The sequence below is a fragment of the Centrocercus urophasianus genome, unplaced genomic scaffold, assembly GCF_019232065.1.
Source record: "Centrocercus urophasianus isolate 14NV4802_14NV808 unplaced genomic scaffold, USGS_Curo_1.0 seq_13, whole genome shotgun sequence".
NCBI classification, from domain to species: Eukaryota; Metazoa; Chordata; class Aves; order Galliformes; family Phasianidae; genus Centrocercus; species Centrocercus urophasianus.
In genome coordinates, this window is record NW_024884475.1 from 45,144,962 (window position 1) to 45,217,050 (window position 72,089).

Sequence of the window (72,089 nt, forward strand, 5' to 3'; positions counted from 1 at the left end):
TTCCCTTACAACCACCTGGGTCCAGGCTGAGTGGCCTGAGGGCCTAGGATCTACATGTGTGCTTTGCCTTATGGCACTTAAGTCTAATGACTTTGCTTTCCCAGGATTCTGTTTCCTTCCTCTTGTTCCATCTGACTTCCTCCAGAAGAGGTGTTGTTCTCTCACTGTGGTTATCCAACCTCACCTTTCTTGCAAGGGTCCACCTGCCTACATGGCCACGAGCACATGAACTGAGTGAAACATAGCTCTCCACTCCGGAGTCTGGGCCAGAGCTCCAGTGGGTGGGTGCTTCTTCTCTCTGCACAGCCATTCCAAAACGGGCTAGGAAGAACAGTTCTCCAAGCAACACCACAGTCAGTACCTTCCTCTTCTGCTCAAACCAGAGGCATCAGCAGTTCTGTGACATGTCCTTCTGCTCACCAAAATCTGCTACTCACAGAGCCTTCTCGCTCCCGTGTAATTCAGCGAGAGTAGGAGCAGCCAGAGTCTTGTCATAGTACAAGATTTTATTGTTGTCATGATAATTAACGACTACATACAATGAGCTTTTAATGAGTACCTGCACTCTTTTTTTCTCCCTGTTTGTTTGTTAACTGGGTCATAAAGGAGTTCTGAATGATTTCCTGGATTTATAGTACAATGGAGACCTCTACAGGTGCTTTCCTCCTCAGAGCCAGGCTAACGTGACGTATACACATATCACTGCAGGTGCCATCGGTGCTCCACTGCTCAGAGTACTTACAGAGTTGTGCAAGCAGCACTTCCAGTCTCTCTGTTGTCAGGTCCACATGTTCAATCACAGCTTAGGGCCATCCAAGGCTTTGAGATGCTAGCGATAACCTGCACATTCCATCTGTGCATTTCTTGTTTGTCAAGCTGACCTTCATCAAGACAGCCATGAAGTTGTTCTGCTCTGAGCCAGGAGTTCCCAAGGAACAGGACCATTGGAGACCCTATACACAATGGGCTCAGTCTGCAGACAGCATTCTTAGGACACAATCCAGTGTTATATGGCTCAGACTTGACACTAGGTGGCCATACACATCAGCACTCTTCAGGTGAGTTATTTTAATATGCACAAGAAGCAGCTGTTCTGCCATAACAAATATTATTTTGCAAGGACAGGCATTTTTCCCACAGGTTTGTACCCCATTCTTCTAAGGGGACCTTGCTGGGGTCAGAAAACTGCAGGGTATGTAGATGTTTCAGATGGAAATGAGTGTTAGCTACTGGACAGGTACCTGAGCCCCATCATTAGCAGCAACAAACATGCCGAGATGCTGAGAGCAGGCACCTGTGCAGCAGGGACAGGACTTGATGGCCTGAGGACAGACAGGCTGGAGTGATGCGCTGCCAGAAAACGCAGTGTGGTTCCAGCAGCCAGGATCAGATCATAGGTGCTGTTGCCCTTTGGGAAGGCAGTCTCAGCCTTTAGTGTCTGTCTGTCAGTTCTACTGAGCTGCTGCCCCCAACAAGCCTGACACAAGACTGCCCAGGAGCCAAATATCACAGGGTCTCCTCCTAAAGAGGAGAGCATTCTTGGCATGTGCAGCTTCCAACTGTGTGCCATTACAGAAGGAGTCTGATAAACAAGGCAGGAAAGATGGTCCCACTCCTCTGCCAGGCCAGTTCTGCAGGAAATTCTGCACAGTAAGCAGCAGCAGGCAATACCAGCCAGGCAGCATCTGTCACTGATGGAGGCAGGGCTCAGCACAGCCAACTCCACAAAGCGATCTGAGGCAGCATGGATTTCCTCAGCATGGTCACTGCATTGAGCCACACTCAATGGTGAGTTGTTCCTACAGCAATGCCTCAGACCCAATTGGCCAGATGAAAACCTCAGAACTGCAGCAACGACTCTTCTTCCACATAGGCTACAGACTGTGAACACTCTGCAGACTGACAGAAAGCATCATCTGGGTGGGTGCCCCCCAGAGCAGCCTGCTCCCAGGTCCAGCTTAAGCACATATAGCACCAAAGTGGGGAGTAACCCACTTCTGGAAGCCTCAGCACCATTTAGAATAAAAAATATAAAGCAAAGATATCCTTTCCCTTCCTTCTCCCCACCTTTGTCTCTCTGTTTTCCTCTCCCTGCACTTACACCAAGTCTCATTTTGCATAGCAGGGGCCCATCTGGCATTCTGCTCTCGAGCTTTTCTTCCATTAGCTTAAAACCCCAACCAGCTTTTACAGACTGCCCTTACAGAGCTGACTAAGTCCACAAAGCAACCAGAAGAAAACACTGCACAGTGTTTAACTTTCTCCCTAATTGAAGTACACACCTTCCTTTCCAGTTGGCTTAAATATTTATCAAAACATAGAAGAAGTAGCTATGCCTTTCTCTAGGTACAGAGCATCTCACTGCAACAAGTAAATTTCTTTCAAGAAGCACTACTGTATAGTCAAATACATCAATGAGAGAATTCACAAATGGTTAAAACACATACACAAAAACCCATCGCTCTGTGACAGCAGGAGAGACATTCAGAAGAAGATGAACCTGCATGACAACGTTTTGCAGCTTTTCCTCCTTTGGACTGACCAGCAATTAGAACTTTCTCAGAGGAAGATATCTCACTTGTGCTTTCCTGATGATATGCAATTTTTAATAGGCATTTCAGTTCAGGATTCAGCTACTGACCAGGAACCCCCATGTGAAAAGCCACCAACTTTAGACCAGCCAAGTGCTTAAGCACATTTACCCTTGCAAAAGCCAGTCTTTCATATACATTTCAGCACTACCACTGTAGTCTCATAAATACACAGGTTTTCTTTGTTGTTGTTGTTTTTTGTTTTAATAAAAGGATCATATTCATCATTTGGTAAAAACGAACTCATGGAACAAAGAAATTAAACTTCCCAGCAATTCACCTAAATTAGGTGAATCGCAAAACAAAGATTGCCAAGGTACTAACTGTCTTTCCCTTGTAGATGACTAAACATGGAAGAACTGTCTACAGTTTGCAACAGCTGAAATGAAAAAAGTATCTGGGAACCATCTCCAGTCCCATTAGCATTGGCAGGTAGCTTCAAATGTCAGTGAGAAATCACAGTTAATGTCACCAACATTGGAACCAGTTTTCTTCCCTTCTCCATGAACAAAATCTTCTCTTCTTGCCTTTGCACTTCTTTGTAGGAAAGACGAAGCAAAACAAGCATCTGATAATAAATAACCTGTCTGGCTGGAGTGGAACAAAATCCTTATGCTCATTTCTTTCCTTCTTATTAGAGTGATCACATAATGCATGTAATATGAGAAAGGAGTAAAGCTGTTCTGCTTCCTTGGCAAAGCTCTAGCAAATTTCATAACATAATTCCAGCTTCTGTAGCAACCAGAGTCTTGCTCTGAAATCAGAGTACAACAAGGCAAGGTTTGCTTTAAGTTTCAGGAATGTAATGAGCCACCCTATGATCTTTGGGAGGAGTTGTGTTCTTTGTCGTGAGTGCACTCAATAATCCATTGGCAGAAAGATGTCCAGTTCCTTTTGAAAGGCAGTCAACACTGCAACAGCAGAATCCAGACAGCTTCTCATCAGCATGTGATGTTCAGAATACAGTTTCACTGTGAAACAGGTGGTCTTTTTCTTCCAGAGCAGAAAGGGGAAGGAACAAAAAAAAAGACAGAAAAGAGCAGAGCAGAATACTCCAGTAGGGCTTGAAATGACTGAAAATAGGTGAAAGAAATCAATCCTCCCCTCATCAAATCTGAAGCACAGGAGAGCGCTGAGAAGGCTGCAAGTATTCTCCGCTGTTTTGACCCGCTCATCTAGCAACCTTGTCTAAAAACATAAAGTCTTTCTTCAGAAGCAAATGGAGCCCATCAGTTCTGCAGGAGCTCCATTCATGCCCTCACTCTGTCATTCTCTTTATTTCATCCCATCAGCGAGGCTGGGACATTGCTAGACTGCATGGAGTGGCCCTCGAAACAGAACTGCCTCTTGTTTACAGACACACTGGTAAGCATTTTGATGCCAGAGCTTCACAGCGCTGTCTCTCCCATGCAGACTTTGTAGGGAGATTTCAATTTCCTGCATCTAAAATAGAAGACATCGTAACATTTTAATTAGACAAATTTGAAACCATAGTAGTCTGAACAGAACTCAATTTAATTGCTTAACTCACTGAAGTAGCCCCAATGAAAGCCACTTTTAGTAACATTGTGCTGTGCTATACAACTGGCAGAACAGACAGCAGAAGTATTGAGCATCAGTGCCTTTAAGATCACACAGCAGTGACAAGAACATACTCCCAATGCTCTTGTACAACTCCACTGTCCTCCCCACCATAAATCAGATCAATTCAGCGAGGTTACATATTTCCCATACCTCTTCCTTACGTAGCAGTAGATGATTGCAAGTATCCCACTTGTGAGTATTCCTATGCCAATCCCCACAGCAATGTAGCGCTCATAAGAATTATGCGCGTAGGAATTCAGTGTTAAATGTTCACACCTCTCTCCATTGTAACCTGCAAGGCATCTGCAAAATAAAGATACACCATGTGAAAACTACTGAGAACCTCTGCTCTCTATTTCAGAAATACATGCTGGTTTTAAGTAGCTTTAAACTATGTTGAATGAGTCTGAAATAGGAAGGGTTGGATGTGGTGCTTGGTCAGAGCCTCTTCCTCAAGACTACCAGTTGTCCCAGTCCATCTGGTTTAAAGCTAGCTCCAGTACTGCAGTCACAGCACCAAATACCATCTAAACATACCCTCATAGCAGAGGGTGTGGACGAAGAGTTGTGTGCCCTGCTGATCCTCAGCTGCTGTGATCTCCAAAGTTGTTCAGTACTTTAGAGATACTCAAGCACACCATGGTTCTGATTGGTATGGAAATAGCTGTGAAGTGATGGAGCTTCAGCTGACATCTTCAAATATCCTGACCTCTTCGCAATTCTGATGTGAGATACCATCAAGTCAACACCTCTCTCTCCCCTTTCCTTGGTATCACATTAACACCCCAGACTTTGCCAAACTTGAAGCCTGAAAAAACTTCACTGGCACATGTAAGTTTTGCTTTGCTGAAAATTAGTCAAATTCCAATAATAACTTGTGGCAGACAAAGAAACAATGCCACTGTTGGCAGTTCTCTAAGAAAGATACTTTAAAGCAATGCTGTTTACTTGCATATGGGTTTCCTCAGTTCGCTGTGGAAAGCACAGAGCCCATTTATGCAATAACTGTGGTGTTCTTCCAGACAGGCCTGCATGAGCTTCAGGAGCCTTGGTTGCTCTGCATAGTCTGCTGTGAACACAGAAAAAGGCCATGTTACATCTAGAAAAAGTACAAAAATGAAAGCATTTGAAAGTATTTTCACAACTCAAGACGAACAGACATCTGCAGAAACAAACTTAATATGTTTGCTGTGATGTGTCTCTCAAGATGGTTCACACAATGCTGACCAGAACAAACTTCTGCAACATATCAATTTGGCTTTGAGGAAGAACAAATTGCTAATAAGTTACTTCTTAATGAGGAGTGTGTATAAAAATGATATGGAAGACTCACCCTGGCTAACACTAGTATTACCCAATGTGTGCAATCCATCAGAAAAAACATCCCAAAACATCAGGGGTTAAGGATACAACGACAACATGATTATTCTCAGCATGTTTCCCTGCTAGAATTCAAACAACAAATTATTTTTTTCTTCCAATCCCTAGACAAATCATTGCATTCCTGTCCCTCAGTGCTGCAGCTACAATTTCGTGATGAATGGTTCTCCGTGGTTCTATGTCAGCAGAGTGTCCAGTTATGGTTTTAAGTAATCAGCACTCCCCATGTGGCCTTTCTACGTGAGAGTAAGCCAGGGCCACAAGTGTTCAGTGTTTAAACTTGAGGGCCTTAGTATTTCAGGGCACTGTCTTAGAGATGACTGATGGCGATTTCCTAACTGAGCATATGCCAACACCAGGCTTCTGCGATGACCACAAACAAAATAATATCATGCAGGAAGGTGACAAGGTCTGCTCAGTGATGAAGCAATGGGGCAGCAGCAGAAACCCTCCTTCTGACTAAGTGCTGAATCAAGCTTCAGAGATGGTACACTGAAGAACAGACTGTCAGATATGTATGCCTCCAGCCCTTCTGTGGTCAACTCGAGATGTCAAGACACATTTTTCAGGAGCAGTAAGACCAATTCCCCCATTTCCTTAACAAACTCTAGTCTGAGTCATTCCTTAGCCACAATCCAACTGTGTACTCAGCTTGGTGACTTTCTGTCCTTGGCGCAGCTGCATCCCGAACATGGCAAGTGATGGTGAACAGCTGCTCTGTGCTATGACCTGCTGAGGCACTTCACAACTTCATCCATGAAGTTGGTTTGGGTATCAAAGAGGTTTGATACTATCATTACTAATCCAATTGAACACCAGTGCTTTGAAAATAGTATCCTCCAAAATCTGAGAGAGAAATCTGACTTGGAGAGACTTATAGAGAAAAAAAAATTTCTTGGAAAAGCACAGATGGACTAGCTCCTTGTTTCCAGGGAAAGCTGTGGAAGTGGTAGAAATCAACTTATTTTGAAAATAAAGTTGTTGGCTGAGAAAAAGATTAAAAGGAAAAAAAAAAAAAAAAAAAAAAAGATGCACTTGTGAATTTTTACACTAGGGATAAAGCAGACCTACAGCTAGAAACAGTGCTAGAAGGTATCCACCAGATACACGTTTTTGGCTGTTACAAAATGACACACGTGCTGATGGAGGAGCCAAAGGTTATGCCCTATTCTCTGTATTACACCCAGTAACAGAAATGAAGTATCAACGCTACAACTGCTAGTCTGTCCCCACCTACTGGAACCAGCATGCTGTCCCTGCTCAGAAAGCCTCATGCAGGGCAGACACACTCACAACCCTGGATCACGCTCTCTGTGAGGGAACCACCAGCAGTGATGGCACATGAGCTCCAATACAGAGCTCTGGAACTCATTTGGTTGGCATGGGAGCACTGCAGACACACTCTAGAGATGCCAGCCAAGACACTGGGCTCACTGGCCAAGAGCACAATCAGGAGAGGACCAGGCCTTGGAGAGGTAGATTTAAGGAAGACAAGGCTGATCTCATGAGAAGAGATTCATGATGCTACTCAGTCCACAGGACAGTATGATGAGTATGATGCTAATTGCTGGGGAAAGTACGAGATAAAACACAAGGCAAGAATGTCTGCAAAGAGCAGCATGCTGAGATCCAGGATGCAGGAGAACTGCAAGGGCTGATTTTCACGATGTTGCAAGTGAGAGCTTCAGGGAACAAGCCATTCACACTCATTCATGGCTCTCCTCAGCTTCCAGCACAACAGGGCCAAACTACACAGTATGAAGCAGTTCAACCTGACCCTCAAGTAAAACCTTTCACTGCCCATCCCTGCTGCTCTTCCACCAGGCTCTGAGAAGACATTTACTGCATAGTCATAGTATTGCCCTTAGGTCTCTGCCATAAAGAAAAAGAAATGGAAAAGGTGCAAATACAAGTGTCAGATAAGTGGAATGTGCAGTTGCCTCTGCTCAGACTTCAGCCCAATATCTCTCCTGGTTTACACCACTTCTGCCAGGAGATGGCAGCCTCCCATCCACCCACTGCTTGGGAAAGCTGCCTTTTCCTGTGGGCAGGAAAACCTCTCTCCCCTGTGGACCGTGGTGGTTAACATGTCTTAGAAACAAAGGTCAGCCCAGAACAGAAACATGACTAGAAAGTGCTGGAGACAAACACTTTGTTACATGGACCACAGCCTCCATAGTTGTCAGTAGAAAGAGCTTTGTCCAGTTTTGGTTGCAAGATCTGATCTTATGTGTACATGAACAAATCCTAAGTGTTAATTACTCTGACATTGCAAAAGTACAAATGATGACCTTCAAAAGAATGATGAGTCTCAAAAACAAAGATTTTCTAACCCATCCCAGAGCATGATGCTAACTCCTATCATATTATCCACCTCGATACTAAGCAAGCTGTTGAACAAACACATGTGCCTTTCAAGTCCCGTGAGGAAAGACAGACAAGCATGCTGTGTAAGCACCTGACAGCTGCCTGCAATTGAGTCACTCAAACAGATCCACCTGGCAAGATATGACACGAAGTTAAAACCTGCAGGTACCTGAAAGCCGAGGCGCGTCAACACAGACCTAGTGGCAACAAGAAGAGCGAGCCACCAAGGCCACTACAGCTCAGCCTTCAGTATGATGCTCAGAAAAGAATGAGAGCATCAGAAGGGGAAGAAAGGAGTCAGATCCAGGGTCGGAACCTTCCCTACAGTCATGTAGAGGAAGGCTACAAAGACCTCCCTTCAGCTGAAGCTGTGCCTGAAATTCTCCACTCTTGGTTAGCCAGCTCCCGGCCAAGCATCCTCTCCAACCATCATTTTCCCCTGTGAGTGATCCACCTTGAACCTCGAGTACTCTGTTCTGTTTTGGGCTTCTCACTACAAGAAAGACATCGAGGCCCTGGAGCGCATTCAAAAAAGGGCAACAGAGTTGTGCAGAGTCTGGTGCACAAGTCTTATGGGAAGCAGCTAAGGGAACTGTGATTGTTCTGTCTAAAAGAGGAGGCTCAGGGAATACCTTATGGCTGTCTACAGCTGCCTCAAAGGAGGTTGTGGTGAGGCGGGGATTGGCCTCTTCTCCTGCATAACTAGTGATAGGACAAAAGGAAATAGCCTCAAGCTGCACCACAGGAGATTCAAGTTGAATGTTAAAAAAAGTTTGTTCTCCAGAAGAGTGCAGAAGTGCTGCAATGGGCTGCTCAGGGATGTGGTTGAGGTACTATCACTGGGAGTCTTCAAGGAAAGGGTAGATGTTGTACTGAGAGACACAGTTTAGCGGGAACTAATGGGGATAGCTAGATGGTTGGATTGGATGGTCTCAGAGGTCCTTACCAACCTTGGTAATTCTATGACCATGGAACCTAACATTTCCTAGCCCCGGCACAGCTATACAGGCCCACCTGAGGTGTAAAATAAGGAAGCAGGACATGATCTTGTAGGAGGGATGCAAATGGATTTGTTCTTCCTTGAGCAGAAATGAACCTCCCACAGAAAACTGCCAGCTCCTCCAGTGAGTCCTACCCAGGCATTCAATTTCTTTGGTGATCCTTCTGGCATTTCTTTCTCATCTTCTTGCCAGATGTTTCCAAGGGAAACATTCTCTAACTAGAAGCATGGGTACCTGGTTGATTTGCACAACTGCAACTAGCAGAAATACACATAGAACAATTGTAGTCATGGTTGTGCTCCTGTAAACAAAAATCTATTTGCTAAAATCTGACCCATAATTCCTGTTTTCTAGAAATACTTCTGGGTACTTCTGGAGTAACAACGCATATTACTAGTTCATTAAATTCCTGCATGCTCTGAAATAACCAAATCACAGACAAATCATTAAGCCAGCATGCAAGTGTTGTACTGCTAAGTCAAACTATTGCTGTCAAAAATCAACAGCAACTTGATTTCTGTATATATATACACACGTGTGTGTGTTTATACTACACAAAGCAATAGCGTAACATTTATAGCATACAGGTAAATGCATACATATCTGTAAAACTGTACCACTGTGAGAAACTAGATACAAGAAGAGAACAGAGCACAGCAGCTTGACTTGTTACAAGAAAAATAAACAGCATATGGATCTGCTAAGAAAACTTGCAAGACAGATGACCTAAAATTAGCACAAGATGATTCGCATGCAATATGTTCTTTTAAAAGTACAAAGACATTAATAAGTATCACAGTTCAAATCCTTTCCTCCTTTACTGACCTGCCAAAACCTCAGGTCCAGATTGCATGGCTCTCCCCAAAGCAGTGACATCATTAGCACCTGAAGTAACATCAAGAATGCAGCTGGCAGGTTAAACACAGCGCTCTGGGCTCAAATGTTGGCAGGTAAATAGCTTGAGTTCACATTTCAGTCAGAATAGAAAGAGAAAAGAGAGCTAACACTCTGAGAAGGGCTGCAGAAGCCGTGATAGCCAAGAGCAAAACTGCAACAAAGAAAAACTCCTGAGTAACAGCAATAAACATAGCATCACTTTACATTGGTTTGCTGCATTCTCACTTGAGCACATAAAGATTCAGACTGAAGGCAGACAGAAACCAGGCATTACTGAAAAACAACCATCAAAATTCCAGGGAATCTATCCCAAACAGCCTCAAAATATCTCCTTTTACTCAGTGATTAATAAACAGAACAAAGCACAAATACCTTCAGTGTTGTTTTTCGTCCAGCTATTCCACATTTCTGTGCTGAGGGATGAAACAGTGAGAGCCGCCTCCTCACTCAGTGCCCCCATTGCTGTGTAATGCAAACAGATGCTGACTGAAACAGAAAACTCAGCACGGCTATTCAAGGTTCATTTCATCCAGATAACATTTACTCATTTCATGCACTTCTGATGCAATGCAGAAATACAGTATACGAAATTCTTGCCTCAAACCTCCCTTTGTTACAGAGCTACTATTATGACTGAAGGGAAAACAAACATTTGCAGAATCCCTAAATGCACATCCACTCTGTTCTCCATTCTGTTATCTATGTAACTTATGGCACAGACACCTGCAACATACTACAAACAATGTTGCACCTATTTAACAAAGAAATTTCTCTAGGCCAGGTCTTGGTTCCATTCCATCCTTCCAAACCTTGCCCAGTTTCAAAAAGTAGTGAAACAAATCTGCTTCACATTGCCATGGTTCCCACCCCTACAGCTTATTTCAGAAAGACTGAACTTTTCCTTAGGATAGCCCAGTATACCACGACACGGAAAAGCCCCTCCAAACCCACCTTTCAGCAAAATGTAGATGAGCATTCCAAATGCCATGGCAAGCAGCTGCTTTAACACCTTTGCAACTCTCCTTTGCCGGTGCTCGTTGGCTCCACTTATCTGTGCTGCTGTGTTTTCTCTTGCACTTATACGCCACGAAGCGTCATTTGCTGCTCTCACCAATCAAAAAAAGGTGCGTCTGGCAGCAAGCTCAGCCCTTAGGGCAACCACACATTTATTTAGGAAACTGCTATTATCTAGCACTGGGATCGGGTTTTCTCTTGAAACCCCAGTTTCCTATTACCCGTGGGCATTGTTGTGCATGCAGAGATGTAGTTTTAGAGAGACCTGGCATCTGACAGAGCAGATCAATGATATATGGCAAAACCAGAAGGTTGCAAAACAAACAATATCGTGAAAAATGAGATCTTTGGTCCCTCGGTGATAAAGCCTTACATTACTTCTAGGGAGGTGGTCAGCATTCAGCCTGTTGCTTCAGGTGCCAGGAGCCAGGGTCCAGTCCCTGCTGTGCTCTAGTTCCTCCTGCACTTCAGCTCCTCCTCATCCAGAAAAGGAACGGTGAGAACAGCCGTGCTGAGACTGAGAAGTGATCAGACAGAGATAACAGTGATATTCCCCATCAGTGACTGCCAGCAAAAGGCTTTGATCGCAGCTGGAGCTGTGCAAGGGTGGCCACCTGGAGAGCCATGCAGATACACAGTGAGAGTGATCATGCTTTTTACGTTAAGAACCTGTAGGTCTTTAATACCTGATACGCACGTTTCTTAACGCCACTCTCCACAGCCCTAAAAGCTGTCAATTCCTTTGTCACAGGCAGCTCAGAACAAGCAGGACTGCTTCCTCTGCAATGTTGTTACATAGCACTGAGGCAGATCACCAGAAAGGTCCAGTTCAGTAATGGAAAAGCAGATCAACAGCCTCAAAACTTTTCACTCTCACCCCAAGAGAGCTGCTATCTTCACTTCAAGTTTCAGTTTCCCCACTGTGAGCTTCAGAAAATAAAAAAAAACTTTTCACAACTTAATCTTTTCTTTAGCCAAAACCTAATGACAGATGCTCTAGCAACTCCGGTCAGCTTGAGTTCTCCCTCTGCACCAAGCTCTTTGGTGATGTATGGGATTCAGTGTAACCACTTCATAAGCTCAGGGAAAAAACACAAGCTGGTTATGCACACTTTAATTATGCGTTCTGATGCTCATGGGCTGCATTCCAGGAGGCTTTTCCCTTCCTTCTGTATCCTGAATGGCTGCATGCCTGCACATTGATCGAGTTCAGCCTGCGCACTCCCCACTTGCTAGGACTGGCATTTGTGCTACCTGCAGATCCTTTGCTATCAGTCCCAAGCAGGGAGCTTCCTTTCAACATACTTCTACACAATGGGAGTTTAATCCAGTGTGAATGCGAGCAGTGGCTCTGTCGTTGGGCAATGCAGTGGGTGTGGCAAGAAGAGGGCAGCAGATGAGGCTATGGCTGTCCCCACCTGGCCTGATCCAGGCACACGAGCACTTTGCAGGCTGGAAATAAGAATCATAACCCTTCTGCAGTTTGCAATGGAGAACAGATGCATTTGGCAGCTCTGAAAACAACTTGCCACTAAGCGAAACCTTGGTCCTGCTGGCTTTATGTCATACTAACTCACTCGTGGGAGGTGAAAAGAGAAAAAGCTGAGGATGCACTATAAGCTGCTGGGAGGATATGACAGAGGCAGACTCATTCCAGTGACATAAGCAAAGTGCCTCGAGTTGTTATTCCACCAAAAATGCAGACTCTATTTTTAGCTAAAGCAAAGTAAATGAACACGGATTTGGAAAAGCAATGCAAACAGGTGAATTAAAGGTAATGAATGAACACACAAAAGGCTGCTGTTGTTCCACTCTTTAGATAGAAAGGAAAAAAAAAAATCCAACCCAAACTGTATCAAAGTATCTCACAGAAAGGTTAGCAGAACAGGCAAATTTTATTCCATCTGAGCCAATGATGGGTTAAATTATCTGAGCATTATCTGCACATGCACCTGGATACCCCTAACATTCTCATAACCCCTCATTTTGAACAGATACACGGGTGTCTGCACCATTGGTTCCATACACTTAGTAATGGATCTGTCAAGTGATTCTGCAAAAAGTGTATTTATGCAAAACTCTCAGAGCATCAGAAGAAACAAGCAGCACAGAAGCAATTCTCCATCTGTTTTTTTTTTTTTTATTTTGGTATGCACTTTTTTTTTTAATAAACAGAAGTTGTATTTAGCCACACCTTTTTGTATTCTAACTTTTTTGAGTAGTCTTGAATCTACTGGCAATCACTAAAGGCCCTTGATTAAAATAAAGTTACCCCAACCAAGATAAAAATATGGAGATAGCAGCCCAAAGTGACTCCCACTGGCTTCAATGAGAACCAGGGTAGGCTCTTCAAGTCAATACAGCGTATGCATATTAAAAGTGGCATCCTAGCAGTAACGTGACTCTGACTCTTACACTGCATAAGACTATTCTGAATTCACCTTTGGAACATCTTAGGGTACAGAAACACACTGATAATCATTCCTCTCCCATTTATTTTTATGATTTCTATTTCGTTTTACAGCAAGCATCTTATCTCACACAGTCCTCTCTAAGAAGCAAAATATTGTCAACAAATACTCATAGGGCTCAGCCTTATACTAGGAATTAAGAACCCTTCATGTTGCTTCAGACGATAAGAGAATAAACAAACGGCTTAAATTCCAATACAAGCATTTCTACCATGGGTAAACTTTTGATTCTCTCTTCCTCTTCCCCTCTATCTTATACAAAAAGTACATACATAGCAGCTTTAACGACATTCTACCCGACTGAAGTCCAATCCAACCACATCATCTACTCAAAACCTTTTTGTGGCATTATGCATGAAAATAGCATCAACCAAATTCAGACATGGAAAGAAAACAATTCTGGCCTCACAACTGCAAGTACTTCACGCAAGCCTCTTGCATACATTTCAGAGGAGAGTTTAGCCAATATTGAAGTACACAGGACAGCTTTAAAAATGTGTACTGAGCATTTGTGTTCACTGCCAGAACTATTGTCTAGTAGCTGAAACAAATTCAAGCCTTTTGTTCCTTTCAGACTCCAGATCACTGTTATCTAAATGTTTTCCAACTTCAAATTACACCCAGAACGTTCCACATTTTCCATAAATATCCACTATGTTGAAACCTACTTTTCATACAGATTGAGCATATCTAATGCTTAAATAAATCTCATCAATAGCATCCCATCTCAAAATATACAAGCATAATTCAAGCTCTGGAATTCAAGTTTAGTTCTTCACTTCCACACACACAGCTGACCAACAACATGGTACCAACAAAGTCTGCACCATTCAATTCAGTGATGCTCACAGTAAGTCAGCAGGAGGTAACATAAAGTATTGTAACATTTTGTAAACCATCAAGTTCAATATAGTTTACATGAAAAAATAAATACAATGTAGAAATAAATATCTTTCTAGTAAAAAATAAAGGTTTTGTATAACAATAAATAGAACAACTTGCATTCTTCTTCTTCTGAGACAGCCCACTTCCTCTAGTAAATGAGCTTCTTAGCAACTATCAGCGTGTTCTTCAGAAGCATTGCAACAGTCATAGGTCCCACCCCTCCTGGCACTGGAGTGATGAAGCCAGCCTTCTTCTTCACTTCTAAGAGAAAAGAGAGAAAGGAATTGACTAAGAATGTTTCCAGAAAAATTTTTCTCATTCATTTTTCCAGAAAAGTCCAACTGGCAACAAGCTTAAAGGACCGTGATTTGGACAATACTGAAGAATATGTGAAAAGTTACCGCAGAAGTCCTCAAATCCACAGTAGTTCCAGGATGAGTTTGAGGGACACGGTTTAGTGGACATGGTGGTGATGCACTGACAGTTGGACTAGATGGTCTTAGTAATCTTTTCCAATCTTAATGATTCTATGATAGGATACAATCAGGACCAGAGTTGCAAGGTAGTCCTCTTCTTGTCAATGTCATTATCAAGGCACCAGTTTTGGGCTATGGTTTTCCCACCAGCTTAAAGCAATCTGCCTGCAGAAGGCTGCCTTTTCCTCATGGGAGTACACACCTCCAGCCAGCCTGTGGTCAGCCACCTAAACTGCATGTGTTTCTGAGGAACTGCAAGAGCAGGAGTCCATCAAAAAGAACAGCTGAGCACAAGCACAGCCTTCTTCCCCCACTGCAACCTGAAGCTTCTAATGAAAATACTCTACCTGTTCTGAAGTTCAGAAGAGAACTTCAGAAAACTACAGTGGGAGAAAGTACAGCTTCCTGGTAGGTTTGTTTTCTGCTTCTCAACATGGGCAAAGAACAAAACAGAGCTGAGTCTGTAGAAAAACAAATTCCCATTGCAACAACAGCCAGAAATGCTCTGCTCCTTTAGAGAAGGTGTGGTTTTGTTGTTGTTTAACAAACAAACAAAACCAAAGCAAACCAAACCACAAAACAGCCTTATTATGGTGCCTACATCAAACTTGGACTGGGAGGCACTGGTCTTACTGAAGTGTCAAAGAAAGAATTTTGACAACTGAATTAGAGGCGACTACCCAGGCTATGTGGCTGTCCAAAGTTAGCATGCACCTTGCTAAGAGATAGATACATCTTTTTTCCTGTTTTTTAAAGCATTTAGTTAGCAATGCACTTTAGTTAACAGTGGCATACTACTGATTGCTGTAGAGATTTTCACAAGTGTCACCATGAGTGTGCATCACACCACCCCTGCTTTTTTTTTTTTTTTTCCCCCCTCCTTCCCCCCCCCTCCCCACCCAAGGGTCTGAAGTAAGGCACGGAAAGTAACTGCAAGCATGTCACATAGACACACTCTATGGTGAGCATTACTATTTGAAAAGCAGCTGAGAAGAGCTGTTAATTACACCAGGGAGGGCTTTGATTACTCTACTAGCTGTACCACCAGATATACGGTTAAAATACTTGGAAAGCTTAACAAATTGCAACTTGCAATGCTTTTTGTTGTTACTTTGTTTTTGTTGTACATGCAAGTTGTAAAAAAATAAATTAAGGTCCCATACGACAGTTATTCTTAATATTCTCACACACTCTTAGTAATTATTCTGAACTACCTGCTCTTTGAGATTGGTGTTTATGGTTAGCAGCTACTGCAAATCCCTAACTCAATGTCATAATTATTGAAATGTACCCACATCTGAAGTGAACACCATCATAATTGCCATACAAATTGTTTCAGCCATTTAAAATTGAAATAAGTCTATTTCCATGGCAATGTTATATGCTTCTCTTTGTGGTGTTATTTGGAACTTATCTTAGTTACCAAATGCTGCAGTTCACAGCTGCACATAAGGAAAGCCTTCCAATGCACATCGTGCACAACATCATTGCCTCTCATGTTAGGAGCTGTACTGAACAGCACAGGCACAGAGCACAGTGTGCTGCTCTCACAGGTTGCAGAAGATTTTCTCTCCCCATACTCTATCATTACGGAAATCACTGTGGCTCAACGTGGCAGAAACCACAGTTTATATTTTGCATACAACCACCTGGATACTTTATTCACAAAAGCTGATCCAGATATATACACAAAGGCTGCTCCAGAAGTAATGCCTCCTGTTTTATTGTGTTGGCCCACAACATAAGAGGTGGATGTCAGTTGTACGGCAGTAGAGGTTGAACCTTCCCACAACTATTCCACATGCAGTTTCTTGTTCATCACTGAACAAAATGCATATCTAACAGTGGTAACTATGTCAAAAAAACTGTGCTTTGTAGCTAAGAATTTGCTCTATGAAACAGTGTTATTGTACTCCTTGTACCTGTTACAGTTTCCATGGAAATAAACAGGAGGCATTACTTTTGGAGCAACCTGTGTAAACAAGTGACAGTTGTCTATGTTTAGGAACTACCATCTGATACATCTCCACCTAGGAGAGTAAATACAGGTCAGATGAATGCAATTCTCTAAGATGAACATTAGTGAGCAAAGGGGTAAAAATAACATCAAAAATGCAAACAGACTCTCCTTCTCTTATGAAGAGTAGAAAGCCAAAGCAGTCCTAAGGCAGCACTTTGGTGTGACCCACCTCATGTCAGTAAATCAGGTGCTGCACCTTTGCTTCCTTCAGGAGGTCTCGTTTCTGCATCCCAGCAACAGTAAAGCTCTAACCTAGCTTCTGGAGACCAGCAATTTGTAAAACGTTGGTACACAAATGAGATGTCTATGGGGAAGGAGCTGCTATTTTGCAGCTTCTTTAGAATCTTCAAATCTTCCTTTGATTCTTCAGAAGAAATGAAATGTAGATTATTTCCTTGACAAACAGGCTCTGCTGCTTTGGAAGCAGCCCTTCATTCCTCTGTTCCTTTAAAGCAGGAACATCAGACACGGAATAGGGTTCATCACACAAACCCAGGGCAAGTCTCAACCTGAAGGTGGCTCTGAGTCTGGCGCATCTGCATTGAGTGATGCAGAATAATTCCTGCCTAAGCATTGTTTGCACATGGCTTTATTAGTCCCTGTACAGCTTCTCCAGGATCACTGCATCCGTACAGCAGTGCACAAGTGTGAATCACGTGCTCAGCAATCATAGTAGATATCCCATGATCTGCTTGCTTACACAGTCTGGAATTTTCCTCACTGTGCACTGTGGAATAGTAACCTGAAAACAATGATTCCATTTCTCAAAATTCTTTCTGTTTGATATTATCCCCTAATGCTCCCCAGCAGAAAATTAAGCAGCACAGCTACTTTCAGATGCAGCTAATTAGCACAGGCAAGTGGGTGAGATATTGCAACAGCCTTGGGATAAAGAGCAGTGGCAGCAGAAATTAAAGGTCCCAGTGAACATTTCCTTAGACCCCTGCATGAGATGTGGCCTCCTCTGTGAGAAAGAACCTCGACTTCTCCAACTCAAAGCAGAGTGACACTAGCTAGTGGTGCTCCATGGCCTCCTGGCAGCCACCACCCAGAGCTAGCAGTTGCATTTAGCAAACATTCTGTCCACAGCCCTCTTTAGAAGCTCAAGTAATCATCCATTGCAGCTGGGATCCTAATGAACTATGAAAATAGCCTCCAAGCCACCATTTCAGAAGTAAGGAATGATAGAAAGCCTTTAGAATTTGCAGAATAAAATTAAAAAAAAAAAAAAAAAAAAGTCTTGCATTGGCAAAGCATACCAACAGGCAGATCTTCCCCTGAGTTCTACCAGGCAACAACACAGAGACAGTATTACACAGTTTGGACTTCTATTACTTAGACAAACAATGTCACCTCTTCAAAATGAACTCAACTAAAAAAAAAAAAAAGCAGTAGTGAAAGTAGTTGGAATACCCATGTTCTGTTTTCAGGACTGCTGTTTGGATAAGCAGCATCAAGAGATTGTTTGGAAAGGATTCAGAAGTTTGAGAAAAAAAAAAAAAGCTCACAGCCTGAAAGGTAGTGCATTGGATGTGGAACAGCAGAAAACAACTGTCAGAATGAACTGTTTCCACAACACCTGCACTTCTACATCCCACCAACTCTAGGTAAGACACAATGCCAACACTTAGGTAAAAAATTTGGCTTTGAAGGTGATCATGGTACATTTTTTTCACTACCTGAACAAGTTTCAAAGCACTTGTCAGCTCACCCAATGGATTGGTAGGAATTAGTGCTGTAGTTAATCAGAACAGGATACATTTCCCTGGTTCTTACTAAACTTATGTGCCTTTTGATACACTTGTTCCATCTAGAAGTGAGCCTGGTCCATTCTGTATACTTCAGCTTCGTGAACCTCTCCAGCTCATTTCCAGCTATCAGTAGCCAACTTCATTTCTAACAAGACTTGTGTGAACAGCACGCCACAATTCAGCAACAGTGCCACCTTCTCACAGGCTGTGAAGATTGCAGTGACAACTGAAGTGCAAAGCTCCTCCCTTGTTTTAGTACAGCCCTTCAAGACCACGTTGCCAGAAGCCTTAAGAAGGCAAACCTCAGCCAGCTGCTCCCAGCAGCACCCAGGGGTGATGCCAGAGTGTTTGGCCAGCAAACCACAGAAAATGTTTGGGAGTTCTTGGTGCACAGCTTCAGAAGCAGCTCTGTGCTCCTAGAACATGGGCAGATGCACCACTACCACTAGGTTATAGGGTGGGAGCTGAATGAGGATAGCAGTTCTGTGTATTGGAACATGGGCAGGTCCACCACTGTCACTGGGCAGGTCAGGCAGGAGCAGCACAGTAGTGAGCACCTCTGTATCAACGATCAGCTCCAGCAGTGCTGCGCCACCACCCTGCTTTACAGTGACTCCTGGAAACAGTGCTCCGCCCATAAGAGCTGTTCCAGTTGCATGCTCTCTTCAAGCTACGTAGTCAACCTCCAAATGCACAGTGTTTTCCTGTCTCGCTCCTCTGAATATCTTATAATCTCACATAATAGCACTCTGGGCACCCTTAACCACTTACAGCCAAATGGGACTCACACTGATGCCCACTTTAGAATACAGATCTCAGAGCTTCAGAACTCATCTTTAATATCTATTCAATGCTCTTGGCCTGTGCTAAGAATATTTTCCACCAGGTATTTCTTACCTTCAGTTTATGAATGAACAGTATTAAAAATATATGTATTTGAAATGTCATCTTGATGTAAGAGATGAAAATAAAGTTCTGTTTCAAACCCACTCCCTAGAGATCAGAGGATAGCATCCAAATATTGCTAGGATATGACAACCAAATCACAACAGTTCTCACCCACCTATTGAAGCTTATTTGCACTCCCAGAGGTTCTCAGCCAAATGACCTTGTTAGGTCTGCCATTCCTATCCATTTCTTACAACAAAGGTTTGACATAGGATTGCCCAGTTCAGTCTCTCACACATCCCCTTGCTTCCACTCCAAATATTTCCCTACTTCAGAAAGGAGATGATGAAAGAACATACACTAGTGGGCTACTTTACATTACACAGCTGATGTACGTCATGCCAGCTTACATATTGCAAAAAACATTTTGACACAGGCTTAAGCATAAATTCAGTCAAGTGATCAAAAGGAGGATAAGGATAAAACAATTTGGTACATAAATAGCCTAGCTTGTTCCATTTCCTAACTGGCAAATAGAAGATTTGACACAAGTGATATTTTTTTTTCCCACTCTGTACACAGGGACAGTTTTTTTTGTTGTTAGAGATTTAGTGAAACTTTCACCGATACCAATAAACCAACAACAACTTCCCTTTGGCAACGCACAGCAAAATGCTACTTGGAGTTGCAGTGGCATAATCGAGGTTGAAGATCCTCCCTCCTTTTTGGATCTTCCCTCCCCCCAGGTAAAATCCTGAGAGCAACCCACAGCAGACATGACAAGACACATACGGTGCATCGCTGAAACTCTGAGTCATGGCACGGCCACTGAATCAAGCCCAGCATTGCATTCAGAAGGTTATGCATTTAAAGAAAACAAACAGAAAGGAGACATTGTCAAGTTTCTGAAAGTCATATTCAAACATGCTAAAACAAACAATCAGAAACAAACAAGAAAAAAGAAATTCCTGGAACTCCTCTCTATACTTCATTTCCATGTTCAGAAATGAACTAAAAATTATCTTTTACTTCTGAAGGCACAGGGAAGATAACCACACAAAAAATTGTCCTGTAGGAATGTATTTCTACTGGAACTATTCTACAAATGCAGCTATATATTTCTAAATGCATGCTCAAAGCATCACTGAGCTCATGCAGGTCGTTCCATAGACTTCAGCAGACAGATATAAAGTTCATTGAAAAAAAAAACAGGCAGGAATGAAGCAAATAATATAATTTCAAATACATCTAGTGGGCTAGAAACATTCTGAATACAATTAAGCTCTGAGACATTGTGCCAGCCAAGATGTTAATAACTATAAAAAAAAGCAACAAAAACGGTGGCTGATTTTCATACTTATCAAAATAAGGAACTGTTGAGAACCATTAATAATGTGGGTGAACGCTGTCTAAGCTTCCCACACACAGCTCTGCCAATAAGCTTTAATTTTCAGCTGCAACAATCCTGCTATTCCAGTCTGGAGCTCCTCCAGAGCAGAGAGATTTAATCCAATTACACTATGAACTCGCTCTGCAACACATTCAACATGAAAAGATCAATATGTAACATCATATGTTATCTCAGTTGGGCTTGCCTGGACCAAGATTTTCAAGAGCTTGAGATGAACCCATCTTAATCCTCAGCCTAAAGGATACTTCTGAAGCAGAAGTGAATATTTTCAAATACAGATTTGAAGAGGAAGACTGAAAGCAGGCTTGAAAACTTGTGGCATAACAGTATTTGCTACGATCAGTGAGAAACATACATTACGAAAAGGCAAAAACTGTGGATTGCTTCTGTGTGCACGCACATGCAAATACTTTTGAGAGGCTTTAGAGATTCTCAGAGTATGAAAGAAGCCTGGAGACAAGCATCTCTAGAACTGTTGCCACCATACTGCCATAAAAGCTCATCGGTAACTCTCAAAGTTTGCTCATAGAAGTAGCACTGCCTTTCCTAAAGAACATATAATTTCTTAAGAGCAGGGATACAAACAAATTGCTTGTTGAGAACAAGCACTTCTGTCAGTACTGAGACATAGGCTATTCAAAGCATTTATTATCAATGAATCCACTTGGTTCACATAAGGAGTGTTTCACTGACCTTCGAAGTCCACATCCCCAACTAATTTGGTCTTTCCAGTTAGAGGATCATGGATATGATTGATGCCTACATCTATCACAGCTGCACCTTCTTTAACCATATCAGTTGTAATCAACTTCGGGATACCTGCAATCATCAAGATATTTTATTAACATGGCCAAATAATCTTAGGCCATCAGTTCCAAGTTATTAAGTTTGCATGCACCCCCATACCTCTCCTCCCTCCCGTACTGAAAAATAATAATATATATTTCACTTAATAATTAAGCATAGTGAGAGAATCTGATCTATGCCACCAGCTTATTTTTCATTCCTGTAATATATGAATGAGATAGATAACAGGAAAAAAGTATCCAACTCATATCTACCCACAGTGTCAGCCCACTCTGCAAGAGAGAAGCAAAGACTTCCAAGAACAAAATCTTAAAGTTAATTCCTGGACAGATTCAAAAAAACAAAGCAACTCCTCAATTGTTACGGCAAATAAGTATCTGAGTGCAAAGTCACTACATGCTATCAGAGAGTAGGTAATATAAAGCCATCAGCTAACATCTGCATGTTATACAATTATATCTTAAATGCAACGTCTGCAATCTTCTTTGTGCACCTGCTTTAAAAGACTTCCTAAATTTATTTTCTTCTATGCAGCCTCCTGCTCTGAAAGACAGGAGATTTGAACTTGGAAACAAATTCAATTTTTGCCTTGCTTCTTGGGCAAGCAGCAAGCTCTATGTTATCCGCCTCAGTAAGAGCAACTCCAAAGGGGGATTCTGAGCTCACCCTGCTGCCTTTCCCCTGAGGGAGACTTCTCTGAGGTGGGGAAAAGAAAAAAAAAAACAAACAAACAAAAAAAACCAACAACAAAAAAAAAACACATTAAAAAAATAAAGGAAAAGAAAGCAAATCTGTATGTTTTGAGACCTGTGTTACTGGAGGCAAGCACTAGCATATGAGTGCTATGACTCCACTTGAAGTGCTGGACCTTGGCCAGCTTGTCATTTGAATCCAGGCAATAGAAGAGCTTTTCTTTGCTCTCCATTTCCCACTCCCCCATAGCACACAGCCTTGAAACTCTGATTTTAATGTTGAGCAAACCAAGACCTCTTTTTTTTTTTTTTTTTCTCCTATTCTGATGATAAGATCTGGATACATCTCCTTCATCACACTCTTGTGCAATCAATTGCAGGCTGACTGCTAACTGGATAATGCCTCCGTCTGATGGGGTTAACGATCTGTGCACGATAGGAATGGGAGCATATTAACGGAAGTTGCACAGTTACACCCTTTGTAAAATGGCTTGATAATAGGCCAAATACTTAAGAGCAACAAATAAACTAACCCCCAAAGCAAATGAACAGATCCATTTACTTAAGCCTGCTTTGCATACCAAGCAGGGAGAGATAAGCATTGGAGTAGCAATTCCTAAAATGCAGCGATTGAACAACGTGGGATTTTTTTCCTTTCTAGCTTTGTAGAAAACAGCGAAGCATGCTTTAAACAAACAAGCAAACAAGTCCCATAAAATCCCAGTTTAGGTATAAGGACTGTAAAACAGTAAAATACTAGAAAGCAAACCAGCCACAGGCTGAATCAAGCAGTCCAGGAATTTAGCAGTTTCTATACAGAAGGGCCACAGGTCATATCCAGAGGGATGGGGCAAGAAGGAAACTTTAGCCAAAAAAGCAAAAGCTGTGTGGCACAGAGCTTAGGCAGCTCTGGCTGGAAGCAGAGAACAAGAAGGAAGGAACTACATCAATAGCTACAAAGAAGAAAAGCTGCACAGCCAATTCTCTAGGGTGGAAATAAACAAGAGACCACTTCTGAAGATGGGCATTCTCAAAGCCTAGAGTAAAAATGTGAACATCTGATTTGACTTATTTGACAGCCATGGATGAAAGTGAATAAGAAATTCCTCACAGGTAGATAATAGGAATCTTCCTACTATACACACAGTACACATAGTTTATGTAGCAAGGTTTCGGTAGTAAGAGGCTTTTCCAATGTATTCTCTCTCACTTCCTTTGAGAAGAGACAGAGTGGCAGTGGGCAGGGCTGCACGCTGTTTGAAAAAAGCCCAGAGCTGGACTGTGTATCACTTCAAGTCTATCTCACATTGCGTAATAACTGTTGTATCATGCTCCTCTTACAAAAGACACAGGGAGAATGAATGAATGAGAAGAATGAATGCAGCTAAATTGCTACTGAAGTGTTTAACTACAAGCCTAATTGATGACAAACTGTTCAGCATGTAAAAAACCTTGAACTATATTAAATCAGCAGCATGAATGTTGATATTACTGCTTTATTCCCAAATAATGCACATGTTATTTTTCATTCACAAAGAACCCACAGTTGGCTAATCACATGTGGGAGAACTGAGCCACTTCTTGTTCCTGACCTGGCACAAGAAAGAGATGACAGTGCAGTGAAGCCCTGAAGGAATGGACATCTTGCTTCAACAGGAAGCAAGGAGCTTCAGACATGTGCCTAGCTATCTTCCTCTGGAAAATAACTTCCCAAGATTACATTTCAAGGATGGTGAGGAGGGAGAGAAGGAGCACAAAAGAGTAAATATGCTCATATTTCTCCCCATTTATGATCCTCCTAAACCATGCAAGAGAAGGAAGATATCTCAAGTTGCACGGGATACAGAATTTTATCAAAGACTGGTTTGTTTTTAAGTTTAATTTTACTAATATCTATTGATGGAAATAAAAGTAAAACCAAAGATTGCTCAGACGTAGCACTGCTTATTTCTTTGTCCTAGAAAATCCAAAGAAAGTATTTCACAGTTCTTTCAGAGCCCCTCCTTTTGCCACTTGTCATTTTCTTCCTTTTTACATGATAATTATAAACAAACAAAAAAACCCAGCCATGAATAACACGTATGTGTTACCAAAATTACTATTTAATTTGCTATGTTTGCCCTTAATTCAAACAGCAAGAGAAAGATACCATTGTCTTTTATGAATGGCACCTCCAGCTGATTTAAAGAAAACTTCCTGCCAAAAATTAGATGACTCATGATTTTTGCACAGTACAGAGAATGTCTTAATTTACATAATTACACCTGTATAAACTACACACCAACTGGTTCCCAATCTGGAGTTCACTCTGGAGTCTCCCTAAGGGAAAGGTGTCACACGTGATGAGAAACAGTTTATGAGTCTACAAATACGAAGGACAGGAACAAAGTGCCAGATCGCCTGTCCATCTTACAAGAAATCCTGCACACTATGACGCCCTTGGCAAGCATGAGCACCATTTATTTGGTAAAATACATGAAATAGCAAGTAGTGCCACCAATTGACTCCAAGCTTTTTCTTTGGGGTTTTAAACATTGTTTTTGGTTGTATTAACCACATTACCTGCAGCTACTATGACAATGTCAGCAAGTTGAGTATGGATCTTGAGCTGTTCCTTTGGTGTGTGCCTATGCGCAATGGTCACTGTAGCATCTCCTGAAGCATAAAGATTGACAATTAATAAAAAGAAAGGGCCTATACAGCAATTACTTTCAAGTACAACTGACTCATTTTGGTACATGAAGGACAGTAAAGAAAACCATCAAGTCTGCCTAGTGATGCATCACTTGTTTCAGCATCGGCAGAATGCTCACAACATTTGCATTTTACATATATGAAGAAGCACTTACTCTTAAAAATTGACAGAGGATTAATTAATGCATACGCTTCGGATTGACATTATTTCTTACTGATATTCCCCCTTACAAGAATGAGCATGGCTGATAATCTGACCAACAAGAGAAGAATACAACCAAGGCTCTCCTTGGCCTGAACTATGAGTTTAGTAGCTATGACAACGAGACTCTAGGGCCAAGAGCCTTCATAGAATCACAGAATGATTTTGGGTTGAAAGTGACCCCTTAAGACCGTCTAGCTCCAATCTCCCCTGCTACAGGCAGGGATACCTCCCTCTAGACCAGATTGCTCAAAGCCCCATTCAGCCTGCCCTTGAATGCTTCCAGGGAGGGGGCATCCACAAACTCACTGGGCAACCTGTTCCAATGTCTCACCACCCTCACAGTAAAGAATTTCTTCCTTACATCTAGTGCAAATCTACTCTCTTCCAGTTTAAAATTATTTCCCCTCATCTTATCGCTACCTGCCCTTATAAAAAAAATCCCTCCCCAGCTTTCCTGTAGGCCTTCTTCAGGTACTGGAAGGCTGCTATAAGGTCCCCCCAGAGCCTTCTCCAGGCTGAAAAGCCCCAGCTCTCTCAACTGTACTCCTAGGGGAGGTGTTCCAGCCCTCTGATCATATTCATAGTCCTCCTCTGGACCTGCTCCAACAACTCCACTTCCCTCTTGTGTTAGGGGTCCCAGAACAGGATGCAGTACTCCAGGTGGGCTCTCACAAGAGCAGAGCAGAGGGCAGAATCACCTCCCTCAACCTGCTGGTCACATTTCTCTTGATGCAACCCAGGATATGGTTGGCCTTCTGGGAAGAGCACAATGCTGGCTCATGTTGATTAGATATTCAATCAACTCTTCCATCTAAACAACGATTGCACACGAGGGTCAGACAGCCAAAGCTTTTTGTCAACTGGAACATCAACAGATTTCATAGAGAAGAAATGTTTTTGAACTCACATGCATAACACAATCAACATCAGCATCAATATTTACACAATCTGTACAATTTCAGTCGGATATTTTCCCCGCACACTCAAAATATTCTAAGTAATCATTTTATTTAGGTCAAATGCAACAACAGGAAAAGACTAAAAAGGTACTGGGATTTTGTAGATGCCTGACCAGCTCTTCTATCTCCTGATAAAGCAAAAACTGCTGAACCTGTACTTTATACCAGAGTAGGAAGTGTTTGAAGTTATCACAAGTGTAAGACCACATCCTTTCGGGTAAACTCAAAAGCTCTGGGGCCTGCTCCTGCATGCACCCACATTGCTTGGCACAAAGCTACAAATAAACCCTGCCAGCAAGACATGAAAAGCCTTGTGCAGATCAATAGAGATGCTGAGGAAAGACCACTACACACGAAACAAAACGTCATCGGATTAGTGACTAAAATAACATATAGAGTCCAGCAGCAAGAGTGGTAGTCTCTCTGAGACTGCTCAAAAAATGCAAAGATAGAAGCTATTGAAAGAGATTGTTCCCAGATTCTGATGCCATTCTCCATCAACTATTTGTTCTACTCAGTGTTCTTGTGTTCATCTCCACCTTCCATCCACCATGAACTCATAAGCCACTTTATTAACCATTAAATAAAGATTTTTGCCATCTCAGACATTAACACCACAGATGCTTCCTCTGGAATGTGTCTAACTGTCTAATCTGTGCCTCTTATCTCATTAACTCTCTTCCCCAAGAATCTCATCTTCAATCTGTCTGCGCTCTGAATTCACTGCTCTTTTCCCTTATCTCTCATCACTCCTCTCCTTCAGTTATCACCAGTCCCTTTTCAGCCTCTGCAATCATGGAGAAGTAGATGAAGACATTTGCAGTTAATGTCAACAGGGAAGTGCATATGTGCATAAACTATTTCTACTATTTCTATAAACATAAGGGGAATTCCTAGGAGTTAGAAGTCTTTCACCGATTTTCTATAACTTCCCCAAGTCCATCGAGAGCTTGGAATAAACAACTGCCTTCAAACTACCTCTGCACTTTCTTAGGGTAAAAACATCCCAAGCAGTACATAACACCTGCATGTCTACTTTCCTTCTTTCTCCCCTCCCCCCTTTCTGCAATATCACCTATTGATATCCAAAGTAACTAATAATAAAAAAAATAAAACAACAAAACTCAAGGGGAACAGGACAAAGGAAATGGAATAAGGATAGAATAAAAAGGAGAAAGATATCCTGCCTCACACTGCAACCCCTACTACCAAAACCATACATTACGAGGTTCTTTTGATCTCTTAAACTCTATTCAAGGGCTCTGAGAGCAAACAGTTATCCAAAGCTATGTACATTCATAGCTTCTAAGCAGTAAAATCAATACTATTTTCCTCTCCAGAGCTTAAGGAGTCTGTGGTCAGCTCCTGAAGCCAAAGAATTGCTCTCACCAATAATAATGAGAGGTGGGGGGAAAAAAAAAAAAAAAAAAAAAAAAAGATTGTCCCTACCTTCAAAATAGCAGTTCACCTCAGAAAGAGTGGGTTTTCCATTTAGGTGTGATCATGCCAGAACAAAGAATAAGTAACTTAACTTTGATAATGCTACTTCTGATAGAAAAAAAAGAGGATATTAGCAAATAAGGCCTAGCACCATGTTGCTATGTTAAGTCACTAGTTCATAAAATAAGAAGTGTCTTGATCTGTCTATGGATAATACACTGTTTTGTAAGGAACCCTTCCCTATCTAATCACATATTGCCACCTGCAGGACATTGCAGCTGCAACATAAAAAACATCACAGATGAAGACAGACTGCAGCTTTTCATTTTTGCTTATCATCTCCAAAAAACTGAAAACCTATCCAAAAACATACCCTTTAAAGGAACCTTTAAAGATAATCTAGTTCCAACCTCCTTGCCATATGGAGGGATTCCTTCCACTGAATGCAGTTGTGCAAGGTCCCAATCACAGAATCAATCAGGCTGGAAAACATCTTCAAATTTAAACAGAACTTGTTTCAAAAGGAGGATAAAATGATGACATAACATCAGAAAAAGCCCAGCCCAGAAACTGACCTTTTCTGCTGAGAAACCATCAGCAAATGCATTAGCAATTAATCTCCTTGCTCCAGGTGTTAATGTCATATAAGAGAAAGGCTTTCCCTTTATCCAAATGCTCTGGTGAGCTTTATTTTAACTAGTTCATTAATTGTTAAAATGGAAACATTACAACACCTGACAACACAAACTTACCTCCAGGCCTTTCATGCTCTCCATCAGTATGCAGAAGCATTGAAATGGGCATTCCAACATTCTTAGATCTTCCAGCTACAACAATATTTTTCCCAAATGTTTGTATTCCTTATGAGAAACCAAAACAGAACACAACATTTTATTCTGCTATTTTGAAATACTAAACCCCTTCTTCCCAATGCCAAAATAATAGCAATTATTTGCTATTGTGGACTGCTGACATCAGTGTGACTTGGAAACCCACAAGGCTGAACTTAAAGTATGAACCCACAAAATAACACTCAGCTTTCACAGCAGAGAAACAAAACTGGCAAGTAATTGAGTTTTTCTGAATCATCCTTTGTAGGCTAAAAAATTCTCTTTCCTGACCACAAAGTGAAATCAAAGCTCTCTTGTCCATTGGTAGGAGCATACTGTACTCAGAAAATAGCACCTATTTAATTCATCTTTTCCCCTTCTAGTAACCAACTGAATATTCCCATTTCTGTTCTGCACTTTCCCCCTTACCCTACAGGGATTTATGCATTGCAGTCTTTTATTTGATAGCTATACAGGAAGTAAGCACAACTCCTTAAAATTCTATGCAACACTAAACAATAGAAAATAAGTTACTATTCAAAATGCTCAAAGTCTCTGACATGAACTATAATCTACATGTAATATTTATAACACTGGCAAAATATCCCATTCTCCTTGGCATTTCCTTATTATTTAGACGAATCCTCTAAATACTGGCTCTTCCTTGAGAGCAGTACCTTAAAGACAGCCCACATCTTTTAACCCACACCTGACTCTATCCTTCATTCCTTCTATGTTTAAGAAAAAATAAATACAGATGAATTTCCTACCTGTCCGCTTTATGATTTCCCAGACAGCAGCAGCAGTGGCAGGTATTACAGATGGCTGATCGAGACACAGACGTCCAATGTTGATAATGTGAAATCCATCCACATCCTTTTCAGGTGCGATAGCGTTACAAACTGTCCGCTCATCTATATGGTCTGGGAAACATTGCTTTCCAATTACACTTCTTTCAACTGTCAAAGGTCATCACTCCTATCTGAATCATTACACAGACAAACACACGAGTTCCATCTAGCTAGAGTAACCGTCTCCCCTCGAAGATAGAATTTGCAACCCCAACCATCAAAGTCTACTGAAAATTAAATGACTCCATCTGTAATATTGCTAATGCTATAGATTCGGTCCAAATTATAGGCTGACACTAAGCTGTGAATGATGACAATAACTATAAAAGTAGAAGCTTAAGCAAGATAGCTCTTGTATGTTCTGCAAGAGTTATCATCACATGGCTCAAAAATGATTTTTAAAAAAAATCATAGGAAAATTTTTCTTTTAGTGCGTATTTCCCATAGCAAACGGGATCTATGTCCTAAATTTTAATCAAATGTAAGGAAATCATGAACTGATTTTTTTTTTCCTTCCAGTTTTGCTTTCAGTTTCCACCTTACAACAAAAGTGGCTTTAAGAATTTGTTAATCACTGGGATCCAGTTATGTCCTACTTCAGAAAATTGAGAACACAATTGTTTGAAACTGCTGAGCTCACAACATAAAATATGGCTTAAATGGTGATACCTGATTATGAAAAAGATATGCATTAGCAAGTGTCATCTCTGAAAAGTTACAAAATCAAGTTCAAAGCCTGCACAGATTTGGACACTCCAGGGGAAGAACGCTGTAAACCATGTCCCCGTATGACCTATAAAGGAAATTCTGTTTGAGAAATATATTTATCTAGTGATATTTCAGTCAATTTTAGTCTACTGCTTCATTGTTAACAATTTCCTAAACTTTTATAAGAACTACACTCAAAGTTCAGTATCATCTCAGAGTTACTATTTATCTCTTATATGATGACAGAACTTCCATTCCAGGCAAGATCTCGACAAATCTCACATTGAGGAAGGTTCAACCTCTACTATCATACCACCCTTATCTGCCTGTGACACTGTGGGCCGACACAATAAAATAGGAGGCATGACTTTTGCAGCAGCTCTTGTTAACCAAACTTGCACGATGACACTGGCCATCACTTGCCTAGCTACTCCAACATGCTCTCTTATTTACACAATAAGCACATGCTCTCCAGTCTAGACATACTAGAAATGAAGTCCAGTTCTCAAAAGAGAAGATTGATGAAAATAAAAACAGGGAACAACAAAAGATTCTGAGAAGTGTAGGCAGGGAGCAAAGAACAAACCGTTCCAAAGCACAAAGGGACATGACGTTTATCCTAATTTATCCCACAATTCTCTGCTGCTTACAACTAAGAAAATGTCAACTTTTTCACATTTTATCTCAAATCAACATCAAACATGTCTTCCTATCTTCCAGGCAATTTAAAAGATTGAGCAAAGTCTCCACGAAGCCTTTACCACATCAGAAGTACAGTGCTCCAGAGGGGCACAGAAAGGAAGTTTTCCTCAGGCAAAGATGGTAATCCTCAAAGTTAAGTTGCTGCAGCTCACAGGACTGAAAGAACAAAGCTATCCTCTGCTTCTATTTTTATTCCAGTGTTGATCAAAAGCCACACCTGTGTGTGGCTTATTGTGAAAAATAAATAAATATCAACACTCCACACAACAACCCCCCTATTGTGGGATTAGCAGACACTGCTGATTAGGTTTTCACAACTTCTGGGCTTTGCATCCTTCTGTTACAGGATAAGTCAAAAGGATTTTGGAAAATTAAGTACATCAGTTTTCTGCCCATCTCTCACTCAAGTTGCATGGAGGGGACACAGTGTTGCTGCAGAAATAATAATTCAGTAATCAAAGTTATATCCAACATCTATTGTAGAAATAATTTCCTGAAGATTTTCAGTTCATGATGGTTTGGATATTTACCCTTCCTAGATAAGTATACAAACAATGTAACACTGAAAACATAATACTATTCATCAAATGCCTCTAAGGTTTTAGTAAGGTAGACAACAGCCAGCCCTAAAACAACAAGTTTCACAGGCTGAATAGACTATTTATTCCTAATGTGGTTATGGTAACAGACATACCACAGTTTGTAGGGAAGTCACTACCTACCTGAGAATTTAAAACATTAAAACGTATCAGCAACAGATATCTAAACTGACATAACTAGAATTATGTTCTGATCCTTCCTTGTGAAACGTTCAACAAGCTTAAAAATGACAAGTTGCAAGGCTCAAGTCCCTTACTAAACTATTAAAGCAGACTGCTCAGGAGGGGATTGCAATGACTTTGTATTATGTCACCAAAAATAGAAGTACTCCTGTAAGTGGTACCCAACCATTTGATGGAGTAGCAGTGCAAATAAGATGTATACAATACCTCCCATTCCCAGAGGACACAGCAGTGGATTGGGAATCCAGATGAACTATGAACTATAGTCTGTGAACTATGCAACACACAGAGAGGAAGATTTTTATCCCCAGGTGCTTAACCTTTTGTATAAGTTCTTAATATCGAGGACAAGTCATTAAATCACCTGTTTGCCCTAATATGTTATTGCAGGGATAGATGTTTCCCAAACCAGCCCACCCTTTAGTTGTTCCCGACTTTGTGCCCAGGATTTCCTCCTCCTTCCTTATGTTCTGCTTCCACCTAGTGGCTAACTCACTGCAGCAGATGGCAAACTTGTCCACAATCATCAGTTTTCTCATGTAATACAAATGACAGAACTTAATAATGAACACTAGTTGTTATTACAAACATGAACAAAGCACATGCTTCAGTTCCTCCATGAACTCAAAAAAAAAAAAAAGACAGTTCCTGCCCTTCAGTGCCCAGAAGCTCCTGCCCAGTGCCCACATATCTAAATATGTGATAAAAGACAAGATTTGGAAATAAAGAAGAGGGGGAAATTCAACACATCACCCAGTCTATTACAATGATTCTCTTAGCTTCGGCAAATCCCTAAGAGAAAGCATATACTGGTTTAATGAAGTTAGAGACTGATATGAAGAGCTACAAATTTTAGCACTAAGTACCATATTGCCACCTGCTGCCAACTGATTCATAAGAGTGAGATTATTGTACGGAACTAGAGTGGGGAAACAATCGACAGGAGCATGCTAGAGGCTTTCAAGCCTTTAGCACAATGCTTATCTCAAATACTGGTGAAAGCACACAACAGGCAAATGAACATTTAGGGCACAAGCAAGAACCACTCTGAGAAAGACTGTCCCACTATCTGCTAAGCAGCATATCTTGGCACAGTGCAGGGGAGGAAGACATGGCAAAGGTTTTGGTATTCAAGACAAAATACTGCAATGTGGTAGGAAAAAATAAAATCAGAGAAGTTAACTTGACAAAGTTGAGAGAAGACTTGCTATTTATACAATAACAGAAAAAGACATCTCTTCATCAAGCCCCTCATTATCTATTTGCTCTCTTTCTGGAGCCTCTGATGTCACTATGATGCACTTGCAACAGCAAAAGTTGTCAAACGTTTTCCTCTTACATGGATCTTATGTAGGGAGTGAGATAACACCCACCTGGGAGAGGCAGCTGAACTAATACACCACTAACTGTTGAGTCCTTGTTGAGTTTTAATGTCATATCCAACAGTTCTTCCTGAGAAATGTATTTAGGCTTCAGTATGACCTCACTAGAAATTCCTGACAGAAAAAGAAAGACACTTATTTGTATCAGGAAACTTAGGGAGAGCTTACTCACGTTGTATAAAAATCCGTTAATGTTCAACAACTGTCTCGAATAAGACTCTCTGGTCTTTAATGCTATATTTCCAGTTATCAAGAGCAATCTCACAACAAAGTTAGTAGTTTGACACAGCAGCTTCAAAATTAAAACAAAGAAAAAATATTTGGAAATCAATGCATATAATAATTTGTCTATAATCATTTGTCTATAACCACACTCTTGAGAATTATGAGTAAAACTAAATGGACCTAGCTTTGCTAGTAATGCTGGCACCGTCTGATGGCTCTTCTACTTCTGCAGAACCAAACTTACAACAGATTTTTCAAGTCACAGGAGAAGATCACAGCTCCACCAAAAGCAACAAAATGCTTTCTGCTTAAGCTGTGATGCTCTTCCATTCTGAGGTGATTGAGTCATATTCCAGGTAATCAGTCCCTCAGCTTTACTTTGATTTATATCTGAAACTCTGCCATTGACATACACGGCTATGAAACTTTGTTTTTGGATGAGATTGCCTGGCTTTACTGCAGACCTACAGCATCCAACAAGCCAGAAATTCCATGAGATGCACCACATACATATGAAGGTAAATATGATGCTATGAAAAAAAAAAGTTATTCCCCAGCACTCACGTTTCATTTGCAGTTTCTAAAAGTAACAGTGCAAACTACCTCCCAATAACATTTTAAGGTGCACCGTTAAATTTATGCCTTCCATGCACATGACATAAGAATTACTTTATATATCACTGCAACTTTTTCACCTTAGCTAAATCAGAGAAGGTGAGGAAGAAAAAGGTGTGACATGAGATGAAGATCCAAAGGGGGTTCTCTTCCCCACTTTTAGAATATTTTAAAGAACAGTGTCCTATGCTCACCAAAGGAACGCTTATATTACCTAGTACATACCTACAGCTGCAGCTGCTTTTACCTTATTTCTGACATAGATATGACTAGCTGGGTTGTCTCCTACTAATATGACAGTGAGATGAGGTCTTTTGTTCCCACAGGATATCCACGATTCCACATCCCTTTGAACTTCCTTCAAGACTTGTTTAGCGAGCTTTGTCCCTGAGATAATGGCTGCTTCATCACTAAAAAGACAAAAGTACACACAATAGTCACATCTGGACAGTCCATAACCATGGCACTTCTGAGCACACCATCCACTGCATTAAATACTTGCATATGCTTTGATGCATTAATTTGATAGTAATTCCAATACTACTTGAAAAATATTCATGCAGTTTCCTGCATGAAAGACAGAGGGAAGCTGAAGAAAGAGTCTTGTGCCTTGAGCTTGCCTCAGCACCTGCCACCCACCCCCTTTTCCTCTCTTTCATTGCTGTCATCAAGACCCCAAGCACAGATGTGGAAAGCCCCATGCACCCCATCAGTCTGCAATAACCGAGAAGCCTCCAGCATGCACTGCTTTCAAATGCTACGATCTGCCACTGCTGTATCACGTAATCCAGCCATTAAACACGGACTTTGTTGGATGGGAGACAGAAGCAGGAAGGTATGCAGGAAAGAGATTGGGGCAGGAAGAAATCCTCAAAAGTACCCAAATCCCAAACTGTGGCTTCATTTATGCAAGTCTTCTACATCTGACTGACAGATGAAATCCAGGCTACGCTTGTATTAATTACCACAGAGCAATTCTATGAAAACTTTGCTGCACAGGAAAAAAACAAAGTATTCAAAACCACACAATTCTGGACCAGAACTAAGAGTACCCAACTCTCGCATTTTTCCTGCTGCTCACTCTCTTCAAATAACGTAACTTTGGAGCAATAAAATGACAATCATACAACACAATAAATGAACACATTGTTGACCTCAATTTTACTCCAGCTTTAGATACATCCAAGGTTATCTTTGGCATTACTTGATTTTTTTGTTTTTAAATCAATACATGTGTTTTTATTCTTTTCCTAATGGCCTACTCTGTACTTTCTCATTTTCCACTTCTCTCCTTGCTGTTAGTCACGTTTAGGCCATGTATAGCATTGGCACAAGACATTTGTTTCCATGTACTTCTTTGCCAAATAAGTAGTTAGTGCTTAACAATGTAGCAATGGCATAAATGTTTAAGGATAGAAAGAGCTAACAACCTTCTGGTGCCAAAAAAAGGTTCTCAATTCACACACAAAAGTCAATAATATTATTTTTGCTCTAAATGCATGGTCAAAGTACTCATGCTCCTCAACTTTGGGCAACTGATTTCAAGTGTATGCCTCTCTCTTAAAGGTATAACCACATACTCATTTAGTAGGTCTCAAAGATCAATCCAAAGCAAATGAAGAGAACTACAGTACTAAAAACAAACAAACAAAAGAACCCACAAACAACCAGCCAAAAAAAAAAAAAAACCAAACAAAAACAAACAACCCACAACCATGCATGCACACAAATAGAAAACACTCTCTTGCATCCTACAAGCAAGGATACAATGCACATTCTCTATCAGAGCCAGGAGCCTGTCAGCAGGCTCTCCCATGCTTGGATCTTTCTGAAGATAGCATAGAGCAACTTCTACAAGCCTAAGTGACATGAAGTTACAAAGGAGAAAAACTTTAATGGAAACTCATACAGGGATACCCCAGATACCAGGGACCAAGTCAGTGCCATGCATTAGTTCACACATGCAGAAATGAGCAAGCAACATTCCATCTTTGCATTAAGGTGTGCAACAGTCCGCCTGTCTGTGAGCTATTCCTTTTTGATGTTACAATAGAGACACTCAGACACAGAACGAGGTACTAACTTAAAGAATAGCTCTATTTTTTGTATTCCTAACTTTGAGGTGCTTTGGAGTGAGATGCTAATGAGCAGACACATTCACAGCAAACAGCCAGGAGAGCAACTCCCAGTCTCAGAGAGTATCACAGTGAAAATAAAGTACAAAGAAAAGGAATACTTGGCTGAAATACCAAGCAAGCACTTTGGAGACTGACCACAAACCATGAAGCAAGTGAGACAAATCTTTGGAAAATGGAGCACTTCAGGGAGAAGCAGATAAGAAGTTCGTCAAGTAATGCATTCTTCTCTCCTCAAAGGAAGGGAAGAGGCAACCCAATTACAAAGCCATTCATGGACACTTTTTTTTTTTTTTAGCAGAGCACAGTAGTTCTATAAAGCTTCAGCTAGCCAGTGCTCCATTTGTCATGAGTCACGGGCGATTAGAAGTGCTCCACATACCCACCAGCTTGGCCTTCTATTGGTAAATGGCATGACTATACCCAACTTGTCAATATGGCTACCTCGAGAACCATTACATGTAGCACATGTGACCTTTTCATCAGCCTTCCCTGAGTACCACCTCAGTGGCCAAGCATCCAGGAGTTTGGCCTCATCTCAGCCAGTATCTAAATCTTTACAAATCTGATGGCAACAAATGAACAAACAAACAAGCATACAATAAATATTACAGTACTTAGAATACAAAGATTATGTTCTTGTACACAGATACGTGCTACCAATCTGCTGCCTATTTGGTTAAATGCAACAGCAAAGACCACCTCGCATTTACCATTAACCATACACATTCCAGTTACACAAACCCAGATCTCTACCAGCACTTAAACAGTCAAATGAGGACCACTGAGAGATGCCCTAAATTTATTGTCAATACAACTAATCTATCTCACCTGATTATCATGACAGCGAGCCAACATACTATTCTTAGGAAAGATTTCAACAAGCAATTAATTCTGGCAATTAAGTTTATCTTTACATATTGTGCTCAATTACTTTGATATCCGTTACTTGAACTTTGCCTGTCACATCAAACAAGATAAGAACCTGTGCTGGCATTTTGCCTCTGTTTTCTAGGAAGGCAGCAGTATTTATTATTTCTCATCATTACTATTAATTTCTAGCAGGTTCAGAATTTTGTCTAGAGTTCTAAGACAAACACAAATTCAGAGTATGTGGAAATGTGCACTATGTTTTGTCTAACAGAAATGTGTTTTCAGCTCCTAATAAAAATCACTCCGGGGAAAAAAAAAAAAAAAGTTGTACAATCATTTGGAAGGTAGCTTGCAAAAGCAATAAAAACTTCTTGGTCAGATTAAGAATGGAATGACTTCCCACCTTTACAAGCCTGATCAGTATTTGGTTTCTCTCCTGTCTATGTCATATTCTTTGGGGAAAACAAGCCTGCGCTTTTGGAACATGCAGAACAAAGTTTTGAGCTCTATATTGCCTTTACTATAAGAAAGTATGAGACCACAGTGCAACAACTTGCAATTAACAACCTGCCACATAATTGCTCACATCTGTATATGCTTAGCAGCACAGCTAAACAAGAAAAAAGGCAATTCCTCAGCACATGGCAAGAACGTCAGGTCAGACATTTGAAAAAATTTTACTCTTTGAAAGAGCAGTGGTGGATTGGCACCGGCTGCCCAGGAAGGTGGTGGGGTCACAGTCCCAGGGGGCATTCAAAAACCGTGGAGATGTGATGCTGAGGGATATGGTTAGCAGGCATGGTGGGGACAGCCAGATGGTTGGACTTAAAGATCTTTTCCAATCATAACGGTTCTGTGATTCTGTGCCAATGCTTCTCAGGCTTAAAAATCTCATTTAGCTCCTTGAACAGAGACAGGACTCCAGAACTACAGCAAATAGTAAGGCATCAGGTGCAGAGGAAGATTGCAGTGCAGCAAGTCAGTCCAGGCACTGTAATCAACATATCCCCACTGAAAACAACCCCGCGTAGCCTCTGAGCGGTGGGACAGCAGCCAGCACCGTCACTGTGCCCTCCACCCCACTGCATCCATGGGTCACGTTCTGCATCCTCCTCGGTTGCGCTGCTGACGACGCGCGGGGCATCGCACAGCGGTAAGCTGCTAACTTAGACCTGCGTCTACACGGCAAGCCTGAAAGCAGGAGCTGTCACAACAGGATCTTCTCCAGCCTGCTCACACTTTGTTTCCCAATGGAAGCATCCCTAACGCTGACCCGATGCGAGCACCCGCTGGTATCCGCGCTGGAAAACAGCAGCTCCCAGCAGGCGAGCACAGCAACAGCGCGCGTTCATCTAGAAATACCGACACTGTGCCTAAAAAAGAGCCCCATCCGCCCCGGGGAGGGCCCGGCCCACTCGGGAACACGAGCACCGGCAGGGCAGGGCCGGGCCTCCCCTCCCTTCAGACAGCGCGAGGAGGAGGAGCAGGGAGGACGAGGAGGAGGAAGGCGGCGTGCCGTACCTGGCGGCGCTCCGGGGGACGCTGCCGGCGTGGCGGGACGCGAGGCGAGGGAGGGCGGCCCGCCATCGGCACAGCGGAGCCAGGCCCGGCCGCAGCGCGGAGCACGGGGAGAAGAACGCGGCCGCGGCCATTGCGCTGCGGCGAGCGGAAGCGCCGCCGCCCGGAGGGGCCGGGGAGGGCGGTGCCGGTCGCTGTGACGGGCAGCGGGGCTGGGCGGTGCACTCGCTACAAGACGGGCATTGAGGCGGTGGAGCGTGTCCAGAGATGGGCGACGGAGCTGTGAGCGGTCTGACGCATAAGTGCTGCGGGGAGCGTGTGAGGGATCCGGAGACTTAGCCCTAAGAGAACGTTACTTCATCACTAGAAAGACAGAAGTACACACGATAGTCACGTCTGGGAAGCCCATAACCATGGCATTTCCTTCCAGTACTGTTTGAAAAATAGTCACGCAGCACAAACCTGGCAGGGGAAATAGGTATTCCCCCTCCCAGACCTGCAGAGCAGTCAAGGCTCTCCAGCACATACAAGAGCATCCTGCCCTCCACCTCCCTGCCTTCTCAACACACGTCACCAGCCTGCTTTGACATCTATCACGTGTAGCCTGTCTGGCTGCACATCTGTCAGATCTTCGTAACTGATGTGAGAACATTCTGACACACTTGAGGTTTCCTGTCTCAAGGAAGTTTTCTACTCTCATTCTTTCCAGAAATCTCCCTCTGCCCCTCAGCCGGTTTACAAACACCAAATTAAATCCATGATAGGTATAACATGACTACAACCAGCATACAGCCCTAAAGGGAAATGTCTTATTTGTTTTTGCTCTTAAAAATGTGCTTCTAATGACTTCAAATACCTGAATAGAGACTGCAGGCTTCCTTTTGTTCCCTAAAACAGCCTTGCAAGCACATCTTTTTGTAGGACTAACTTAATGTACAATGGGAAGCTAATTTTAGCTTGAATTGAGCCAGTATTTAACAGGCTTGCAGCCAGTTCTAGACTGTTTACACATAGAAAACGTTCTTTTTCCTGCTGTTCTTTTAAGAATGGGTATAATAAACTCCACAAACTTAAGAAATACTCAGGGTCCCTAGGATTGAAGGTAGAGCACTGGATGCCTTTTCTTAACACGTACCTCATCAGGCATTCACAAGTGTCTCTGTGATGATTATTTCTTGCATAAACAGACCAAACTCAGTCTTCCATCAAGGCTCAGGCCTTGAATACAATCTGTGCAGTTCCTGAAAGGAAGACTGCTTTTACTCTTAAAGGACGTGTGGTTAAGCTTGCTGAAGTGAAAATGTGAATTCAGATGTGATACTAAGTAACTTCGCTCTATGCTACTATGTAAGCAAATAACAGGAACTGTTACTTATCAAATAAACTGTATTTTGTGATCAGTGAATTCATAACTGGATGTTTTTCTGCAAACGGCTTCTGCCGTTTGGGTGTTTTAATTCCACAACTAATTTCCAATTAGACATTCCAATGCTAACCATTAAATAAGGTTCTATGCATTTCCTGCTCACAAGTGAATTTTAATTAGAGAAGCTGCAATAATTTGACTTCTGTGCACACTTTGTTTTCACTAGAAGCTGAACTCAAGATCTATGTAAAACGTTGTTGGTGAGTTTCATATTAAAGTGTCCAATGATAAAGATTTGGGACTTTATGAAAAGCACTTAGGAATGCATTTGAAACAGAAGAGTGGTGGCAGCACACTGAGAGATACTAGTCTGACAGTTTTTCCCAGAAACATGATAAGTATACACATGCTTTTATTTGTTTGTTTCCATTTTTCAGACCTTGCTCATGAGTACTGATCGCCTGCCTCGCTGTACTTGTTTGTATTGCAGGACATTTTATATTAAATTTATGTGATTGGTTTGCAAGAGTAGAGCTCCCAGCATCCAAATGCTCAAACTCTGTTTTACGTGCATTTTCTCCCTTAATGCATTATCTTCAGAATTAACGTATTATCTTCAGAACATCAATACACAGCTTAAATACATTTGTTAAGCTTGCAATTAACAAAGCTTTGAAAATAAAAGACAATAATGAGGTATGTTATTGTATGGCAAAAATAGACTAATTTAAACTGAATGTAATTTTAAGCCACGCTACCATCAATTTCTCTGAATGGAACTCATGAGAGAACAGAAAGATATAGAAGATAAACACTCTAAACTCTTGTAACTCCAATGGTCAGAAGGGCATATTTTTTTTTCCCCCCATGTATGTTAGAAAATAGACTTCAGAAAAATAAAGATCTGAAAATATGCAGGTACATTCAGAAATGTTCATCATAGCATATGAGCTATAGTGTTTCAAAGCTCTATAACCATAAAAAGCACTCTCCAGTCTCTTTCCTGAATGTTTTTTTTTTTTCCAAAATATTTTGCCTAAAGAAACAAAATATGCTTTACAGTTCACAAACAATAGAGAAACATGAGAGAACAATAGGCCAAGACCCTACCTAAATTCAGAAATGAACTGCTTGAAAATTTCATTTTATATAACCAATGAATATTAGGATGCTATAACTATGAAATACACAAGAGAGCTTAGCAAAGCAGATGACGATAACAAATGGAAAATAAACAGAAAGCTTACCCCTATCCTGGGCTCACTTACAAAACTCCAGCAGAGCAGAACCCCAGAAGAGATCCTTCCTCCCTGGTAGTCAGCTCTTAAATGGGTCTAGGAGAGGTGCAGCAAGGTTCCACCCCTTCCAGCAGCACAGCTGAATTGCCTTCACCTGTGCTCCTGTGGCTGACTCATTGCTTGCCTCAGGTGATCAATCAGAGGTTCAGGCCGTGACTCAGCAGTTCCCATACACATTTTAAAAAACGCCAACAAATTACTTTATAAATTAGTTTTGAAAATTATAAATTCCTCCAAGGCTGTCATTCCATACCCTGTTAAATCCTCTGGTTTCTTTCAGGTAGTCAGATCGGTCAGCAAAGGTGCCTCTGCCCATTCACAATACCATAATCTGATTTATTGGCATGGTTTAACTTCATTTAGACAATTGTTTGGAGAGGTTTGACAGCCATGTGGAACTGCCTTAGGACATGAAGAGTATATCTTATTGAAGCTAGACGTTCTTGGAATATATACAGACAATCTACCCAGCAGCTTAAAAGCAGCACTCATAACTACTACATCTCAAGACACTGTTTGGTGCCAGCAAAACTTTTGTTGTTGGCAGATACTGGCTCTTGCCAAATGAAATAAATGTTACTGTATTTTCCTGGAGAAGGAAAGAATGTTTAAAACTTGCAGTAGTTTATTCAAAGAGTAAAACCTTGAAGGTATTTAAGGAAAAGTCCAGCAGTGCCCCTAGGTGCTTGGAGAGAGATAGAAACGTTCTTTATAGTTTTTTTTGCATTGTGTGTATACACATAGTGCTCTGAGGTGTATACTCTTAGTGTGGACATTTACTTCTAAAAGTAACATCACAAGGAAAGATGAGATAGGAGGAAACAATCATGGGATGAAGAGCTTGCCATCTTCAGATTTATACATCATACTTTATTGCTATTTTTAAAACATCACAAATATTTGTTTAAAAATTTAGATAGTTTTATAAAGTCCCAAAAGCTTTAAAAACAGAACTAAGCGAGCAAAGATTGTAGTAAAAAGTGCAGAGAGGGATGTTGGGAGAACAGTTAGGTCATGGCCTGAGCTGTTGATAGAGCATCTGGTGGAGGGTTGGCCCAAGAAGCACAGGTGCAAACAATTTACCTATGCTTCCCCCATGACCAGAACAAGCGAACCCAGGGTTTGCTTCTGCCCCCTCTCCTCCCCCGGCATTTCGGGATTTATTTAAAGGTTAGCCTCTGACAGGAGAATGTCTTCTGGAAGAAGGTTACTTCTTGAGGTTACTTCTTGAGGGGGTGTGCTTTGCAGGCAGAGATCCTTATCACCAACTGGCTGAGTTGCCTTTTTCTTTCTCTATGTATGTATGGTAACTGTTGAGTCACAGCCTGAGCCACTGATTGAGCACCTGGGGAAAAGAACCGTTAGCCCTGGGAGCACAGGTGAAGGCAATTTAGCTGTATGACCAGAAAGGGTGGAGCCTGGCTGCACCTCTCTTAGATTCTCATTTAAGGGCTGACCCCTACTCTGGAAGAGTCTTTTTCTGGAGGTCCCTTTTTTGTGGAGTTTTCCCTGTGGGCTTAGATCTTCGGTGAGGAGTGAGTAGACCTTTTTTCCTTCCTTTTCTATTGAGTTAGTTTCTCTGTTACTATGTCTCTCATGTCAGTTTTCCATTGTGTTGATCTTTCTGGTTGTTATGATGTGACTATTGCTGTTCCCTGATACTGTTAAAGAACTTACTGGAAGCAATTTTGCTCTTCACGGGACAAACAAGGGCTTTCATGGAAGTGCTAGTAGGATATCTATCTAGCTTTTTCTTCTGTTATATCTGTAATAGAATTCCTAATATCTTGCTGCAAGCATTCATCTAATGTCTGTGTATGTGTAGCACTCCCTTTTAAATAGCCTTAAGATTTGAAGCTTAAAAGGAAGAGTAGTGATCTCTAATTTTCCTCACAATCAATCGTGCTCGGAAAATAAGGGATGAATAAATATGAAGCTACTATTCAATTACAGAGACAAGCAGGAAAAGCACAAGATAAATTAAGTTTTTTCACTTACTCTTTTGGGTCTTCAACATTACTAAAGTAATCTCTTTAAAAAATCTTTTAATGAAATGCACTAGCTTTTCATATTGAAGCTTTTTAACTAGCAATGTCTATAGCATCAGACTAGGTATTTTCCAATTCTTTTTTTGTCTGTACAGTATTTTGAGTATATTTTGAAAGTATTTGTCTAAGCATAGGTAGCATTTCTTTTGAAGGACATTTTTGAGAGTGTTTTCTGTTACTTATACTTTTTCAAGAGCAGGAGAGGGAAAAAAAAAAACCCGGAAACTAACTTTAGGATTGAAATCAATGCTGTTCATGAACTGGTATTCACAAAAAAAAAAATAATGTTGGGGATTATCTCTTTAGTAAATTCTGGTTCAACTTCTCAACAGCTGTTGTGTTGGAAGAAAGATCATGCTCTTCTCCATCAGTAATCTGATTAAATCTCTGATATAGTTCATAGATTCTCAGTCATTTAAATTAAACTAGATGCCTTCAGACATTTATTTATTATCATTGCTTTCACCCCATGAGCAAGTTAAGTAAGAATACGATAACAGAATCAGATAAACTCACGAAAGTAATGTGAATGTTGCTTCTTATGAACTTTATTTCTGCTTTCATTTTCTGAAGTACTCACTGTGCTCAAAAGTGATGTAAAGCTCCTTGATGAAGCTGTGCAAGCCCTCATCCAAAAACCTTACACTTGCTGTTTAACTCTTGAACAACTAGTCAAGGGTAAAAGGGAAGAATGAGTTTGATAAAAGCTAAAGACAGAATTGAAATATAGCAAAGAGCTTTAGGTCTAAAGGAATTTCTTATTTTCCTTATGGAGAGTGAAACAGGTTTTTTTTCCTGGCTGGAAGAAAGCAACCTATCAGGGCTGCAGCAGAGGTTTTCATGTTTTTTTCTTGTCTGAAAGCTGAAAAGAGCTTTGGAACCAGGAGAAGGACTAACCAGAATTATTTTCCTTTTAAGGGTGAGAAGTAGTAGGAAGCAGAAGGAAAGAGAAAAATGGCCCCCTCAGAGATTAAATGGCTTGGTAGATGTCAGAGTGGGTGGTTGTGGAGTATTTCTCTAGGGTAATTTGTAGCATTGAGAAGACTCAGACAGAAGATTGAGCTTGCAAAGGTGCTACTTGCTACAAAGTATGTCAGTATGTAAATTTCTGAGCAGCTCTGCAGGGTGGGGTCTGTAGGGGTCACAGAAAGTGAGCCAGCTCTGTGTGCTTGTGGCAGGGCCGGTGAACTGCATTTAGTGTTGCATTGGAGGGGAAATAGCCATCAGGTCAAGGGAAATGACTATTTCTCTTTGCCTGGGGGGTGCAGAATTTTATCTGAACCATATCTGTGTAGTTCTGGATTTCTCACTGCATGAAGATATTGACTAATTAGAGAGACCAGCTGAGCTCTACCAGTACCTTCTCAGGGGGCTGGAGTACACAATGACCTTGGCTGAGAGCAGGGCTTACTTAGCAGAAGAGAAGGCAAGACTTTATATGCAGCATCAATTGCTGTTTTCACTTAAGGAGAGGAACTTATCAAGGAAGCAGTGGCTCCTTAGAGAGCTGCACAGAAAAAGGGAGAGGGACAGCTCTGTGCTCAGCAAGGGAAATTTTCAATGTATTAAGGAAAAAATAATGAACAAGAGCAAGCGCATAAATGAGTTGTCCAGGATATATGTGAAACATCATCAGGAATACTCTTCAAGGATGGAAGATGCTGGGGAACAGCTCTCACTTGCAATTTGGCCTTACTTGGAGCAGGTTGGATGAGCTGAATGCCAGAGGTCTCTTCCAGTCTGTGTGTTTCTATGCATTTGAGATCCACATTACTTGTCAGCTACATTCCTCTGGCTATTTTTGAGTTCTGTGCAAGATTCTTCATGCAACTTAACTGAATTTCAAGTTCTGTTTTGCATATGCTTCAGCTCCAATCTTTTTCACCTTCTGATACTGTTATACCTATTTTTAAGAGGTGCTGGCAGAGGAGTAACGATATAGGGTTGCTGATTTGATTGCTTTGGCAGTAGGAGATAGGCTTCTGTGCAATAAACTTTCTCATGATTTGTGGAGAAAATGTTCTTTGGCAGCAAAGTTATTTGGCAGTGTATAAGATGGTGTAAAGTTGTTTGATAAGAGTACTGGTAAGCTTAAACCTTGCTTTTTTAATACATTTCCTCAATTTAATAGCTGGTAATATTGCAATACAAGGAATTATATATTTCTTTTGCCTTTGGGTGTTTTGAATGTTTTTTTTTTTTTTTTTTACTGTTTCAACCTCTGCTTTAAGTTCGCTCATGCAGACTTCACAAATGATTAGAATTTTGTGTAGTAGATGTAGTCTGGCCCATCTCAGGCTAAGGAAAGAGCAGTTAAAAAAGCAGTTAACTGTGCCTGTTCTCCTACCTCTCTCCAATAGTACGATTGTAAGTTTAGTCACCATTTTACACAGCTTCTCTTCTCCTTGGACTTAAAGGGTGAGCGCTGTAAAACGTTTTGTACACCAGAGTACTAGGAAAATATTGTTTTCTACTGTTAAGTAGAACTGGGCATGGAAGAAATTAAGAACTATGTAAAATAAATGGAAGTCTTATTTTGTAACTTTCTTTTGTTTGTAGGGTGTAAGATCTTTTACTGTCTGGAGGCTGATTGGCTAGGAAAGAAAATTACATCAACAATATATGACAGACTATAGGAAGAGAAACAAACCACTGGGGGGATGGGGGAGTGAAGGGGGGGGGGGGGGGTAGGAATTAATCAACGGTTCCACATAAATAAGGACATTACCTGTGTAACAATCTGGGGAAGGGAAATATCTTGAGAATCCTTAATCTGTAAAAGCATGCTAGTTCAGCTACTTCACCCTCACGGGTACAGAGGAAGTTGACTTCTGATAAGTCACTTTCAGTTTATGTTCCTGTTTGGGAGCATTAAAAGGAAAATAGCTTGCTTCCCTCTGGAGCTTGATTTTTTTTTTTTTCCTTTTTAACTCAGAGTTCATATCTCAGATAATTCAACGTTGCTTCTCTTCAGAAGGTAGGGATCTGATTCTGTGAACTATCTGTTTGCAGAACTGTCCCTTGGGTGTGGAGAACCAAAAGATTTCAAATTCTCCTCTTAATACCTTGTCAACATACTCCATTTGCAGCAAGTAATGAAGTCAGTGATTTTCAGTATCTGATGTAATATGCTCCCTATGGTTAACACAGCTAAGTGGGTGGGCAGCCTACTTCTGACTAAAAGCAAAGGCTGGTATTAACAAAACAAATAATTTGGGGGAAAAAGTGCTTTTTCTTTGCATGCAGTCACATATGAATCATTAACTTTATATCACCTGTACATTCAAATTGCTTGTTTTTCAAGTAAATATTCATCAGCTTGAGAGAAGTAACAGCTACACGAGGATTTCCTTGTCTCTAGCTACATATTTTCATTTCTTGGTCAACAAACTTTCTTGATAAGATTTATGGGAGACCATGGTGGTTTTTTCATTAGTTGTACTTTAAATCCCTACTGATGTTGTGTCATCAGTTTCATTATTTTTGTTTCTTATCAATCTAGCCACCCACCAGTGTACGCTAATTTCCCTTTTAGACTTTTAAAAGAAGAAAAATGGAACTTATATACCTGTTTCTGTATTAGACCATTTAAGGTACACATGTATAGCTATCAGCAGCAGCTCTAAAAATCAAGCATATAAAATCAAACATCCCAGAATACGATCTGCTTGGGTTTTTTTTTTTCAGAGTTTATGAATGTACTTTGTGTACTACTCTGTTTAGACTGTATATATGTGGAGTATATTCCCTGCTCATTTCAGTGAGACAGACTTGTTCAGGCCACAGTGATCTGGGCTGTATGCTTTTCCTTTATAAATGTCAGTTGGTTTTGTGAATTGAGTATACCCATAGCATAACTTATGTTGGAAATAAGTTATGTTCTATGGATATACACAGCATTACAACTCTTGTGGTGTTTGATTGTCTTCTGTAGTTCTGTTTATAAGCATAGGAAGCAGTTTATGATGCAACAGTGCTCTTGGGGGGAAGCTGGCATTATAGCAGAATCTGAATAAGGCAAGAAATAGAGAAACATTCCTATAAGTGCATCTGTCAAGCCATGAGGTGCAGGATAAAATGAAGAAGTGACAGGTTGCACAGAAAGAAATAGCATAATATGAAATGAGTTAGTGATGCCAGCAATTCTTAGTAGTTGAGAAGATAAGGGCTGCGAAGGTGAGGTGGCACTACATGATTTATGTGCAAGAGGCAGGCAAAGTGATATTTTAAAAAATGTATATTTTAAGCTGCTAAGGTGAGTTTGTGTGTTCAATTTCTATGTTGCCTAGAATGAGCACTGTAATTAGAAAATCTGTGTTGCTGGGCTTAAGTAGTTTTTCAGTGGCTTACTGTCTCTTGTGGTCTAGCTCAAATAGGATGACATGCTGTTTAGAAATTTTTATTGAGAATCAAGAGTCTTGCTTTTCTTATGCCAGTTGTATGCTGGCAGGGTCTATTAATTTCAATTAGTAACTCCTGACTTTCATTAGTAGAAGTTTGTAAGTATTTATAATAAAATTAAACTTAATTTTAAGAGAAGATATTTGTTTTGTCTCAGTATGTTTATTTTCAGCCTAGTCATAAGATACTATGCTGGGTTTCAAAAGCAAATCATGCCATGCAAAGTACCTGAATTATTCATATTTGAATTGAGCTGTGGTATTTTCTTTATGAAAATCACTGAGAATGGAAGGAGTATACAGATACAAAAAAGCGAATTTTATAGATGATATTAGCATGATCCTAGTTTTGAAGACTCCTAAAAATAAAACAAATAAAAAATGTATGAAATAAATAGATACTGGATAGTATGTTAAAACAATGATATTTTATCACCCATATTTTCAAGCTTATTGAACATTTCTATCTGCTGTATTTTTACTCTAATTGAGCAATTGCAGTCCTAGCTATTCACTTACAGTGGTGAATTCTTATTTTGGAGCTCAGCGTCTCTTTTGGAAGGATGTCTCAATGTTTAATGGTGGAAATTGAAGAAAAAGTTATTTAGTAGGAGTAGTGAATACTATATAATGCATTGCAGGTTAGAAGTAATCTAAAAACAATGAATAACACTGTCAAAAGAAGCTTGTTGAAGTAAATATACTTCAACAAATATTGTAACTATTAAATGATAATCATCTTAGAGCACAGCAGTACAATACGTTGGTTGTCAGGTCAACTTATATTATAGTAGTCACTTGCTCACTGCAGGGATAATGGCTTATTAAGAGGCACAGAAAATTATATATATGCATTTGTTGGAGTATGACTGATACAACCCTCACTGTACTACAGCATTCCTGTGTTCATGACAGCTTTGTTGTAAGGGACTCAGGGCCATAAATGTATTTACCAGCTGCTGTGTAGAAGGAAAATCTATTGCAAGAAATCTCTTGTTATAGGAATGCAGAAGAGGTGTTGACCGTTGAATCAAACAACGGGTTCTCAGGATCATTGTAATCAGGGCAGGCAAAATACCTTTTTGATGTTGAATACGCCTGTAAAGAACTTCACCTGAATCTCATCAGTAGTTGGCAAACTCGAGTGCTTTAGCAATGTTCTCATTACTGCTGTGTCTATAAAATGGCATAGTATGTTATATTGTTTTTCTGTATTCTCAGTGCAAACTAAGAATATATTTTAATTCTAACCTGTTAGAAGTATAAGCAATGTGTAAGACAAATCTTTGTGCTTTTATACAGCACATCCTATACTGGAAACTTCAGTTTCTGTGCTAATTCAAATCACTTTACTGTGCTTGAAAAGAATGTGCTTAATCTGTGAGCTACATATGTACCTTTATTTTAAGACTTTGGGTGTGCAGAAGCAGTCATGTTCTTAACTGTGTTTTTCTAGTAATAGATATGTGAATGTTGTCTGTTAACACAGTTATTCATGGTGGAGAGCTCAATGTATTAAATGAGCACTTTATAGAATATTCTTTTAACTTCATACATGTTATTTATCAGTTTTAAATGGCTCCTTGCTCTTATATTATGAAAGAAAATAGATTTACCTCAACTTTTTTACCCCAACAATTCCTTTTCAGAAATCATGAGCAATAGCTCATGAACTTAATCTTCTGAAAGATTTTGGAGAAATGCCTTTAAATTATATGCAAGTATATGCCTTCTTGTCTTCCCTACAGCTTATCATGCTTTAGGAGCATGTGTTGATTTATGCATGACCTTGCTGTATGTCAGTATGCTCCCTGATAGTTCCTCTTCTTCTTGAATATACAATCATCTCTAGTTCTATGGTGTTGTACCTAATCTTTCTGAAGAATCATGTTAATAAGGCTTTTGTTTCTCTTGAATGCAATTTCATATTGAACATACCTAGTGTCTTAAGTTCATCACAGCTATGCAGTGCCTGCATTACTGTGTTAATAGCACTCCTAAAATTATTACAAATAATTATCCTTGAACTACTGAATAGTATACTGTATCACATATTCTTTTGCTATTCCTGCAACTAAATTGCAATGGCAAGGTCATCAATATGTGTGACTGGCAACAAATACAAGCAGTTATCTGTGTAGAAATGTGCCTGAATTCTGTAGGCAGGATTACTACTTTGCAAGATTTAACTTCCTTTGTAGCACAACACGTACCAGTGGAAAAGGATTAGTATTAACACAGGAACCCTAACTTTACCACTAAAGACATAATTGCTGTGAAATAACTGGAAAGCTTTTACTAAATCTCAAATTACAATCTTTTTGTTCAAGGAAAGTAGTGATATAGCTATAGAAATTATCAGTATCATAAAGATAGATAAAAACTAGAATGAAAACCCATTACAGACAGGCTGTGGCAGATGGTATTTTTGGAGCTTGAGTATTTCTGTATGACTTGTGAATTTCTCTCATGTATTACTATCAAAGAAAGGAGGAAATAGCTTAACTTCAAGGCAGTGCCTTAGTCCTTTACATCTTTTTCCACCAGAGGGTGGTGACTCACTGGAACAGGTTGCCTAAGGAGGTTGTGGATGCCCCATTCCTGGAGACATTCAAGACCAGGCTGGATGCAGCTCTGTGCAGCCTGGTCTTGTGGTTGGTGACCCTGTACATAGCAGGGGGGTTGAAACTGGATGATCATTGTGGTCCTTTTCAACCCAGGTCGTCCTATGATCTAACTCAAAGCACCTGTCTCTCTTCAGAAATAAAAACTATTCATCTGTCATTCTCCAGCTTGAAACTGGATGTTCCCAGGTACTGTTTTCCAGGTATTATAACATCAGTTGCCACAAAACAGTAGGTTCACTACTGAACTATCACTGTTAAATTGAGTTGTAGTGAAAAACTAAAATAACTAATTGAAGTTAGTACAAGGTATTTCTTTAAAGGTTAAGGTTAATATAACATACACTGTCAAGAGATTGATAGCAAAGGTGATAATGAGGAGATTGTCATGATCACAGTCCTTAAGTCCATATATGTTTGCTCTTCAGACAATTGTGATTCAACCTGAATTCAAATGATGCATTGAATTAATCAGTTGATTTCCAAATTGTGTAGAGCTGCATTAGGACAGACAATCCATAAGCCAAAAGGGCAACAGAAATACATATGCGAGCAGCTACCCCATCTCCATATCTCTGGTGAGGGATAATTATCAGCTGAGAAGTGGTTATCTCCATCTGAGCTCTAACAATGTTGACAGATTAATATTTCAAAAAGTATTCTGAGAAAGCAGGATTATAGTGTATAGATCCTGATTTTTGAATAAGAGAACTGTTCCAATTTGTTTTCTACAGAGCGGTTAATGCAGTACAGCTAGACTCAAAATTAGTTCAGAGCAGGAAAAATGGAGGTCAAATACTTGTCTGTAATAAGTAGAACCCTAGCTTAACTCCCTTGACTTTATTAGGTTTACAGTAGGGATGAACTTGACTCACTTTCCCTGGCTGAAACTAGCCTCCAGTTGTTGATGTTATGCAGTTAATTGTTTGGCACATCAGTCCATGTCAACAAAGCTTTCAGAGTGCTCAATGGGATTTCAAGTGTCAAGCTGTGAGGTTTTTAAAAAATGGTGAGTTTACATTCAGGTAAAACAGTGCCCTTCAGCTGTAATAATGAATCACTTCTTTGTTTACAGATGGGTATTCATCATGAGACATAGCGTGTGTAGACACTTTTGAAGGGGGAAAAGAATTAGGACAGTAAATGATCTTTGCAACTAAAGCTGGATACGCAGCAAAATGGGAAGAGGGAGAGCATGTCAAATTATCTTTTCAGAAAGGAATTATGAATGTAAACACACACTGCTGTTGCCTGACCCATATTTAAATAGGAACAAAAGATACAGTTCAATATTAAGATGTCCTTCAGTAAAGACAAATCAGCACAATATGAGGTTTCATTATCTATCTGAATTGCTTGGTATACAGTTTTAGACTTTGAAGAAAATACTTTATTTTATAGTGAAAGGCTACATTGTCTAATATGCAGCAGCTGCCAATGGTCTACCTCCCTCTGGCAGCCAAGGAAGATTCATCTATATTTGCTGTTCTTCCCTGTACTTCTACAATTTCTTGGAGAGATTAATGTTATTTATTAGACCCGACTGATGAAATTACTCATGATATGATCACACAGTTAATTTAGTGAAATTGATTAGTCTCACAAAGGTAGTAAAAATACAGCTGCACAGGCTTAAGCAACCCAAAAATGTGCACAGAATTATCAGAACTTACACTGTAGTTGCCACCAAATTACTAATACTAGTCATATGATATTTATCAGTTGTATGCTCACCTGTCTTGCAGTAATACCTGTCTCATGCCTTACAAGTCTGTATTTGGAATCTAATTTCTTAGTTGTGTCATCTCCAGAGTGGTCAGTACTGTGTAGAGAATTATTTTCCATTGTTGCTCTCCTAACATATTAGTTGTCCAGGAAAACCTCAGAAGTAGAAGTGAGTTTTTCAGATGAGCAGTTTAGAGCCGATGTTCTGTAGCGGGAACGCGTAAATGTGAAGAGTTCCACAAAGCTACTTAATAGCATAATCCAAAGACACATACCTCAGTGAACTGCTGACATAAAGATCTGGATATGACACTTTCTAATTCTAAAGTTCCAAAATTTCAAACACAGTCCATTCTTCAAGAGAGGAATATGCTTTAAAAAATGCAAGTGTAGAAAGTCTGTAATCAAATCATCCAGTCTGGGTACAATATCTCTTGGGGTAAATAAATTCTAAGACTCCCAAGTAGCCTTTTCTAGGATATTCTGTGTCTGAAAGAGAATAGTCTTGGAGCATCTCTTCACAGGTTTAGTCTGTTAGTATCTCAATAGCATAGATTGATAATAAAACAATGCCCTGGTCAAAGTGTTGTAAACTTCAGGTGTAGAGGCAGTATTTGTCCTAGGTAACCAGTGATTTGGAGTTAAGGAATGTTTCTGCTCTCCTCAGAGTATGAGAAAGGAATCTGTGAAGTCAATTGTTTAGACAATGATACTATTCTTAATTCGTAAGGAAATTGTGCTGTTTTTAAGGATTACAGTTTAAGAAAGCAAGGAAGAGCATGTTGCCAAATTCATTGCAGGGATTTTCTTGGAGAAAAAAAAAAAAAACCACAAAAGAGCAGAACTGAAAGTCTGTTATCTCAACAAAACATTTTTTAAAGTTACAACACAAGTGGAAACTATTTATGTGGTAGCACACCCAATTGCAAAAAAAAAAAAATCAAAATTTACTGGTGATTATTAAGAAATGCATGGAAAGTGTGGCAGATATAATTTGTCCTCATTTAAAAAAAAATTGTAAAATCAGCTTTTCTCTGTAAACTGTAATTGAATTGAAGAAACAGGAATACCTATGGGAAGACATTTGTAGAATAATTCTGCTAGATTGAGTGTTAGGCTAGGTAGTAGATGAAAGTACTGTTGCTACTGTTATTTAACTTGCCATTTTTATTAGTGGTATTGATAATGAATGTAATGTAGTTGTAGAAATGACTTCTTTGCTGCCATTGAAAGACCCAACTAAATCTCTTCATTTGTATGAAGCAGCAAAAAAATGCACTGAAGTAATTTTCTTTATCCTTTCTCAGAATATCTGATATGCTTCTGATGATGCTCCAGCAATATTAGTTTTGGAAAAAAGAAGAGGGACTTCTAAAATGAATCAAAGATGGTGCAATTACTGGTGCCAACTTGAATTTGATGAAATAATTACATCTTATATCAAGAAAATTTAGGCACAAAAGCTTTTGAAGTGGGTAATGTTATGCAAATCATTGTCAAAGCTGCGAGTTTCATGAAATCCAGGGAGCTGGCATCGTCAATTCCATGAGTCTCTTAGAAGTATGGAAGCTGATTATGGGGACGTAATTTTCTTCTCTAAAGTAAGGTGGCTAAGTTAGCATAAAATGCAGAAAATATTTGACCATATGAGAAACAGAACCGAAGGTAATGGAATCAAAAGGAAAATTTGTGCTAAAGGTTTTGATAAAATTGACCTCTCATTTAAATGAGTTAAACATCCATCTTTAAGGCAAATGATCAACTTAACTGTATTGCTTTGTACCATAGCAGTATTCAAGATGCTTCTTAATATACAGGAAGCTCAAGTTGTGGCAAATAATTTTGTGCCTTTTGATACATTGGCTAAACACACTCCTGTGAACAACAAAAGAAGCATGCAGCCTTGTTTTCTGCTTTGAATTTCAGAAGAGATTTCAGAATTCATAATCATTCATAATTCAGAATGCCTCATTCATGTCATTGATTTCGACAGTATGTATGTTTGCAAACAACTGTTTTCAAAGGTGAAGTACAGAAATGGAGCAATATCATCAAAAATCTGACAAACACCTTGAGAATGCTCTAAGAATTGCAGGCACTTCAACTGAACCAGATATTAATGCATTCGATTCACAAAGATAATATCCTACTTCTATGGCTTTGTTACATTTTCTTCAAGTTTTAATAAGAAATACATTTTTAGAAAATGTGGCTCAGGCAAGCCAGAAGGTTGTACATCCGTGCCTTAGATAGAGAGACAAGGAAGTCAGCCAAGAATGGTAAAAATTTTACTGCAGCACTCAGATTTCCTCAGGTGTTTCTTAGTACTGATATAGAAGAATAGCTGTTTGTGTGTCAAAACCTTGTTTTGAGTCATCTGAAATTTTGGCCTTTTACCTTCTGTGGATCTTTACTATCAACTTATTTAGAATTAGTATGCTTACACTCTTACATTGTAATTATCTCTATAATTCTAATGAAAAAATCAATTTATTACAGAAGAATTTTCCGCATATTTTGCTTATTTTCTTATGTGTGTCACTTACTTGCACAGTGATACTTCTAATGTCTAAGACTAACATATTTGTAACACAGAATACTGAGAAGTAGTACATCCAGAGTTACATAGAGGGAGCTCTTGCTTTATTTTTCCATGACAGAAGGTCAAAATATTTCTGGGTATTGAATCATTTTGAGTCATGATGAAAATCATTTGTTAGAGGGTAAAGGATCAGATGAGAAAGTCAGCTATTGTATAATAGTTCACTTAAAATGCCAATGCTTTCAGCTGCCATTTCTTTTTTATGTACACATTAAAAGAAACTGTGTGGCACTGAATTTTCATGATACCTCACTACTCAAAGAAGAAATTTCTTACTGCACTTTGTATAAAATAAGAACAATAACGCTGTGAAATTAACTGTGAAAGAGTTAGTACTTGTCATGAGCCCCGTGTAGCTTGGCTCCCTTCTTTATCTTGAATTTGTAACCCTGGGTTTCGTTCCCATCATTGTTAACCTGTTATGTAATCTGTAGATGCAGTTAAGAACCTTTCATCTGTTCAGTGTGCTTGCTGTGTTTCAATTTGCCTTTTCCTGGAGTTGTTTGCTTTTCATAGAATGTTTGAAGTCTAGCTGCTAAACAAACGCTAGAAAGAATGAGGTTTCCTTCCTTGTTACCTATATGGAAACTCAATTTCATTTTTATCACAGATAATGTGAAAGCATTTTCTTCGGTAGGAATCAGAAAGAACATGCTTTGTAGGCCCTTTGGGTAGCAGATCGAGTTCTGTGTGAGGAAAAATATGAACCCACACCTTAGCCAGCATATAACTAATAAAACAAGTACTCTAATTGGTGTAGTTTTTATGAACCTCTTTCATAACCAATTATCTATCACTGTATTCATCTTACAGTTGTTTACAGTCTGCAAGTAAGACAGTATTTTTAAATGGTGTTACATGTACAGGTTTTTTTTTTTTTTGAAATGTTTCACATCAAGTACAGCGTATTTATGAAACAATGTGGGACATCTATAAGCTCTGACATCCTTTACAGTTCAGCACACTGTGTTTTTGTGTTTAATAAGATAAAATAGTTGTATGAACTGTCTGGCTGTCAATCCCAAAGGCTGAACAGGTTGGCTGCTCAGGCAGGATGTTATGCTATGTTATACTAGATGTGTTGTGAGGTACCAGGGGGTAGTATTGCCTCATGTCACCATTCCTCCGAGTTATTCCATTAAATCTGTAAAGCATGAAAGATTTAATAGACAACTAGAAAAAAACTAATTTAAGCAAAGTGACTAGAACTTGCATGGTTTATAGAGATGGAAGAGTATTTGTGATGTCTTTCTTTCAAGATGCTTTAGAGAACAAAATTTTTGTCATATTGAGCAGATTAACTCTCCTGGAATGTGGAGTCACTATATTTGTTTATATAAGTTTACTGTAAACATGCTTGCAATTAGGTGTTTACTGTACTAGCAACAATCTGAAGCTTTAATGAGTCCTGCACCTGTGTCTAGAATCAGTGTTCTTGTAAGAAAAATGCTGTTCACTGGCAGCCATAGCTGAAGAGTCCTTTTCTTATGTTATTTGTATTAGAGTGTCTTCATTTTCTGGGAGCGTGAGGTCAATACTACTAAACCACCAAATTGCAGAATGTCTCAGGTTGGAGCAAGAGATAGAATCTCCTTGTTCAGTTCATCGTTTGGCTTTTTGGGGGAATGCAGTATGTTGTGCCATAAGATGATGAAGAATTTCTTTCCATGTTTCTTTGCAAATAGTGTGCTCTGTTCCCCAGTGGTATTAAGCTTTGTATAGTCCAGGCTTGTACGAATTTTTGAATGTTCTTGAATTTGCTAATTTGTATGAAAAATGAAAATATATGATGAATGCAATTGTCATTTGCTTCCATCTTACAAGTTGGTGTGTCTGTCATTAAAAAAAAAAATCCAAAAGAAGTAGGCTCATGCCTATGAAAGATACTATAAAAATTTGTTATATACCCAATGTCCCAACACTTTCTTATTCAAAACTGAACAATGACTGGAGTCTATCCAAATGCAGACAAATACGAAATGTTGCCAGTATACTGCCAGTATAAAACCAGTCTCTCTTGCTAGTGTTCAGTGTCCCTAAGGGAGTAGTGACCTGTACACTTCCATCCCTAATAGCTACTTTCCCAGGAACAGAAGGGAAGAGAATGTTTGTACAATCAACTTTGGTGAGTTCAATTGCTTTTTCTTCATATTTTGTTGTGGTCTAGTGGTAGCCAAGGACCCCCAAGAAAGGACTGTCTTACTAAATGAGGTTTCATGAGCAGAAGAAGAGGAATCAGAGGAAGTTTTAACTCTCTACTCACCTATTATGATACATTGTTTTCTAGTCTGTTTTTATAAAGTCCAGTGAAAATTGTCTCATTATTTCTTTAATTTTGCTGTAGCCTAAAACTGTTCATCAACTTATTTGGAATACCACAGCACAGTTCAGTTCGAATTTGGTCCTTTTGAGCACTAAAATATGAGAGGCCTTACAACAACTGCCCAAGAGCCAAGATTGTATATGGGAGACAAAAGGAGTCTAGGAAGTCTTAAATTAGGATTTTCCCCATCTCAGGCAATGTCTACAGGATGAAACCACCCCCATAGTTCTTAACAGAGGAGGATGTTTCTGATAGCAATCATCTGATTCAGACAAATTCTTAAATAAGGATAAGCAACATAACTCATTAGCTAAGCAGTCTTCCCCTTTGACACAAGTTCCACATTCTATCCAGAGTTTATGACCATGGGAAAGGAAGTAAGAATGTTCTCAGATCTTTATGGGCTAGACAGGCAGAATCTGAGCTATTCCAGAGGAGCCTTATCTTCCTCTTCCATGTCGCAGTTCTGTCCTTGAGTTCATGAAGACAGAGAGCTATTCACAGCATGTCTAGAAAGACTCAAGAGCTGAAGAAAGATCCTATGCACTGTGAGAACACTACTAGATGAGCAGGGCCTCTTTCATTGTAAGCAAGAGTATTGCAAGAGCATTTTTATCTTTAATTAGTTCAATTGAACTGCATTCACTGATAGTAGCAAATTGTAAGAGTTTGTGTTAACAGAACAAGATCTCGCTGGTGTTCAAGTTTTTTCATTTTTGATTAACTGTCATTTAATAAATTCAGATTGCAACCTCAGGAGTATTCCTCCCTGTTTTGTGCGTATGTGATGCTGAGGGTCTTAAAGTGATAGGCACAAAGGTTTTGTAGTGCGGTCTTTAGCTGATGGTGTGCATTACCTTTAATAAGGGAAGTTAATTCAAGAGTGTGCAGCAGGTGCTGATTATGAAGTGAGGATAACGACAACAATTTCACACCATGCTGTTTGTTTAGTACTAAATTTTTGTGAGACTTTGCTCAACTTCCCTATTGTTTGCTAATCCCATCAGAAGAGCGAGCAATGACTGGAGCATGATAAATAGGTGCAAATATTGTGCTCTGGTTACTAATGTTATTGGATAATATTTCCTGAATATCTAAGTATCTATTAACTACTCTGCACCCTATGTTTTGACTTTTCTCTAAAGCTAACTAAAATTTTGAGAACGAGATGAGTAACAAGAAGAGAAGCAGTGGTGGCTCTCTTGACAGTGGTTGTTTGTTCCCGTAAGTGTCTCCTATAGAATTTGATGACAAGTAGGCTGAAGTTTTCAGCTGAGATTCCTCTGAACAAAATGATAAACTTTGATTTGATGCAAGGCACGGTAAGCAGGAAGACTCATGTGAATGGTGTACTGCAGCTCTAAAATAAAACCTTAATGCAGATCTGTGAAGAATACCCTGGTGGTACAGAGACAAGGGGAAATCCAGAGGGTATCAGATCAAGTAGTGATCTCAAAGGATTGTGTGCTAAGTAATGTTGCAGACCATGGTTTCCTTCCTTTTGGTATAGGAAGACTGGCTGCATTCCTGCTGTTTATCTCCACAAATGTGGTCATAGCAGGTAAAGTGAAGCTTGGAAGTAAGTTACTGTTGTAGGTGTGTGCTTGATGCGACCTGAAAATGCTTGATAGCTGTGGACTCTGCTTTTTATTATTGCCTGATATCACTTATTACATTGATCATACAGAAATTAAGGTTTAGTCTAAGAGAATAAACAGAGTGGTACTTGGTGAGTATATTTAATTGCGATTTTCTTAAATTCAGGCATTGTAATTATTTCTGTGGCTGGGGTTTTTTTCTATGAGAATCATTCCTGATGTTTATAATTATGAAGAAGCTGCCCTGTTAAGTGCTGTACAAAAATAACTGAGAGATATGGCTCTGAAAAATAAAATACCAGAATAGCAGAAAAGAAAGAGCAGAAATATCTCACCTTATTTCAGCTGTGGAACAAGGGTGTGAGTGTGTTTCATTAGTATAGAGGCAATTGACTTCATGTTGCTTTTCTTCCAAATAGAATTATTTGTTCCCATCTCTGCTGCAATGAGATGGTGCTGGTATCTTGATAGATGATTTAACTTTGGTGTATACCTTTGGTGTATATGTTTTGGACTTCATTTTTTGCAAAGTAGCTTTATTGTTTTCAAGTATACTCTATTATTGTGATGATTTTCTGACCCTTGTTTTGCTCTGAGAACTACAAAGATAGCTGTTTCTGGTCTGATTCTGTAAAGTACTGAGTCCCATTATCTTTAGTAACTCGCATTAGCTCACTGAAGGATCAGATGTAGTCTAACTGCAAAGTACATGATCTAAATTAAAGAATGTAATACAACAGTTAAATTACATGTCACTCAGTCAATGAGGTGGCAGTTTAGGAAGTATTCATCAGTTTACAATTTCAAGTCTTTCTGGATTATCACAGAATTGTAGGGGTTGGAAGGGACCTCCAGAGATCATCGAGTCCAACCCCCCTGCCAAAGCAGGTTCCCTACAGTAGGTTGCACAGGTAAAATATATAAATTATATAAATTATTATAAATTTTGTTGTCCACTCTGCAATACTGTAATTTCATAATCTGCTTTGAGGCCATCCTATCCTTCTCATAATACAATATTTTCAATCTTTATTAATAAAGGAGAAAGTGCATCCAAAAATATTTCTTAGAAGTTGATAAATATGGACTGCAAGTATTGGAAGGTACTGCCAAGTCATTATGACAAGAAGTGGAGAGTAGAGAACTATTGAGAAGATGTTTACACAAATACTCATCGGGAACACCTGGACACATCAGCTGTATTAGTGAAGTTAATTGTTGAGCATGACCCAGTGTCCCTTCAGTGTAATTGCACTGATTCCTAAATGTCTTGAAAAACTAACAGCTGAGCAACATACAGCTGGCGGAAGGGTTTCAAATGCAGATGTTTTCCCCTTTTTAACAGTGATTTAGAAAGTTGTTATTTGAGAGATCATTATGATAAACAGAAATTTTTCCTCATGTAAACTGTGGGGACAGTCTGCCTGCACTCTGCTTTCTCATGAGAGTTCAGTGAAAATAAGAACATGCAGATCTTCGCTCTAAAGAACATATATAAGTCAAAAACTCGCCTGTTACTGACTGTAACATCTTTATGCCTGAGTGTTCATAGCTGAATGAATTCACCAGTGTACTAGTGACTCTAGTTGAAAAGCAACTCTATTTCTTTGTCATGCCAGAATATTTCTTCAGAACTGTTTTGTTTCAAAATATTTGCCTGTTTCTTTTTCAAATGCTTCCTGCAAACTTTGTAATTCTCCCTCAAAATGAAAAAAATATTGGTTAAATATTTCAAAAATATTTCCACTAACTTTGTATATGAGATTCAGGGGTAATAACTTTGAAAACACTTCATGGTCTGATCTGAATCAATTGCAAATGTATTTGTTTGATACAAGTTGATACTAAAGACATTATACCACCTAAGCTGGGCAGTATTTTGCTACTTTTTCATGATATATTCAACCAGTATGAGCAATTCGAGCTCACTGGGATTAGCTTTCTCTTCTGTATGGGAGAATATGTAAATATGATAAAAATACATTAATCACTTAATATTTTTAGAGGAAGAAAGAGTTCAGTTGCCATGAGGAAAAAATATTAATCTTCTATCTGTCAGCATTTCTTTGTTTTGAGACTACTTTTTTTAGTGTGTAAATACTATGTGTATTGTACAGATATCCGGTACTGAAGTGGAACTGAGTACAGTTCACAAGACTTTTACTCTATTCTTTTGCTGAATATAGAAAAAGTCAAAGCACTAGTGGAAAAATTAACCTGGCTTTTAAATAAAACTCAGTGCTAAATATCTGTAATCAGCATAGGAAAATCTGCTAGAGAATTTGAAGCATCTTGCTTTTGCTTGATGTACAGTTTTCAATCCGAACTACTATAGTTTGTAATCTACTTCACACGACTGCATTTGGCAAGGAATTACAGCACCAGTTGAAATCAGGTCTTGTGCAACCTTCAGGGGGGGAAATCTGAGCATAAATTTTCTTTAACATCCTATGTAAGAATATGCTCTGCATGAGACTTTTTTTTTTTTTTTTTTTTTGCTTGATCCCATATTACATTATGGTAGATCGGATTTAACGCAAGTTTCTTTGATCCTTACTTCACGCAGTGCAGAATCAGTGCCTCAGATCTGTGTTGTAAAATTTGAAGTAAGAAAAGTTAATTGGTTGCTTTCTTTTTTATGTTGATTTAAATGGATTGTGTCTAAAGAGTGGTGGTATTGTAGTTACCTTTTACTCTCAACATAGCTTCTGTAGCGATTTTGGGTTGCTTTATATTCCCATCGGAGATAGAGCAGAATAACTTAAAAGAAATGCATTTGCTCTAATTCCATATCCTTCCTCTTTTCCTGCCTATTTCTGCTTGCTTTCCTGGAACGCATCATTAAAAATGCACCATGTTCAGCATGACCTTAAAAATTTCACTGCCTGAAATTTTTTTTGTTATCTGATCCTGTTTTTTAATATGTACTTTTTAAATTATGATTGTGTGTAACTTTTTTCTTGTATCGTTTCTACTCTGGGATACAGTTATGATGTAAAAACCAAATTCTTATTCTACCATAATACTGAATTTTGACCAAATGTGTTTTGATGATTTTTGTATGTTAAGTGAGTTTAATTCATCTTTTATTTAATGAGTGTGCATAACTACATGCTGGTTCTCTTTTAAACATAGCTTTGTATTTCTGTCTTGCTCAAAACTTTGTGGTTAATTCTCATTCTCAGCTTGAAATACATCTTAACACATTCCAGGTACAGCCAACTCTTGTAGAGAACTAGAATAAAATGAAAGATTCTTGGTAGCACTATTTCCTATGTGGTCATGTTAAGTCGATATCTACAGATAACTTTGCATTTATGCTTTGGTTACTCTACCATGTTCAAATCTGATTCAGCTGGAAGACACTTCAAACATATTTCCTTAGGAAGTGCCACAGTCTAAACATTTGAGACTACCTGGTAAACCTCTTTCTTTTTTTAATAAGTGGTATTGGAATGATTTGAATATCAAGCATCACTTTCACCTTTAATTCATTTTAAGTAGCAACATTGAAGTGGAGTGCATTATTCTTATTAGAAATGCATCAGTAGGATGTGCAATGTCATAACAGCACACCAACTAATAGAAGCATTTCTAAAATAGGAATGTTGCTTAGAGTATGATAATTCCATTTACTTGATATATCAAAATTTGATAGCTTTTACACTTTCATTTAGACTATATAAGGATATCACTTAAAAGGAAAAAGCATCCCTTCTGTGGGACAAAGTGTCAGTGATGTTAGAGTTCCTAGAGTCCAGTTTGCTTTAATGCAAACTGTGCACTCCCGCTGATCCTGCAAGACTCTGGGAGACATCACTTTTTTCCTTCCATGTAGTCAACATATTGACTTATCTGAATCCATGGACTTATGAAACCTTGCTTTTTTTTGCCAAGATTTAGTAAAGCACAATTTGTATGACTTCAGTTAGAAACTAGAGGCTTCTGAAAAAGTTTGGCTTGGTCTGAAGTTTGTCAAATGGTTCCCCAAGGTGTGTTTAATATGAAGACTTAGAAAAATCTGAAGTAACAGAAGTAAGTCCTAGAAACACTTAAGTTCAAAGAGTGAACTTTGTATGCAGAAGGTTGCATTTTTTTGTAACAGTTATAGCTGACCCACTCTGCTCCCTTGATTACTTTTTTGAGGTCTATATTTGTTGTTTAAACTGTATTTCTCTGGTTTATCCTATGCAGTAGGGGATAGTGGGAGATGTTCAATCTGTGAGCCCACTTTCAGTCAGGAAATATGATTCAGAATCACAATTTCTCTTATGTCATTTGCTTGCTCTGGTGGGGACTGTTTGCAGGGAGCAGTCTGCTCACTGTTATTTAGATGGTCAGGGTTCTTTGGCTAGCAAGTGTCAAAACCTCATACTTCCATGTACGCATGTGGGGAGAGAAAGCACAAATGATGAATATTCAACTTGAAAAAATACCATAAACAAGGTTATTCAAATCATAGAATGGCCTCTGTTGAAAAAGACCATAATTATAATCTGGTTTCAACCCCCCTGCTATGTGCGGGGTCACTTTCCCATGGAGCCAATAAGATGTGTAAAGTAGCATTCCTTATTAGCACTGCAATCTGCTACTGACCTGATATTCCATACTGTTATTCCAATGATCCAACATTGCAGTTGAAAAGCTTTATTGTACTGGAGCTCAAACCTGAAAAATTCTTCTCTTAGAATGACTCCTTCGTGGATAGGAGTGCTATGTGTAAAGAGTGCAGTTTCTTGCTGTCGTGTCACATCAATTTCGATTATGAATAATGTAATTCTTTTTATCTAATTGAGTAATGACACCTTAATGCTTGTAAGTGTTCTCCTTTTCTCCATTAATGTATCTCTTCATGTTGAGATTCTCTACAAGCACAGTCAATAAAAAAATCATAGAAATGCATGTATTTCTCCAGTAATACTAAGAAAAAGCATTGCAGACCTGAAGTAGCAAAGGAATGCATTCTATAGAAGACAACCTTCAATTTTTGACAGTTGCTTGCTTCCAAACAAAATAAAAGGCTTGGCAAGTATTTAAAAAAACACACAGCAGTGAACAAAAACAGTAACAGAACACTTTATATTCAATGGCCATGTTTCAAAATGAAGTGAAATTAGATAGTCCTTTTGCTTTGTTAAATACTGAAAATCATTAAGCCAGTGTGAATCTGTTCAAAAACTCGCATGTGTTAATGCATGGCACATTGTAGTAGACATGAAAATTATATCTGATTTAGCAAAATAAACAGCTTAAAGGAGCAGATTTCTACCTGCTGGACTTCATTAAATGCTTACTCTCAAAGTGACCTCTGAAGACTTAGCAAATGTGCGTTGGAACAGGCAGAAATTTTCAATTCTACTAACGAATGTGTTGTGACTACAATGCCTGTGTGAGTTTTATAGACACAGTTGAGACTTCCTCAACACAATGCCATTTAAGTGCTTTTTTTAGATAAAATATGATTACAGCAAATAATGTCATACAAAATTAGCTGTAGGTTTACATAGCCTTGTTTATCTTTATTCATATCCTTGCCTTTATCCACTACACTGCAACAGTAAGCAGGCTGATTGATTTCAGTGAGAGGAAAATGCCAATTTTTTCATTGTACAGGGCATATGTAAGTTCACTGTTATGAATGATATTCAAAAATTAGGATAAGTGAGGTCAAGATCATGAGCTGATGCTGCCATTATGAGGATGCCGAGCAAATTGTAATTTAACAGATTGCCTCCTGCATGTGTTGTAATGGATAAATTGGCCAGCAAGTGTTATAATATCATATTTCAGAGATTTTAGTTGTCCAATAGCAACATACTGAGACAGAGACATCTACGTTCTTTCAGTGATTATTTATAATAAAACGTAAAACTAGTCTGAATGAGGAGAAAAATTGTCTAATTATGTGATTTTTAGTAAAGCTTGATTAGTTCTAGTCAGTGGAGTCTTTTATTCACTTTGTGAGGGCTGAGAAAGGAACTTTGTCACATCCATCAGAGTTGCATGAAGAGAGATTATTATCGCTTTGGACTCTGTTTTTGGCTTTTGCTCTTGTTTCCCAAACCTTTGTTTGAAACTAAGATGGAAGAAATAATTGATTTAACTGAACAAAGGGAGGCCAATATTAAATACGGTGAAGTGTCTGACTGCCAGCGTTCCTAGGAGCTTGATTGTTGTAGGTGATGAGAGCACAACTGGACATCTGAGCAGCTACTCCCACAGAGGGGATACTAGTAAGGAGTTTGTTTCACATTCTTGGTAGAAACAACAGATTCTATTCCAGCTTGGAAAGCCCGCTGGCATGCCAAGTTCACTTGCACAGAGGCCTGCATCTTGCTGTTATTCTTTGTGTGCATATTTCTGGTGAATGCATTTTGATGTAAAAATTTGTTTAAGAAGCATTTTCATATTGTGAAAAACAGATTTTGCAATATAAACACTTAAACAAGCATTGCACTTTAACTTACCTAATAATGACTTATTAGACTCATGAGAGCATAGTGGTTAGTGCTCTTAGCATCCACAGAGCTTTCTTCAAAGTACCATCTCTGAGAATTGTAACTAATAATATAACAGCACTCTCCCTAGCTTTTTTGTCTGAGACTCAATTGTATACATGTTTATGGGCTGGGTGTATTATAGGTCACAGATTCCAGAAGCATCCCTGCATTATTTCTAAGAGTAAGTCAGACATAACAAAAAATCGTGTTGTAAACTGTAGGGCAGAGAAGGGTGTAAGACTTCTTGGAGAAGAGGAAACTGCAGTTATATGAAAATATTTGTATTTCAGTTTTGAAAAGCATGATAAAACTAAGCATTTTCCTACTGCATATGTTATTTATGAAATATATTCTGAAGGGAAATACTTTTTGTAGAAATACTTTCTTACGAAGTTAGACTATTTTTAGACAGAAATGGTTTTCCTTAACATAACAAACTTTGTATTAAGTTCTCATAGTTCTGGCAATCCAGGAATGAGAGCATCTGCCCTCCAACTGTTTAGAGACTGAATGGCACAAAAAGGTTACTAATAGACCATAGGCACTTTTATTTAAACAACAGTAAAAAAAAAAAAAAATTTTTTTTTTGACCTGCATCTTATGAAATAGAGGCTTTGAGCAATCTTGTCATATATGTCCCAAATGAGGTTACCTCTGTTGCTTGTAGCTGTGTGTGTATATATATGTACTTGTATGTATTTCAATTTAAAATTTGCTTTTCTTTTAAGAATAGGAAAGGTGGTTTTCAAACCCCAAATAGTAACTACGTGTATAAAGCTAATTGTAATGATGTGTGAGAATGTAAACTTATATTTCTTATACTATAATTAAAAATAACTTACAGCATTTTCTTTTGATTTACTTAATTCAGCTCAAAATCATGAAGCACTACAAATAATACATATTATTTAGGTACTGTTGCATCTAGCTTGGTTTCCGTATGTGATAAATGCTTTGGTATTCTCATCACTGATACCATACATATTCCTTAATATTTTCTACTATAAATAATTGATAGCTTTATGAAATTTTTACTTCAGATTCTTCATGCAAATCTTTGAAAAATGAACACTATTCAATTATTATAAGTAACCAAAATTCATCCAAAACACAGAATATGATGGGACTGCAGATAATCGTAAGGTCACAGGAGAAATATTTTTCAAGTAAATTAGTTTCACTCATCTCACTGGGTGGGAAACCTGATAGGACTTTGATTTCCTAGGTGTTCACACGGTAGATTCATTTAATTTAGGTTTCTAATTTTCTGGCTGCTAATTTTGATTTGTGAGTTACAAAGTAGATAGGCTGAATATAGAGTGTAAAATTACTCAGAGTAACAAAAGAATAACAGAAGTATTAACAAGCAGAATATCTTGTTAAATTCTTTTCTTTTTGGAATTAATATATCTAGGAAAATATTGTGTTGAAGATTACCATATGTTTGACTGGTGTGAACTTAACCAGTTCTTACTTTTTTTAATTATAGAAAATAAGATTGAGGATACTGTGCATGAAATCTAGGAGAGTATGTCCTGCAGAATTCAACTGTAGCACAAAACATATCTTTTATTAGGTGCAATAAGTAAATTAAAGTCAATGTCCATTCAGAAGCAAGAGATATTTCATTTACCTCGATAGAGATAAAATGACTTAGTATTATAGGCTGTTTAATAACACTGTCAAATGTTAGAGCCAGACTGTGTATGGTTCTAGGCAGCCTAGTCTAGTGGTTGGTGTGACTCTGAACATAGCAGGTGATTTGAAACTAGTTGATCATTGTGGTCCTTTTCAACCCAGGCCATTTTATAATTGTCAATACAACAAATGTCAGAATACTGCAGTGTTTCTATGCTGGCTCTGAGTGATGAGCTGTTTATGTTTCAGGCTGCAAATGGAAAACAAACAAACAAACCCATGAAGCTGCGCTCAGTTATTTGCGAATTCAATTTGCTGGAGAATGGTGATTATTAAGGGACTCTTTCAATCTAATTCAGAAGAATTTATTTGTTCATTTCCAAGTATTTTACAGCAAAACATCAAGTAACTAGAATCTGTAATATCTGGTAATAGTAGATGTGATATATGACTGGTGAGAGGGGCTGCAAGCACAGTTACCTATTTTCCTGCCACTTAAAGCTTGATCAGTAATGAAAGGAAGTAAGAGGAAAAAACAAAAACAAACAAAAAAAATCTTTGTGTCTTCCACATTGCAGGAGGTCAGCTGTTTGCAAAGTCTACTGAAACCAAATTTTTGTGGTATTTTTTTGAATGCAAACAAGTTTTTTTGAATCATCTGTACATTTTATAATGATGTATTGTTTTTGCACTCTGAAAAGGTTTAGATAAAATATCTTAATAGCATGCTTTCCCACTGAAGAAAAGTTAGCAAATTTAAAATAAACACTGAGAAGAGATCACTGGACAATATTGCAGACCATACTGAAATATAAACTATCTAACCTGTTTCTCCTTCCTTGAATTCTGTGATGACTTTACTGATGGCCACCTCTTAAAATTCACTTAAAACTATGCAGAACAGATGCAGGCACTAGAGGGAGATGTGAGCACACGATCTTAACCAGTGTATTGACACTGTGATTTTTGAGTGTTGTGAGAAATTGATGAATAGAACAGGTGAAATGTTAGCTCTGAAGGGGGACTTTAGATAACTATAAAGGTTAAATACATGATCAGTAATTTTGGGAGCTCTAACTAGCCTTTTTGGATTCCTCCTAAATTCAAGTCCAATTGCACATCAACTGACTTGTTTTCAGTAACATATCAACAGTTAGAAATACCCTTTCAAACATACTTAAGTGCAATATGTGTCATCTAAAACTTACAAAAGTGCGAAGCAAAAAAAGGACCTATTACAAGGTTCTTTACAACTTTACCTGTACACTTCTGCCAGTATTTCTGTATTAAGACTTATTTTGGGGCAAGCATTTTTGGGGAGTGATACGCTTGTCTAGAAGGTTGCTAGACAAATATACAACGTTCTCTCGGAGAGGCACAGATTATTCAACAGTCTCCCTATTGAATTAAAGAAGTTTGTTTTCTTTAGCTCCATTCACTGTGGTGGTTTGTACATATAGAACATTATTCTTACACAACAGTTTAAAAACACAGTATGTTTATTTGACATCTTTAATAATTTTGACAATAGTTACTCAATGTTTTTTCAGGGTGACAAAATATATTTTGTTGAGATATTACACATTTTTTGAAAATAGAAAATGGAGGCAACATTGCCCAATGAAACACTGTGGTTTGGGAGCTACTGTTGTAAAGAGAAGTTTAACTCTTCCTGTTAGCTTTAACTTTGGGTAAATTCTTAATGATCTGTCAGAAAATAAATATTATAATACAGCTAACTTTTCCAAGACAGTAAGTTTTGTTCTCTCTGGATAATGCTAGTTTACCTCTTGAGATAATACTCCTGAAGCCTAAAAGTTATTACGTATGGAAAGTAAAAGTTTAGTCACTTCATGTGATAACTTGCGGGGGGGAAGTGTGTATAGGTAATCAGAAGATGTGCTTTTTCCAACTATAATGCTTTCTTTTATCTGTAGGCATGTGACATTTTCATGTTTTGTTAACCTGGTTATGGAAAGACATTTGTTAATATATTATGAGAAAGCTGTGGGTTTCTTCAACAAATAAGAAAAATGATTAGATTCCCGCTTCTATTCTGTCTCCCCCCTGCATGCACTGCTTGCTGTGTGTCAGGGAAGAAATTTTCAAGGACTCACAATACAATACTGCTAACACCTCTTGACTCTTTCTGTAATGGTAAAGTGTAGCTAATAGTGGCCCTGGCCACTGAGAAGTTATAGGTGAATTGGAAAATAGGCTGGAATGACATATATTATAAATTATTTACATTGAGAAAACTCAATCACATAGAAAAATCATTTTTTAAATTCAAAATATGAATAGGTACATTTATGTAAACATTTTTATGTGAAGTAATTGCTGGAAAGGTAATAATCTGAAGTTGAGATGTTTTTAAAGTCCATTTGTTGGTGGAGTAGTTTTTTTTTTTTTTTTTTAACGTATCCCTACATTGTGTTTTCAATTATCCAATTACAAAGCAAGGGCCACAAGGAAAGGCCCAGAATGAGGTAATGTTCTAAAGGCACTAAAAATCAGTAGAATACAATTTCTGTTGTATTTTATTAGAGACAGTCTATGTGACTGGGGAGAAAGATCATATGAATATTTGTGAAGCTATCATGTGGTTGGGTTTAGTCCAGATGTTGTCTGCAAAACTAGCTTGCAAAGGGCATAAATGTGAGATCTGCTTCATGTTCTTTGTAGAAATGAGGTTTTTGAAAAGACCCACTCTTTGCTCTCAGAATATGGGTACATTCTTAAGAAAGAATACGAAAATGAACAAATAAAAACATACGCATATGATTTCCAGCATCCTAGGTGAGCTGAGACATTCCTTCACTTGTCCTGCTCCTGCCCCCCCCCAATGACTGTTGAAGTATTCAGAAATTTTAACATTGTCAAGGGGAGAGCCTTTGCTACTGATGACCTTTTCCCTTCAGTGAATGGACAGTCAGTCTTCTCCTTTAGTGTAGCAGTTCAAATTACTGCTCTGTGTCATACAGAGCAGTGTTATTAATGAACAGCTTTGAAGCTGTTGTGCCCCATCCAGACAAGTTTTCTAGTTCTGTGGTTTGGTTCTCTGTTTTCCCTACTATTTTGTTTTTTATTTAAAAAAGCCTTCATAAACCAATGAACTTCATTAGGAAACCAAATTTGGCATGGTTTTGGTCACATCTGAAGGGAATAATAATTTCCAGAGAGGCTGTATAACTAAGCCTTACTCTTCAGTACTATTTATTCCTGGTTACTCATCAGCGTCTAATGGTCTTTCCATGCATTCTGAAATTATATTGTAGTCAGATGAGGAGCTCAAATATCTATTCTGGGATTCAGAACTTAATCACCATGTGTTTCCATTATTATTATTATTGTTATTATTATTATTATTTTGCCTAGTATCTTCCATATAGTTTTTAATTCCCTGTATTTTCTTAATCAAATTATTCAGCTATCAGAGTAAGCATCTCAGGTAGTACTTTCTATAATAGTTCTAGTATCATTCTAGAATTATTCATTAAAATGCATTTAATAGAAGCCTCTTTATCAGATGTGACTAAAAAAAAATTCCATTGGTTAACTTTTGTATCAGCAGAAGAGAACATCATTCATAATTGAAAGATTGTATTTGCTGTTAATCTAATGTTACACAGCTGAAGGCCTCAGAAGAGCAGTTAAGGTTTAGGCTGGCTTTTTTTCCGATTCCTTCTTACTTTTTCTGAAAAGACATTTGAAAACGTGAAATTTCCTTAACAAAAACATTCATTATGCTGCTGATTAAAGTAAATGGGCAGTTTATCTGTCCTTCCTGAGTTAGAAACTTTTATAGCATCAACAGTTCTTCCCATGACAGTTTTTGTTGTAGGCTAAATACTAGAATCCTAGTATTTTTGTTAGAAGATGCATACACATTGAAGTTATAAACGCCCTGCTACTAACAACTTCACTTGATTAATGCAATTAAGAATGCTCTATGCTCTATGCGGTGTGGATCTCACTAATGTGCCCTAGAAGTCCTGTGAAATTCTGTTAACACTGCATATATATATCTTGCCCAGCTGCCTCTGAGCACTCACTGGTAGTTCAAGTGACTTGGTTTTAGTCTGTGGTTAACTAACTAGACTTAAGATATTCCTTTATGTGTTTAAAATGACTGGAAAGGTGCATCATAATTACAGTATCTCACTCCAAAATTGAACTATTTATCACTTAAGTATCACTGAAATGGTGCTGGGAACCTTATGCACAGTTAAACAATTTTAATGTAGCTCATGCTATTTAGTTTAACATGGATCCCTTACAAACTCATCTAATGCCAGAAAAACTAGAAGTTTAACTTGCCTTACAATATAGCTCTATGTAGGGGCAATTTTAAGTCACAAGGGCTGACCCAATTAGGTAAACTCTTGGAGGGATTAGGTGCATATTCTGGACACTTCTTAACCAGAAGAAAAACGCTTTGAAGTCTGAGATCTCTGAAGCTGAAGACAAGCCAAATACAGGCTTTTATATATCTTCAGCAGGTTGGATAGATTAGTCCTACTAAAACGCTTTATTTTCTTAGGGCTATTTTGGAGCATTTGTTTAAAATGCTAATCAGCTTGGAGTTGCCTAAGCTGCTATTTGGGTCTTTTAGGTTTTGTTTTGAAAACTGTTTAAAAATCAGGTTGTGTATCACATCCAGGGAGTTGTATTAAGTGATGTAGGTATAATGAGAAGGTATTTCAATCTTATGAAATGAGTACAGTTGTTGTCAGTGTACTCAAATAAGAACCACCACTTATGTGTATTCCTTCTGATACAGTGCTTGTGTAATTACATGGCAAGTTAATAAATTCAGAGTGTATTTTTAGAAGGCAAGATAAATGAAGACTGCAGCAATGGAGATTTTTGTTCATAGCAATCTAACTTTAAGAAATAAATCTTTCATGTTTTTAAAATCAGCATTTTAAACAGAAGAAGCATTTTGTAAGGATAATCAGTCAAAAGCTGAACATTCATACTTGATTCATTTTGTAACTGTCTAGTTAGTATCAAAATTCTCAATCGTATTTGCCATCTTTAGGAACGTTAAAACAAAGACAGGTCTTCCAGAATTCTGAGATCATCTTTGAGATGTCTTTTTAATGTTTTGCTTATCCATGGTGACTTTGAACTTCAGAGAATCAAGTTTAGCTCTGTAATACGTATGAAGTTAAAAACAGGCTACTTTTAAGATGTTTTTTTCTTTTTTTTTTTTTTTTTCTAATTATGGAAGAAAATGATTATTTCAAGATGGTTAACAGCCTTTGTCTCTACTAACTTTTCAGGAGAGCTTTTGAAAATCTGTGACATACTGTGTTTAGATGTAGGGGGAAAAAAGCTTGATTTTTATCTCTTACAGTCCAGGTCAAGTATTTGTTTGAGAGTACAAGGCTGATTATCGGTAAGCCAAATTTAGTTGCTGCATCACAGTGCAATTATGGAGTTATGTAACACACAAAAAATTGTTTAGAAGTGTGAGAAATGAAGTAAAAGATCAGATTGCCAGTATATGCTATAGTGTTGTCATACAGGGACACTGATGAAGAGTGATGGTAAGGCCCGTTTCAGTTAATCACTTGGCTTTCAAAGTCAGTTCATTTTCTCAGAAAATTCAGTTTTCTTTGAGCTTGGTGATGGGCAATTTTGTGACATTTAATTTCTGTACTCAAAACAGAAGTTAGACAAAGGAAAATTACTATAATATTTAAAAATATTTGCTATTATCTAATGTCATTGGCCTTCTTCAATGCCAGGTTAGTTTTTCTAGCCAGGAGAGACTCATTTATTTAAAACATATGTTCATTGTTTCA

General features: G+C 39.0%; 2 protein-coding genes across 6 annotated transcripts; both read right to left on the reverse strand.

Annotated features, from left to right (window-relative positions):
- Window positions 1–1,996: 1,996 nt before the first annotated feature.
- Window positions 1,997–12,756, reverse strand: EPGN (epithelial mitogen). 5 transcript variants are annotated; one of them, XM_042812237.1, is made up of 5 exons: window positions 10,193–10,279; window positions 9,749–9,971; window positions 5,124–5,244; window positions 4,326–4,478; window positions 1,997–4,034 (listed from the first exon to the last, which is right to left on the reverse strand). In XM_042812237.1, the coding sequence occupies exons 2-5, from the start codon at window positions 9,774–9,776 to the stop codon at window positions 3,980–3,982; spliced, it is 357 nt and encodes a 118-aa protein (XP_042668171.1). In that variant the 5' UTR covers window positions 9,777–9,971; window positions 10,193–10,279; the 3' UTR covers window positions 1,997–3,979. The 5 variants fall into 5 exon arrangements, with proteins under 5 accessions (XP_042668171.1, XP_042668169.1, XP_042668167.1 ...); XM_042812235.1 differs by lacking the exon at window positions 9,749–9,971 and having other exon boundaries at window positions 5,124–5,241; window positions 10,193–12,756; XM_042812233.1 differs by lacking the exon at window positions 9,749–9,971 and having other exon boundaries at window positions 10,193–12,756.
- A 553-nt stretch (window positions 12,757–13,309) lies between these two features.
- MTHFD2L (methylenetetrahydrofolate dehydrogenase (NADP+ dependent) 2 like) lies at window positions 13,310–38,288 on the reverse strand. The gene is made up of 8 exons (XM_042812232.1): window positions 38,158–38,288; window positions 33,854–34,038; window positions 32,780–32,902; window positions 29,134–29,286; window positions 28,286–28,393; window positions 24,798–24,890; window positions 21,430–21,555; window positions 13,310–14,451 (listed from the first exon to the last, which is right to left on the reverse strand). The coding sequence occupies exons 1-8, from the start codon at window positions 38,286–38,288 to the stop codon at window positions 14,339–14,341; spliced, it is 1,032 nt and encodes a 343-aa protein (XP_042668166.1). The 3' UTR covers window positions 13,310–14,338.
- Window positions 38,289–72,089: the final 33,801 nt, after the last annotated feature.

Excerpts from the sequence above, each read along its gene's own strand:
- EPGN (XM_042812233.1), bottom strand. The coding sequence starts at position 10,280 with ATGGGGGCACTGAGTGAGGAGGCGGCTCTCACTGTTTCATCCCTCAGC. Across the intron at positions 4,479-5,123 it reads CTGAGGAAACCCATATGCAA|ATGCCTTGCAGGTTACAATG; the intron begins GTAAACAGCATT and ends TTTATTTTGCAG. Across the intron at positions 4,035-4,325 it reads TACTGCTACGTAAGGAAGAG|ATGCAGGAAATTGAAATCTC; the intron begins GTATGGGAAATA and ends CTTCTATTTTAG.
- MTHFD2L (XM_042812232.1), bottom strand. The coding sequence starts at position 38,288 with ATGGCCGCGGCCGCGTTCTTCTCCCCGTGCTCCGCGCTGCGGCCGGGC. Across the intron at positions 34,039-38,157 it reads GTCCCCCGGAGCGCCGCCAG|TGATGAAGCAGCCATTATCT; the intron begins GTACGGCACGCC and ends TTGTCTTTTTAG. Across the intron at positions 14,452-21,429 it reads TGGGGATGTGGACTTCGAAG|AAGTGAAGAAGAAGGCTGGC; the intron begins GTCAGTGAAACA and ends CTTTTCTCTTAG.